General features: G+C 42.9%; 1 pseudogene; it reads right to left on the reverse strand.

Annotated features, from left to right (window-relative positions):
* Nucleotides 1-19,656: 19,656 nt before the first annotated feature.
* LOC134738183 (uncharacterized) lies at nucleotides 19,657-44,388 on the reverse strand (annotated as a pseudogene).
* Between the last annotated feature and the right edge of the window lie 27,701 nt (nucleotides 44,389-72,089).

Consider the following 72,089-nt stretch of genomic DNA (forward strand, 5'->3'; position numbering starts at 1 on the left):
AGATAGCTCTTATTATTTTGAGATACGTCCCATCAATACCTAATTTATTAAGAGTTTTTAGCATGAAATGTTGAATTTTGTCAAAGGTCTTTTCTGCATCTATTGAGTTAATCATGTGGTTTTTGTATTTCGTTCTGTTTATATGCTAGATTACGTTTATTGATTTTCGTATGTTGAACCAGCCTTGTATCCCCAAGGATGAAGCTCACTTGATCATGGTGGATAAGCTTTTTGATGTGCTGCTGGATTCGGTTTGCCAGTATTTTATTGAGAATTTTTGCATCAATGTTAATCAAGGATATTGGTCTAAAATTCTCTTTTTTGGTTGTGTCTCTGTCCGGCTTTGGTATCAGGATGATGCTGGCCTCATAAAATGAGTTAGGGAGGATTTCCTCTTTTTCTATTGATTGGAATAGTTTCAGAAGGAATGGTACCAGCTCCTTCTTGTACCTCTCGTAGAATTCGGCTGTGAATCCATCTGGTCCTGGACTTTTTTTGGTTGGTAAGCTATTAATTATTGCCTCAACTTCAGAACCTGTTATTGGTCTATTCAGAGATTCAACTTCTTCCTGGTTTAGTCTTGGGACGGTGTATGTGTCAAGGAATTTATCCATTTCTTCTACATTTTCTAGTTTATCTATATAGAGGTGTTTATAGTATTCTCTGATGGTAGTTTGTATTTCTGTGGGATCCGTGGTGATATCCCCTTTGTCATTTTTTTTTTTTTGGCGTCTATTTGATTCTTCTGTCTTTTCTTCTTTATTAGTCTTGCTAGTGGTCTATCAATTTTGTTGATCTTTTCACAAATCCAGCTCCTGGATTCATTGATTGTTCGAAGGTTTTTTTGTGTCTCTATTTCCTTCAGTTCTGCTCTGATTTTAGTTATTTCTTGCCTTCTACCAGCTTCTGAATGTGCTTGCCCTTGCTTCTCTAGTTCTTTTAATTGGGATGTTAGGGTGTCAATTTTGGATCTTTCCTGCTTTCTCTTGTGGGCATTTAGTGCTATAAATTTCCCTCTAAACACTGCTTTGAATGTGTCCCAGTGATTCCGGTATGTTGTGTCTTTGTTCTCGTTGGTTTCAAAGAACATCTTTATTTCTGCCTTCATTTCATTATGTACCCAGTAGTCATTCAGGAGCAGGTTGTTCAGTTTCCATGTAGTTGAGCGGTTTTGAGTGAGTTTCTTCATCCTGAGTTCTAGTTTGATTGCACTGTGGTCTGAGAGACAGTTTGTTATGATTTCTGTTTTTTACATTTGCTAGGGAGTGCTTTACTTCCAAGTATGTGGTCAATTTTGGAATATGTGTGGTGTGGTGCTGGAAATAATGTATATTCTATTGATTTGGGGTGGCGAGTTCTGTTGTTGCCTATTAGGTCCGCTTGGCGAAGAGCTGAGTTTAATTCCTGGGTATCATTGTTAACTTTCTGTCTCGTTGATCTGTCTAATGTTGACAATGCAGTGTTAAACTCTCCCATTATTTCTGTGTGGGAGTGTAAGTCTCTTTGTAGGTCACTAAGGACTTGCTTTATGAATCTTGGTGCTCCTGTATTGGGTGCATATATATTTAGGATAGTTAGCTCTTCTTGTTGAATTGATCCCTTTACCATTATGTAATGGCCTTCTTTGTCTCTTTTGATCTTTGTTGGTTTAAAGTCTGTTTTATCAGAGACTAGGATTGCAACCCCTGCCTTTTTTTTTTTTTTGCATTTGTTTGGTAGATCTTCCTCCATCCCTTTATTTTGAGCCTATGTGTGTCTCTGCACGTGAGATGGGTTTCCAGAATACAGCACACTGATGGGTCTTCACTCTTTTCCAATTTGCCAGTCTGTGCCTTTTAATTCGAGCATTTAGCCCATTTACATTTAAGGTTAGTATTTTTAAGTGTGAATTTGATCCTATCATTATGATTTTAGCTGGTTATTTTGCTCGTTAGTTGATGCAGTTTCTTCCTCGCCTTGATGGTCTTTACAATTTGGCAAGTTTTTGCAGTGACTGTTACCTGTTGTTCCTTTCCGTGTTTAGTGCTTCCTTCAGGAACTCCTTTAGGGCATTTCTGGTGGTGACAAAATCTCTCAGCATTTGTTTGTCTGTAAAGGATTTTATTTCTCCTTCACTTATGAAGCTTAGTTTGGCTGGATATGACATTCTGGGTCCAAATTATTTTCTTTAAGAATGTTGAATATTGGCTTCCAGTCTCTTCTACCTTGTAGAGTTTCTGCTAAGAGATCTGCTGTTAGTCTGATGGGTTTCCCTTTGTGGGTAACCTGACCTTTCTCTCTGGCTGCCCTTAACATTTTTTCCTTCATTTCAACTTTGGTGAATCTGACAATGTTGTGTCTTAGAGTTGCTCTTCTCGAGGAGTATCTTTGTGGTGTTCTCTGTATTTCCTGAATTTGAATGTTAGCCTACCTTGCTTGATTTGTGAATTTCTCCTTGATAATATCCTGCTGATTGTTTTGCAACTTGGTTCAATTCTCCCCGTCACTTTCAGGTCCACCAATTAGACGTAGATTTGGTCTTTCCACATAGTCCTGTATTTCTTGGAGGCTTTGTTCGTTTCTTTTTATTCTTTTTTCTCTAAACTTCTCTTCACACTTCATTCTATTCATTTCATCTTCCATCGCTGATACCATTTCTTCCAGTTGATCGCGTTGGTTACTGAGGCTTGTTTATTCCTCACGTAGTTCTGGTGTCATGGTTTTCAGCTCCATCAGGTCCTTTAAGGACTTCTCTGCATTGATTATTCTAGTTATCCATTTGTCTAATTATTTTCAAGGTTTTTAACTTCTTTGCCATTGGTTTGAATTTCCTCCTTTAGATTGGAGTAGTTTGTTCTTCTGAAGTCTTCCTCTCTCAACTCATCAAAGTCATTCTCTATCTAGCTTTGTTCCATTGCTGGTGAAGAGCTGCGTTCCTTTGGAGGAGGAGAGGTGCTATGATTTTTAGAGTTTCCGGTTTTTCTGCTTTGTTTTTCCCCATCTTTGTGGTTTTATCTACCATTGGTCTTTGATGATGGTGATGTACAGATGGGTTTTTGGGGTGGATGTCCTTTCTGTTTGTTAGTTTTCCTTCTAACAGTCAGGACCCTCAGCTGCAGGTCTGTTGGAGTTTGCTAGACGTCCACTCCAGATCCTGTTTCCCTGGGTATCGGCAGCAGTGTTTGCAGAACAGCGGATATTGCTGAACCAAAAATGCTGCTGCCTGATCATTCCTCTGGAAGTTTTGTCTCAGAGGAGTACCTAGCCTTGTGAGGTGTCAGTCCAACCCTACTGGGGGGTGCCTCCTAGTTAGGTTACTCGGGGTTCAGGGACAAACTCGAGGAGGCAGTCTTCCCATTCTCAGATCTCCAGCTGCATGCTGGGAGAACCACGACTCTCTTCAATGCTGTGGGACAGGGACATTTATATCTGTAGAGGTTATTGCTGTCTTTTGTTTGTCTGTGCCCTGCCTCCAGTGGGGGAGCCTACAGAGGCAGGCAGACCTCCTTGAGCTGTGATGGGCTCCACTGAGTTTGAGCTTCCCACCCACTTTGTTTACATACTGAAGGCTGAGCAATGGCGGGCGCACCTCCCCCAGCCTCACTGCCACCTTGCAGTATGATCTCAGACTGCTGTGCTAGCAATGAGCGAGGTTCCGTGGGCATAAGAACCTCTGAGCCAGGTGCAGGATATAATCTCCTGGTGTGCTGTTTGTGAAGCCCATTGGAAAAGCGCAGTATTAGTGTGGGAGTGACCCAATATTCCAGGTGCCATCTGTCACTCCTTTCTTTGACTAGGAAAGGGAATTCCCTCACCCCTTGCAGTTCCCCAGTGAGGCAATGCCTCGCCCTGCTTTGGCTTATGCATGGTGCGCTGTAACCACCGTCTGGTACCCACTGACAGGCACTCCCCAGTGAGATGAGCCTTGTACTTTAGTTGGAAATGCAGAAATCACCCATCTTTTGTGTCACTCAAGCTGGGATTTGTAGACTGGAGTTATTCCTATTCGGCCATCTTGGCTCCAACGACCAAGACTAAATATTTTTTACAAACATATTCAAATATCCAACAGGTGTGCAGAAAGATGCTAAACATTACCATTCATGAGAAAATTGCAAATGAAAAGATACCACTTTACAGCAGTTGGAATGGCTAATATCAAAAAAAAGAGATATGACAAGTGTTAACAAGGATGTGACAAAATATTTCTGTACAGTCTTAATGAGTTGTAAACTGGAGGAGTCATTATGAAAATTAGTATGCAGGTTATTTTTTAAAAATTGAACTATCGTACAATCCCGAAATTCCATTTCTGTCTATAAACAAAATAAAATCAGCATCTCAAAAATAATCTGCACCCCTGTATTCAATACAGCATTATTCACAACTGTCAAGAGTACTTTTTTAAAAAAATGACTTATCTGTAGATGCTGAATGGATAAGGAAAATGTGGTAAAATAGACCCATAAAAAAGAATGAAATTCTGCTATTTCAACAACATGAATGGACCTGGGTACATTATGGTATGCAAAATAAGCTGGGCACAGAAAAACAAACACTGTATGTTCTCACTTAAATTGAGAATTTAAAAAGCCTGAACTCACTGAAGCAGAGAGTACAATGGTAATGACCAGGCCTGGAGGTAGAAAAAATGATAAGGTGTTCAAAGAGTACAAACTTTCAGTTATAAGATAAATAGGTTTTGGGGGTCTAATGTATAGCTTTAAAATGTAGTTAATAACAGTGTTTTGTATGCTTAAAATTTGCTACAACAATAGGAGACCTCAAATGCTCTCACTACAAAATCATAACCATGTGAGGTGATATGAATGTTCATCAACTTAATTGTATTAAATATTTTACAATATATATCTATCAAATTATTATAATGTAGACAATGCATAATTATGCAATTTTTATTGGTCAAAAAATCAATGTTATGTACACATGCATATATTCACATAAGTGTGTATATACACATATATAAAACATATAGATATATATCAATTACAGATGTTGTTATATACATACTTGTTTGTGTATATATATATATATATATACACTCATACATATCATTGACAAAATCCTAGTAAGCTTCAAACTAAACAAGAGAAAATTATAAAATGATAACTATTAAAAAATCAGGAAACAAATGGTTATTTAATACATGGTCAGCAATATTCTAAGTTACTCAATGGCAAAGTACATGTTTTAAAAGTAGAAAGTAGATACATTAAACCATATTACAGTTTAGGAATTATGGCACAGAGTGTTTACAGCTTTAGCGTCAATACATACCAAAAACTTAAAATTTTGAAGTAAAATAACATTAGGTTTTATTATATGGGGCAGAGGCTTAGTGTTCTGATAAAATTATTGAGTATGAATTTCTGTAGAATCACATTTGAAACCTTCAAAGGATATGGAATTATAAAGCAGAAAACATACGACATCTGGATGTGGTGTTTCTGCGATTTCTAAACCAAATCCCAATATCTCCACTACTCTCACACATTTTAGACAAGACACAAAATGGAAATTAGAAAATGTTTAACATAGAGTTCCTTAAAAATCACAGACTGTCCCATGTCCTCAAAAGCAATAAAAGAGCAAGAAGCCAGGTCCTCCAGTCCCTTGCAAGCCATGCAAAGTGTTTGATTTTCTTTGTAACTTAGATGAATGATCGTTGAAGGGGAAGTCCAGTCCTAGAAAACTGAAGAGCATGGGGCAGAAGATGTCTGTCTCTAATAAAAGCAAGAGAAAGAAACCAGGGCTTCTCGGAAAAGATTTCCATTGGAGTATAGCTTCGCAAACCACACTTTAAGATCTGGCTTTCTCCTTGACCTTTCGACATCTAATCTGTGTCATCTGCCTTATTCACTCCAACCTCTTTGGATGTTTGGCTACTATCTCCTATCTCCTCACACTCTGGGCTTTTTCTTTTTCTCAACGTAGGTGATCAGGTTTAGCTTAGAGAACAGCCAAGGACTCTGTATTAGAAAAAGTAATATGACTTATGCTGTGATTTTCCAATTACTACTTAGTACTGTGTTCAGTGGAAAAAAAAAAAGAGCATTATAAAAGAGTCTAAAAATGTAATAACAAATACTATTTCCTCACAGAAACGTTATGATATTTAAAAACTTTTCTAAATTTGTGGGTCCTTAGCTCCACGACCCAGTGCTGCTGAATCGAAACTTGGTGGTGGTTGGCGGGGCATGGTGACTCACACCGCTGATCCCAGAACTTTGAGAGGCCAAGGCAGGCATATCACATAAGCCCGGCAGTTTGAGGCCAGCCTGGGCAACATCGCGAGACCTAGTCTACGGGTTGAGGGTGGTGAGGAGGGGGAAAGTTGATGGTAATGGGAGGTGGTAATGTGATTTTAAGGTGTGGGCAATCATATTTTGTACCTCTAAATTTGTGGAGTTACCACTAATATAAAATTAAGGATACATATCAGCTGAAGAAAGAAAAACATTGATGTCGAGATGAAACCTCCTCGTGGGGGTCCGCAGCTGCAATACTGCCAGGCATCAGCATTCCACCTCTTCTGCCTGGCTGCATCCCCACCGGGAGCCCGGCTCCAGCTGGGGCTCTGTGGCAGGTACTAGACCCCAAAGGCGCAGGCTAGGGTTTCCTGCCCTCCGGTGTGTCTTCTCACTCCCCGGACCCCAGGCAATTCAATTCATTCATCAAGTGCCACTGCAAATGTCCAAGCTGGGACAGCAGGTCCCACAGTCACCAGCCAAGACCTCCGCTCCAGAACACGTGGTCTGCTTTCCCCGGGGGAAGGACATTGTTTTTCCCAGCCACGAATAAATCCGTCCCTGTGCACCCTGTTTGCCATTGCCACTGACTTCGTGTAAACTCAAGTCCTGAGGACACAAGAGAGACCCAGGCCTGGCCCCATGGACACACTTGGTGCCACGGCTTCCACCTGATGGACGGGTGCACTCTACAAATCTCAGGGACCACCACACCTAGGAGACAGAAGGACCCTATGAAACGCAACCCCAAAGCAACCAACCAATCCAAGAAAAAAAAAAAAAAAACACGTCTCAGGGCTCCGTTGGTTTTCCCACTTGGGCGGTCCTGACCCCCTGTTCTAGCCTGGCCCAAGCACCCTCCACCTCACCCCGGCCTGCTCAAAGTTGCCCTGTCTACCTGAGCAGAGCCTCCTTCTCCAAGGCTCTGTCTCTCTTGCTCTACAACTCCCTTGCCGTCTCCCTTTCTCTATTTCCCCCTCCACCTCTCGCTCTTCTGTCACCTTCTGTCTCTCTCCTCCTCCACCTTTCTCTCTCTCCCTACATTTCTATCTCTCCATCCCAGTCTCCCTAGCTCTCTTTCAAGCTGTGTCTGTGTCTTTGCCTGTATGTCCTTGTGTGTGTGTCCGTGTTTGTGCTTATGTGACTGTGTGCATGCACCCATGTGTATCTGTGTGTGCGTCGGGGTGGGTTTGCTCGCGGTGTTGGTGTGGTGTGTCTGGATGTCCGTCAGCCCCTCTTTCCCGGGATCAGGCTGTCGGGGCTCTAGTGCCAGCATGGGGCAAATCAGGGCCTTCCTTTCCCGTTGGCCATGGGCGGGTACTCGTCGGGACAAGCAACGATGGTGTGGGCATTATGAGAAAAAGGGCTGGGCAGGCTGTTCCCCCCTGGGCAGCCCTGGCGGCTCTGGGTGTGTGGGGCAAGAGGGAGCCTTGCAGGAGGGGCAGCAAGGGATCCAAAACAATTCTTCCGCAGTAAGGCAGAGGACTGGAGGGGATCCCAGAACTGTGGGCCCCGGGCCCTGACGCCTCCGAGCACACCCTGTCCTGAGCCGGTGCAATGTGTTGGAAGCTCGGGAGCTGGTGAGCCGAGGGAAGGCCTGGAGTGTCAGCGAAAGGGAGGCCTCCCGGTGGGCCTGGAGCCAGGGCAGGGGACTGAGGCATCACAGCCTGATGATGCATTCCTGTTTCCTGCAACATGGGGAGTCTCCAAAATGGCCTGTTTGGAAACTGCAAAGGAGAGCAAAGACACAATGCTGCTTTTCCACGCTTCGCTGGAGGTTTCTGTGTCCCCACAGAGCTCGGGAAACAAACAGTCCACATGGTCACGCTTTCGGGGGCCAGAGACCAGTGAGCAACAGGCCACCTTGCAGAGGGCAAAGGAACGTGGAATCTGGAATCATGGTTCACTCGGCTTGAGTGTGACTCCTGTGTAGATGGGAGTATCTGCTTCGTGCTCTGTTGCAGGCTTAGCGTGGGGATAGGCTATCTGTGAGCCATGTGGATGAAAAACAGAAAACCATTTGAGTCTCGGCTCTGCTCTTTGGGGAATTCGCTCATTCCTTGGGAGGTAGAATTCGTCTGAATCGCTCCCAGATGAAGTAACCCAGGCTGACAATCCTGAGGGCCGGTGAGGGCACCGTCGGCCTACACGGCCTTTGGCCGAGCACTCAGCCTGCACTGGGCACCCAACATTTTCCCAGAGTTCGAGGTCCTGCTGGTCCTGGAGGCAGAAGACAGCTTTTCTCTTTGCCTTCCCTTCTCTGTTTCTTGCTCCTTTTCTCCCTCTGTCCAACCTTCCCTCTATTCTTCCTTCTCTCCCTCTCTCCCTCCCTCTGTTCTTCTCTCCTTCCCTCTCTCCCTCCATCCATACCTCCATTTCTCCCTCCTTCCCTCCCTCCATTCTTCTCTTTTTCTTTCCCTCCCTCCCTCCATCCCTTCCAAGGTCCCTCCGTTCATCCATCCTTTCCTCCCTCTGTCACTCCCTCTCACTTTGTTTCAGTTCCTTTCCCCATCTCTGCCCGGCTTCCCTCCCACCTAGAAAGAGCAGAACGACAGGTTGTGAGAGATCTCGGGGTCTACATTTAGTGGCCAGGCACTCCACGTGATGCCAGGGAGTATGGCAGGGCACAGGTGCTCGAGTGATGGTAGAGCGGGGAGGCAGTGGAGTTGAGCCGTGGAAAAGAGAGCAGGCCTGGCCACTGCCCCGGCCGGTGTTTCCCAGGGTGGATGTCTCTGCCTACACCACTGAAGAACGCAGGGGCGGGGGGGGGTACAAGGCATAGGGGGGCTGGGGAAGGGTTGAGAGCCCTGCCTGTGCTGGTCCCAAACCCTAGCTGGCTGCCCGCGGACCCGTTCATGGGCAGTAGACGGCCCATCTCTGAGTACCTGTGCTGGCTCTGAAATCCCTGAGATACTCAGAAAAGAATGAGAGCCCTCCTTTCTGTGGAGTCTCTTGCTGGACCTTGACTCAGGAATCCTAGACAGGTCAGCTGGAAAGGAAGACACAGGTCTCCATACCGAGCCAGAGGTTCACCGTGAAAGAAGGGCCACCCCCCTGTCCCCATCCTTTCCCAACCCTGCGTCCTAAAGCTCCTCCAACTGAGCCCAGTGTTCTTCCTGGCTGAGGTGTGGTTCCAGAAAAGTGGGCTCTTCCACGTCCTTCAACTCCCCCAGTGGCTCCGTTGCTAGGAAAGGATGTGCCTTTTGCTGAAATTCTGGGGTCGACAGGAGTTCATATAGCAGGGTGGATGCGAGTGCAGATGAACGCTCCAGCTCCTGGATCGGTTGGGAGGGTGTCTGGATGGCTTACATCTGCTTCTGACATGCAGAGGCCTCCATGGGCGCGAGCTGCGGAGGTAGATGTGCCTCGGCTTCGCATTCCCATGTGCCCTGGTGACTTGGAGACCCTGGCCCCAGCCCCAATATGGACTCATGTGGGACGTGTGCGGTGCAAGCACACCTTGCTCCTGTGACTCAGCCTGAACGGCTCAAGTTGTCCCACTGAGCAGGTACCCAGAAGGCCGCCTTGCTGTGGACCCTGGTCCCCCTGCCATCTGTTTGACTCAGCATGAGCGGCCCAAGCTGTCCCATTGAGCACACACCCAGAAGGCCACCATAATGTGGATCCTGGTCCCCCTGCCATCTGTTTGGGTGCTGAGGTCACCCAGGTGTCTGAGGGTGGGTCAGCACCACTTCCGAAGGAGCCAGGACAGCAAACCCAAAATCCCCATGTTCCATGGCAGGTTGGGAGATTCCTTCTGCCTGGGAAGCCTCGCTGGGCTGCAGCAGAGGGGTGACCCTTGCTGCCTGGCTAACGAAATCCCCCTGTACCCTACGCCCTGGTGGGGGTGAAGGCGACCAAGGAGGGAGGGTGGCACCCTTGTGGGCCACATTGCACAGGCCGTCTGCGTGCGTGGGTTCCGTGCCACCCTGGCCTGGATGCCTGAACCTTCGATTCTGACATGAAATCTGAATCCTGGACTCTAAAAGTCAGGTCTCTCTGGCCAGTTCAGGTAAGGGTTCCACTCAAAGCACGCTGGCAGGGCATCTTTTTCGTTCAGGTTACAAACGAGTCCCTTTGCCATCCTCGTCCTCAGGCTTCCGTGGGGAAGGGGCTGTCAGAAGGTGTCGGGAGAGCCATCACAGGGGCACCTGGCCGGAATTTCATGGAGAGACAAGGGCAGAGAGTGGCCGGCAGTGCCCATGTGCCTCAGTTGGCCTTTGCGCTGCAGGCAGGTCCAGTCAGGAGTCTGACCACGCCAGTGGCACTTATAAAGACCCATCAGCTTCACCCCTTCACGAATATGCATGAGTACCCAAGGGCCATGGATAACCCGCCCTCTGAAGCCAGAGACCACAGACACAGAGCCATGTGTGGTAGGTGAAGGTGGGGCCAGATCGGCCAGGAAAGGGGGGCTTCCAGGGCTGGCTCTCTGAGTTCTCCAGAATTCGATGGAAACTAGAAGTTTCTCTCTGGGCTCACACACGATTTCAGGGAGAAACCACCTTGGAAGGGTGGAGTGTAGAACTGAACATCCATGATAGTCTTGAGTTTTCCATGCCCTCTCCGTGAAGGCAGCAATGCCTGTGGGTGTCACTGTTGCCGTGATTGTCTCACACACGCAGGTGTGTGGATCGCATTCATTTTCTTTTTTTAATTTTATTTTTTTATTTCTGCCTCTTAAAGTCAATAATAAAGTCACAAGTGTAAAATGAATGCATTTAAAAACATAAAAATACATTTCAATGACAAGAAGTATGCAATGATCATGAAAATCTACTGTACACTTTGCCAAAGTCAAAGAATGTAAGACATTACGGAAAACCCAATCTTCAAATATATCCTTAACAAAAACTCTCTCCTGCATAGTAAAAGCATCATCTAAACAGCAGTTCCAACCGAGAAAAAAAAAAAAACAGCAGGGTAGATGGGACAGACAACTTTCCCCAGGTTTTCCAGATAAAAACATGTGGTCACCAGGAATTCAAGGTAACTTCAAAAGCCACATTTAATTCAGAATAAAATGAACATTTCTGACAGATGACAACAGTATGATACTGATTTTTTTCTTTCCTAGATACAAATCATATGGGGCATTTCTTAGCAGTTTAGTAATCATCTAAGAATAACTGTAGAAATAACCCCAATTCCACCATCCTAGCCACTGGTATAAAACAAATAACCTTCCATTGATACTGCCTTTCACATAACTAAAATATCCTCACTTACGTGGAACAATTTCATGCTTACACAGGATCACAAACACTTGTTTTCAGATGTTGTGGAATTATTGGGGCTGAGATTTTTGAAACAATGTCTTAATCTTAGCAGAGAGATAATAATCCTTTCACTATACTTTGATTGGGGTTCCTTAACCAAATCTGAGCAACTACTGTAATAATAATCCTGGTGGTAATCCATGATACTCTCAAATTTTTCCCTTTAAGAAATATATAATCCATGTAACTCTAGCAAATATGTTACATTGCACACTTTCTTAATAAGGAATGGCTGTTTTCAGGCCTTATTAGGAAAATAAACAAGCAAACAATGGCAATTACTACCTGTTTTTTATCACTGATAAGCTACAATAAAGCTCAAATATGGACAGTTTAATAGTGTGATATTAAGTAAAAAATGAAAACCATAATAGTTTTACCAAAAGAAACATAAAAAATATGGGAAGAAGTCAAATGAGCATGGCATGAGTCCCAAGGATTACACTATGATTCTGAACAGGATTTTCCAAACAAAAGGTATCTAGATACAATTTCTGTGAATATTTCTTGTACTATAAAGATCCAAAGCAAGTGCAGGCTCAGCCCTACCTTGTCAAGGATAAATATTCAGGTAAACTAGAAGTTCCATCTACTAAAGTGCATCCGCTGACCAGGTCTACCATGGCCCTGCTACTTACAGACATCTAAGAAAGTGGTCTCACTCATGCTCATTCACTTGTTCTGTGGCCTATCAAGAGTCACACATAACGATGATTTTGCTTTTTTAAAAAAACCAAATACTTTATACAGTGAACTATAGAAAAAACAATTCTAAATATAATTTAAAAATTCTAGAGAGTGGGCGCAGCCAAGATACCCAAATAGGAACAGCTGCAGTCTACAGCTCCCAGCATGACTGACGCAGAAGACGGGTGATTTCTGAATTTCCATCTGAGGTACCGGGTTCATCTCACTAGGAAGTGCCAGACAGTGGGCACAGGAGAGTGAGTGCAGTGCACCGTGTGCAAGCCGAAGCAGGGCTAGGCATTGCCTCATTCAGGAAGTGCAAGGGGTCAGGGAGTTCCCTTTCCTAGTCAAAGAAAGGAGTGACAGATGGACCTGGAAAATCGGGCACTCCCACCCTAATACTGCACTTTTCCAACGGGCTTACAAAACGGCACACCAGGAGATTATATCTCGCACCTGGCTCGGAGGGTCCTACACCCACAGAGTCTCACTGATTGCTAGCACAGCAGTCTGAGATCAAACTGCAAGGCGGCAGCGAGGCTTTGGGAGGGGCGCCGCCATTGTCCAGGCTTGCGTAGGTAAATAAAGCAGCCGGGAACTTCGAACTGGGTGGAACCCACCACAGCTCAAGGAGGCCTGTGTGCCTCTATAGGCTCCACCTATGGGGACAGGGCACAGACAAACAAAAAGACAGCAGTAAGCTCTGCAGACTTAAATGTCCCTGTCTGACAGCTTTGAAGAGAGCAATTGTTCCCCCAGCACGCGGCTGGAGATCTGAGAATGGGCAGACTGTCTCCTTAAGTGGGTTCCTGACCCCTGAACTCCAAGCAGCCTAAGTGGGACGCAACCCCCAGTAGGGGCAGACTGATACCTCACACGGCCAAGTACTCCTCTGAGTCAAAACTTCCAGAGGAACGATCCGACAGCAGCATTTGTGGTTCATGAAAATCTGCTGTTCTGCAGACACCGCTGCTGTTACAAAGGCAAACAGCGTCTGGAGTGGACCTCTAGCAAACTCCAACAGACCTGAAGCTGAGGGTCCTGTCTGTTAGAAGGAAACTAACAAACAGAAAGGACATCCACACCAAAAACGCATCTGTACATCACCATCATCAAAGACCAAAAGGAGATAAAACCACAAAGATGGGGATAAAACAGAGCAGAAAAACTGGAAACTCTAAAAAGCAGAGTGCCTCTCCTGCTCCAAATGAATGCAGTTCCTCATCAACAACAGAGCAAAGCTGGAGGGAGAATGATTTTGACGGGTTGAGAGAAGTCTTGAGATGATCAAACTACTCTGAGCTACAGGAGGAAATTCAAACCAAAGGCAAAGAAGTTAAAAAACTTTGAAAAAAATTAGACGAATGTATAACTAGAATAAACAATACAGAGAAGTGCTTAAAGGAGCTGATGGAGCTGAAATCCAAGGCTTGAGAACTACGTGAAGTGTGCAGAAGTCCCAGGAGCCAATGCAATCAACTGGAAGAAAGAGTATCAGTGATGGAAGATGAAATGAATGAAATGAAGCGAGAAGGGAAGTTTAGAGAAAAAAGAATAAAAAGAAACGAACAAACCCTCCAAGAAATATGGGACTATGTGGAAAGACCAAATCTATGTCTGATTGGTGTACCTGAAAGTGACAGGGAGAATGGAACCAAGTTGGAAAACACTCTGCAGGGTATTATCCAAGAGAACTTCCCCAATCTAGCAAGGCAGGCCAACATTCAGATTCAGGAAATACAGAGAACACCACTAAGATACCCCTCGAGAAGAGCAACTCCAAGACACATAATTGTCAGATTCACCAAAGTTGAAATGAAGGAAAAAATCTTAAGGGCAGCCAGAGAGAAAGGTCGGGTTATGCACAAAGGGTAGTCCATCAGACTAACAGTGGATCTCTCAGCAGAAACTCTACAAGCCAGAAGAGACTGGGGGCCAATATTCAACATTCTTAAAGAAAATAATTTGGACCCAGAATGTCATATCCAGCCAAACTAAACTTCATAAGTGAAGGAGAAACAAAATACTTTACAGACAAGTAAATGCTGAGAGATTTTGCCACCACCAGACCTGCCCTAAAAGAGATCTTGAAGGAAGCACTAAACATTGAAAGGAACAACTGGTACCAGCAACTGCAAAATCATGCCAAATTGTAGAGACCATCGAGGCTAGGAAGACACTACATCAACTAACGAGCAAAATAACCAGCTAACATCATAATGACAGGATCAAATTCACACATAACAATATTAATTTTTAATATAAACGGACTAAATTCTCCAATTAAAAGACACAGACTGGCAAATTGGATAAAGAGTGAAGACCCATCAGTATGCTGTATTCAGGAAACCCATCTCACATGCAGAGACACAGATAAGCTCAAAATAAAAGGATGGAGGAAGATCTACCAAGCAAATGGAAAACAAGAAAAGGCAGGGGTTGCAGTCCTAGTCTCTGATAAAACAGACTTTAAACCAACAAAGATCAAAAGAGACAAAGAAGGCCATTACATAATGGTAAAGGGATCAATTCAACAAGAAGAGCTAAGTATCCTAAATATATATGCACCCAATACAGGAGCACCCAGATTCATAAAGCAAGTCCTGAGTGACCTACAAAGAGACTTAGACTCCCACACATTAATAATGGGAGACTTTAACACCCCACTGTCAACATTAGACAGATCAACGAGACAGAAAGTTAACAATGATACCCAGGAATTGAACTCAGCTCTGCACCAAGTGGACCTAATAGACATCTACAGAACTCTCCACTCTAAATCAACAGAGTATACATTTTTTTCAGCACCAAACCTATTCGAAAATTGACCACATAGTTGGAAGTAAAGCTCTCCTCAGCAAATGTAAAAGAACAGAAATCGTAACAAACTGTGTCTCAGACCACAGTGCAATCAAACTAGAACTCAGGATGAAGAAACTCACTCAAAACTGCTCAACTACATGGAAACTGAACAACCTGCTCCTGAATGACTACTGGGTACATAAAGAAACGAAGGCAGAAATAAAGATGTTCTTTGAAACCAATGACAACAAAGACACAACATACCAGAATCTCTGGGACATATTTAAAGCTGTGTAGAGGGAAATCTATAGCACTAAATGCCCACAGGAGGAAGCAGAAAAGATCCAAAATTGACACCCTAACATCAGAATTAAAAGAGCTAGAAAAGCAAGAGCAAACGCATGCAAAAGTTAGCAGAAGGCAAGAAATAACTAAAATCAGAGCAGAACTGAAGGAAATAGAGACACAAAAAACCCTTCAAAAAATTAATGAATCCAGGAGCTGGTTTTTTGAAAGAACCAACAAATTTGATAAACTGCTAGCAAGACTAATAAAGAAAAAAAGAGAGAAGAATCAAATAGATGCAATAAAAAATGATAAAGGGGATACAATCTCCAATCCCACAGAAATACAAACTACCATCAGGGAATACTACAAACACCTCTGTGCAAATAAACTAGAAAATCTAGAAGAAATGGATAAATTCCTCGTCACATACACCCTCCCAAGACTAAACCAGGAAGAAGTTGAATCTTTGAATAGACAAATAACAGGCTCTGAAATTGAGGCAATAATCAATAGCTTACCAACCAAAAAAAGTCCAGGACCAGATGGATTCACAACCGAATTCTAACAGAGGTACAAGGAGGAACTGGCACCATTCCTTCTGAAACTATTCCAATCAATAGAAAAAGAGGGAATCCTCCCTAACTAATTTTATGAGGCCAGTATCATCCTGATACCAAAGCTGGGCAGAGACACAACAAAAAAGAGAATTTTAGACCAATATCCTTGATGAACATTGATGCAAAAATCCTCAATATAATACTGGCAAACCAAATAAAGCAGCACATCAAAAAGCTTATCCACCATGATCAAGTGGGCTTCATCCCTGAGTTGCAAGCCTGTTTCAATATACACAAATCAATAAATATAATCCAGCATATAAACACAATGAAAGACAAAAACGACATGATTATCTCAATAGATACAGAAGAGTCCTTTGACAAAATTCAACAACCCTCCATGCTAAAGACTCTGAATAAATTAGGTATTGATGGAACGTATCTCAAAATAATAAGAGCTATCTATGACAAACCCACAGCCAATATCATACTGAATGGGCAAAAAATGGAAGCATTCCCTTTGAAAACTGACACAAGACAGGGATGCCCTCTCTCACCACTCCTATTCAACATAGAATTGGAAGTTCTGGCCAGGGCAATTAGGCAGGAGAAGGAAATAAAGGGTATTCAATTAGGAAAAGAGGAAGTCAAATTGACCCTGTTTGCAGATGACACGATTGTATATCTAGAAAACCCCATTGTCTGAGCCCAAAATCTCCTTAAGCTGATAAGAAACTGCTGCAAAGTCTCAGGATACAAAATCAAAGTACAAAAATCACAAGCATTCTTATACACAAATAACAGACTAACAGAGCCAAATCATGAGTGAACTCCCATTCACAATTGCTTCAAAGAGAATAAAATATCTAGGAATCCAACTTACAAGGGACATGAAAGACCTCTTCAAGGAGAACTACAAACCACTGCTCATTGAATTATAAGAGGATAGAAACAAATGGAAGAACATTCCAAGCTCATGGGTAGGATGAAACAATATCATGAAAATGGCCATTCTGCCCAAGGTAATTTATAGATTCAATGCCATCCCCATCAAGCTACCAATAACTTCCTTCACAGAATTGGAAAAAACTACTTTAAAGTTCATATGGAACCAAAAAAGAGCCCTCATCGCCAAGTCAATCCTAAGCCAAAAGAGCAACCCTGGAGGCATCACACTACCTGACTTCAAGCTATACTACAAGGCTACAGTAACCGAAACAGCATGGTACTGGTATCAAAACAGAGTCATAGATCAGTGGAACAGAACAGATCCCTCAGAAATAATGCCACATATATACAGCTATGTGATCTTTGACAAACCTGAGAAAAACAAGCAATGGGTAAAGGATTCCCTATTTAATAGATGGTTCTGGGAAAACTGACTAGCCATATGTAGAAAGCTGAAACTGTATCCCTTCCTTACACCTTATTCAAAAAATAATTCAATATGTATTAAACACTTAAACATTAGACCTAAAACCATAAAAACCCCAGAAGAAAACCTAGGCATTACCATTCAAGACACAGGCATGGGCAAGGACTTCATGTCTAAAACACCAAAAGCAATGGCAACAAAAGGCAAAATTGACAAATGGGACCTAATTAAACTAAAGAGCTTCTGTACAGCAAAATAAACTACCATCAGAGTGAGCAGGCAGCCTACAAAATGGGAGAAAATTTTCACAACCTACTCATCTGGCAAATGGCTAATATCCAGAATCTACTATGAACTCCGACAAATTTACAAGAAAAAAACAAACAACCCCATCAAAAAGTGGGTGAAGGACATGAACAGACACTTCTGAAAAGAAGACATTTATGCAGCCAAAAAACACATGAAAAAATGCTCACCATCACTGGCCATCAGAGAAATGCAAATCAAAAACACAATGAGATACCATCTCACACCAGTTAGAATGGCGATCATTAAAAAGTCAGGAAACAACAGGTGCTGGAGAGGGTGTGGAGAAATAGGAGCACTTTTACACTTTTCGTGGGATTGTAAACTCGTTCAAACATTGTGGAAGTCAGTGTGGTGATTCCTAAAGGATCTAGAACTAGAAATACCGTTTGACCCAGCCATCCCATTACTGGGTATATACTCAAAGGACTATAAATCATGCTGCTATAAAGACACATGCACAAGTAAGATTATTGTGGCACTATTCACAATAGTAAAGACTTGGAACCAACCCAAATGTCCAACATTGGATTAAGAAAACGTGGCACATATATACTATGGAATACTATGCAGCCATAAAAAATGATGACTTCATATACTTTGTAGGGACATGGATGAAATTGGAAATCATCATTCTCAGTAAACTGTCCCAAGGACAGAAAACCAAACACTGCATGTTCTCACTCATAGGTGGGAATTGAACAATGTGAACACATGGACACAGGAAGGTGAACATCACACTCTGGGGAATGTCGTTGGGTGGGCGGAGAGTGGAGGGATAACTTTAGGAGATATACCTAATGCTAAATATCGAGTGCTAAATGGGTGCAGCACACCAGCATGACACATGTATGCATATGTAACTAACCTGCACATTTTGCACATGTACCATAAAACTTAAAGTATAATAATAATAAAAATATTCTAGAGAGTTAAAATAACCTCATTTTTTTAAATACTGAAAATGTAAAGGGTCCATATAAAAAGTTGTGTTAAGTAATACATCCTATTTTAATAATTCACTTGCTTTGCTCTTAAAATCTCTATGAGAGAAGTCGATATTTTACTCATGTCTTTTGGAAAGACATTCACAAGCAAAAGTAGCAGTGCTGTAAAATTTCATAAAATTTGTGGGACTTTTAAAAGCTAAATTATTCAATATTTTGTATTGTTGTTACACTCATATATTGCCCAGAATATATATACAGCAACCCAGCAACAGTGATTCCAACAAAAGTAAGGTAAATAATTCTGCAATCATTTGATTTCCTTATTAGATAAATGAAGTTTTCATATAGGAAATGCAAATTCAGATCAGATTACATAAGCTTAACTATTATTTAAACCTTATATAAAATTAAATCTAACCCTCACTACTACAAATCTGTAAGGAATCACTGTCAGGAATCTACAGGACTTGGCTCGTATTTACATTCGATCCACACTTAAAAATTTCATAAATGATAAGATGCAGGCCAAGGGGATTCCTCAAAGGGCTCCACCCAAAAGGAAAAGAAATAGAGTTAAACAGAGAATTACCACTTACGTATTTGTGGGTAATCAGCTTATTCCTCAGCCTCTAGACAGTGAGGAGGATGAAAAAATGGAAGAAGATAGCAAAGAAGAGGAAGAAAAAGATCACAGTGAAGCGATGAAGCCAGAGGAGCCACCTCAAAATTTACTGAGAGAAAAAATCCTGAAACTGCCCCTCCCTGAATCTTTAAAAGTTTACTTGACATATTTTAGAGACAAATAACTTAAATGAAGAAGAAAGAATGCCTACTGATAATTCCTTTAGTCTTGAAAATGTAGCATTTGTGAGGAGTTAAAAGAATTATTTCTTTCATCAGAACAAATTATAGTGGAAAAAATATCACTTGTTACTGTCAGTATCATAAATGATGTATTGAGTGAATAAAAGAATCCCTTTTATAAAATCTATTTTTCTTTAAATCTTGGAAAACTGTTGTTTTAGCTCAAAATGATTTCAAAGTGGAATGCAACAGTAGTCAAGACTTGTGTACCATAAATTCTTTTCTGATTCCTTATGAATCTTGTTTATTTTCATGTAGAAAACGAGAGTGAAACTACAGAGAAAAGAAATGTCTGGTGCATCACGGCCTGACGATGGATTCCTGTTTCCTACGACATGGGGAGTCTCCACTATGACCTGTTTCCAAACAGGAAACTGGAAAGGAGAGCGAAGACAGGATGCTGCTTTTCCACTCTTCTCTGGATGTTTCTGTGTTCCCACAGAGCTCGGGAACCAAACAGTCAACCTGGTCACGCTTTCGGGGGCTTCAGACACATGAGCAACAGGCCCCCTTGCAGAAGACAAAGGAATGTGGAACCTGAAGCCACGCTTCAGTCAGCCTGATTGTGACTCCTGTGTGGACGGGACTATGCACCTCGTGCTCCATTGCAGGCTCAACGTGGGGCTATCTCATCTGTGAACCATGTGGATGAAAAATGGACAATCACCCAAGTCTCGACTCATTGCTCTCTGGGTAATTCACTCATTCCTTGGGAGATGAAATTCGTCTGAATCGCTCCTGGATGAAGTAACCCAGGCTGGCGATCAGGAGGGCCAGTGAGAGCCCCGCAGGCCGACACAGCTGTGGGCCAAGCACTTAGCCTGCACTGGGCACCCAACATTTTCCCGGAGTGTGAGATCCTGCTGGTCCTGGAGGCAGAAGAACGCTTTTCTCTCTGCCTTCCTCTCTCTGTTTCTTGCTCCCTCCCTTCCTCTTTCCCTCCGTCCCTCCCTCACTTCCTCCCTTCCTCCCTCTGTCCCTCCTTCCCTCTCTCCCTCCTTCTATCCCTCCAACCCTTCCAAGGTCCCTTGGTCCATCCGTTCTTTCCTCCCTCCATCGCTCCCTCCCTGTCTCCTTTCCTCTCCGCATCTCTGCCTGAGTTCCCTCCCGGGTAGAAAGGGCAGCACCCCGGTTTGCGCGGGGTCTCGGGTTTGCATTTAGCTGTCAGGTGCTCCACGGTGATGTCGAGGAAGCTGGTAGGGCAAGCGTAGGCGAGTGACGGTGGGGTGGGGAGACAGAGGTGGCGAGACGCGGAAAGAAGAGTAGGCTTGGTGCCTGACCGTGCCAGTGTTTCCCGGGATGGAGGTCTCCGCCCGCCCCACTGAAGAATGCGGCAGTGGGGGCAAGAGGGAAGGGATGAGAGCTCCGCCTTGGCTGGTTAGAAAACCTAGGCTGCTGCCTGCTAACCCGCGCATGAGCAGTAGACAGTCCACCTCCCGGTACCTGGATGAGCCCTGGGATCCTCAGGATGCTCAGGAAAGAATGACAGCCCTCCTCTGAGTGGAGTATCTCATGGGACCTGGAACTCAGGGATCCTAGGCAGGTCAGCTGGAAGGGACGACACGCCTCTTAATACCGAGTCAGAGGTTCACCATGAAAGAGAGGCCGCCGCCCTGCCCCCAGCCCACCCCAACCCTGCGTCCCAAAGCTCCTCCAGCAGAGCCCGGTGTTATTCCTGTCTGAGGAGTGTTTCCAGTGGAGCAAGCTCTTCCACTTCCTTCAGCTTCCCCAGTGGCGCCATATCTAGGAAATGTTGTGCCTTTTGCTGAAACGCTGGGGTTGACAGGAGCTCATCTAACAGGCTGGAGGTGAGTGTAGATGAGTGCCCTGGCTCCTGAAGCAGTTAAGAGGTGCCTGGATGGCTTGCATCTGTGCTTGATGAGGAGGCCTCTGGGGTCACAAGCTTCAGAGGTGGAGGTGCCCCATCTTTGGTTTCCCACACTGCCCTGGCGACCTGGGGCTCCAGACCCACCGCGTACTCCGGTGGGACGTGGTTGGTGCAAACACACCTTGCCCCTGTGACTCAGCTTGAGGGAGGCCAAGCTGTCCCACTGAGCACGTGCCCATCAGGCCGCCATGCTGTGGATCCTCGTCCTCCTGGCATTTGTTGGGGTGCGGAGGCCACTGAAGAGTCTGAGGTTTGGACAGTCCTACTTCCAGAGGAGCAAGGGCAGCAAACACAAAATTCCCGCATGCAGTGGCAGGTTGAGAGATTCCTTCTGCCTGTGCAGCCTGGCTGGGCTGGAGTGGGGGGAGGGCTCTTGCTCCCTGGCTCACGAAAGCCCCTGTGGCAGAGCCCCAGGCATGCAGGGCCTGTGTGGTGCAGGAAGCCCTGTTCCCCACGCCGCGGTGTGGGTGAACTCGATTGAGGAGGGAGGAGGATGACACCCACTGGGGGTGTTAATTAGTAACCACAGTGGCCTCAAAGAGCTCAAATGGAAGGAAGAATTGCACATCTCTCACTTTAAGTCCAGAGCTGGAAATGATTAAGCTTACTGAAGATGTAAAATTTTCATCTCTAGAGAGACGTCAACACTTGGCTTCAAAACTTCAAAGGATGGGCTGACTGTCTTTGAGGACCACTGCAGTTGATGACTTTAAGTTACAGCCAATGCTCATTGACCACTCTGAAAATCTCAGGGCCCTTAAGAATTATGCAAAATCTATTCTTTCTGTGCTCTAGAAATGGAACATCACGGTCTGAGTGACAACACATCTGTTAACATCATGGTTTACTGAATAATTTAATCCCACTATTGAGACCTACTGCTCAGAAACAAAACAAAACAAACAAAAAAAAAACGAGTCCTTTAAAGGGATTGCTGCTTCGCCTGGTGCAGTGGCTCACACCTGTAATCCCTGCACCTTGGGAGGCCGAGGTGGGTGGATAACCTGAGGTCCGAAGTTGGAGACCAGCCTGGTGAAAATTATGAAACCCTATGTCTAATAAAAATACAAAAAAATTAGCCGGGCATGGTGGTGGTACTTGTAATTTCAGCTACTTGGGAGGCTGATGCAGAAGAATGGCTTGAACCCTGGAGGTGGAGGTTGCAGTGAGCCAAGACCATGCCACTGCACTCCATCCTAGGCAACAAGAGGGAAACTACATAAAGGAAAATAAAAAAGACAGAAAAGAAAAAAGGAAAAAAGATTGCTGCTTATTAATAATTCTCCTAGCTACCCAGAAGCTTAGATGGAGATGTACTTGGAAATTAATGTTATGCTTATGGCTGCTAATACAATATCTATCCTTCAGCCTGTGGATCAAAGAGTGGTTTTGACTTTCAAGTGTTTTTATTAAATAATAAATGCATTTTGTAAAGGTATAGCTGTCATAGATAGTAATTTCTTTGATGAATCTGGATAAACTGAATTGAAAACCTTTTGGAAAGGTTTCACCATTAATTCCTTCATGATATTTCAACCTCCTCCCATGAATCACAAATTTCCTTAATAGCAAATACCATTAACGACATTTGTGATTGATGGGAGGAAGTTGAAATATCAACATTAACAGGAGTTTGGAAGAAGTTGATTCCAGCCCTCATGGATGACTTTGAGGGTTCAGGATGTCAGTGGAGGAAGTCCCTACAGATGTGGTAGAAATCGCGAGACAACCAGAATTAGAATTAGGGCCTTAAGATGAGATTAAATTGCTGCAACTCATGATGAAACTTGAACAAGTGGGGAGTTGCTTCTTATGGATGAGCAAAGAAAATATTTTCTTGAGATGGAATCTACACCAGGTAGAGATGCTATGAAAATTGTTGAAATAACAACAAAGGATTTAGAATATTCCATAAACCTAGTGGTTAAAGCAGCAGCAGGGTTTGAGAGGCTTTACTCCAATTTTGAAGGAAGTTCTACTGTGGATAAAATGCTGTCAAACAGCATCACATGCTACAGGGAAATCTTTTGTGAAAGGAACAGACTTCATTGTTTTAAGAAATTGACACAGGCACCCAAACTTCAGCAGCCCCCACACTGATCAGTCAGCAGCCATCAATATAGAGGCAAGACCCTCACTGTAGAGAAAAGAAAGAGAGATCAGACTGTTACTGTGTCTATATAGAAAGGAAAGACATAAGAGACTCCGTTTTGAAAAAGACTTGTACTTTAAACAATTGCTTTGCTGAGATGTTGTTAATTTGTAGCTTTGTCCCAGCCACTTTGCCTCAGCCACTCTGACCCAACCTGGAGCTCACAAAAACAACAATTGTATGAAATCAAGGTTTAAGGGATCTAGGTCTGTGCAGGATGTACCTTGTTAACAAAATGTTTACAAGCAGTATACTTGGCAAAAGTCATTGCCATTCTCTACTCTCAATAAACGAGGGGCAAAATGCACTGCAGAAAGCCGCAGGGACCTCTGCCCTTGAAAGCGGGGTATTGTCCAAGGTTTCTCCCCATGTGAAAGTCTGAAATATGACCTTGTGGGATGAGAAAGACCTGAATGTCCCCCAGCCCGACACCCGTTAAGCGTCTGTGCTGAGGTGGATTAGTAAAAGAGGAAAGCCTCTTGCAGTTGAGATAGAGGAAGGCCACTGTCTCCTGCCTGTCCCTGGGAACTGAATGTCTCAGTATACAACCTGATTGTACATTTGTTCAATTCTGAGATAAGAGAACAACCGCCCTATGGTGGGAGGCCAGACTTGTTTGCAGTAATGCTGCTATGTTATTCTTTACTGCACTGAGATGTTTGGGTGGAGACAAACATAAATCTGGCTTACGTGCACGTCCAGTCATAGTACCTTCCCTTGAACTTAAGTGACATAGATCTTTTGCTCATGTTTTTTGCTGACCTTCTCCTTATTATCACCCTGCTCTGCTACTACATTCCTTTTTGCTGAAATAATGAAAATAATAAGCAATAAAAACTGAGGGAACTCAGAGGCCGGTGCCTGTGCAGGTCCTTCGTATGCTGAGTGCCGGTCCCCTGGGCCTACTATTGCTTCTCTATACTTTGTCTCTGTGTCTTACATATTTTCTGAGTCTCTCGTCCCACTTGACTAGAAATACCCATAAGTGTGGAGGGGCAGGCCACCCCTTCACTCACCAGAAAAAAGATTATGACTTGGTAAGGTTTAGATATTCATTAGTATTTTTCAGCAATGAGGTATTTTAAGTTAAGGTATGTACATAGATTTTTAGACATAATGCGATTACTAATTAATTAATTAATAATTATTAAATACTTATTAGACTACAACACAGTTTAAGCATAACTTTTATAAGCACTGGGAAACAAAATGTTTATGCGACCAATTTGATTGTAACATTTGCCTTATTGTGGTTGTCTGGAACCAAACCTACACTGTCTCTGAGTATGCTTGTAGGTTTTTGGTTGTTCTTTGTTTTGAGAAGGGGTTTCGCTCTGTCACCCAGGCCAGAGTGCAGTGGCATGATCATAGCTCACTGCAGCCTCTAACTGCTGGGTGAAGTGATTGTTCTACCACAGCCTCCTGAGTAGCTGGGACTACAGACATGCAGCAATATGCCTGGCTTTTTTTTTTTTTTTTTTTTTTTTTTTTGAGACGGAGTCTCGCTCTTTAGCCCAGGCCAGAGTGCAGTGGCTCTATCTCGGCTCACTGCAAGCTGCGCTTCCCGGGTTCATGCCATCCTCCTGCCTCAGCCTCCCGAGTAGCTGGGACTACAGGCACCCACACCAGGCCCGGCAAATTTTCTGTATTTTTAGTAGAGATGGGGTTTCACCGTGTTAGCCATGATGGTCTCGATCTCCTGACCTAGTGATCCACCTGCCTCGGCCTCCCAAAGTGCTGGGATGACAGGCGTGAGCCACCAAGCCTGGCCTGTCTTTTCTTTCTAGTGGCACAAGCCCCATGAAGTGTGGTGCGTCTGATCTCCGATGCTTTTGAACAGTGTAGAAAGTGTTGCTGTCTGTATTTAATTTTTTCTTACATGTATGGTCTCGATCGATCACAAGAAGATCAATAAGCCCTTCTCCTTATTCTACTTCCCTTTCTCGCAACGGAGAACTTTGATTGGATTTTTCCTGCCTACAGACGGGAATGAGTCTGCTGTTTTCTTTTTTAAACCCGAGGGGACTGAGCCTGAGGGCCTCGAGCGCAGCCACCCTACCCCAACCCCCAACTGGTGATTGTGGTGGTGGTCGTGGTGGTTTTGTGTTCCAGCTTCTGTTCTGTTGTTGTTGTTGTTGCTGCTGCTGCTGGTGCTGTCGTCGTTGTTTTGGTATTTTACAGACTCAGGGGGTGTACGTGCTTGTTTGTTAGATCAGCATACTACTGCCTCCGGATGTAGAAGTGGACCTCCAGTGTATCCGATACCCAAGTGGCTAACGTTGTCACCGACGGGCGATTTATTCATCGTTTGTCCCCCTCTTACCCTCTTCCTCCCTTTTGGAGTGTCTGTTATTTCCATTTTGATGACCATGTGCGTACCCACTGTTTACCTCCCACTTTTAAGCAGAAGGCAGTTCACTGGGTACATACTTGCTTCCAGCTCTATCCATGTTGTGGGAAAAGACGTGAAATCACTCTTTTTTTGTGCCTGCACCATTAGAGAATTTTAACTTTCTTGGTGGTTGTTTTTCTTTTTTCTTTTCTTTTCTTTCTCATCCTTTTTTTTCATTTTTTTCAACTGGGCTCTCCTACTTGTGTTGCTTAGTTGCTCGGGCTGGTCTCAAACTCCTGGCCTTGACACTTCTCCAATCACATCCACCGCCTGGTTGTTGAAATGAGCATCTCTTGTAAAATGGAAAAGACGAAAAAAATAAAGAGAAAGACAAAAAGCATGTGGTGAACATTTCTCTTGCCGCCTCCCAGGGTGTACCTTGGACCCGATAGAAGGGCGATTGCCTGGATGGGTTTTCGGTGCTAAATCCTCCTGGGGGCCTCCTTCCCTCTCCCCCTTGTCCCTGCTTCTCCCCCAACCAAGGCTCCCACCGCCGCTGTGGGATTTTCCGTGGGAGAGGTACGGGAGAGGACTGACGCCCCTTCCAGATCTATATCCTGCCAGACGTCTCTGGTTCAGCATCCCCCACCGGCTGCCTGCCACCTTCCAGGGAGCTCTGAGGCCAATGTCCCACCCCCTTTCACATCCCACCACCCTCCCCCAGCTGGCCTTTGCCTGGCGACCCCAAGGGAACCGCGATGAATCTTTCTTTTTTTTTCCTTATTTTATTTTATTATTATTATACTTTAAGTTTTAGGGTACATGTGCACAACCTACAGGTTTGTTACGTATGTATACATGTGCCATGTTGTTGTGCTGCATCCATTATCTCGTCATTTAGCATTAGGTATATCTCCTAATGCTATCCCTCCCCCCTCGCCCCACCTCGCAACTGTCCCCAGTGTGTGATGTTCCCCTTCCTGTGTCCATGTGTTCTCATTGTTCAGTTCCCACCTATGAGTGAGAACATGCGGTGTTTGGTTTTTGTCCTTGTGATAGTTTGCTGAGAATGATGGTTTCCAGTTTCATCCATGTCCGTACAAAGGACATGAACTCATCATTTTTTACGGCTGCATAGTATTCCATGGTGTCGAATACTCCAGTGAAGACTTCCACCAGATGTCCCGGGTGGGCCAGATGGGACGAGACTGGACCACCCTGGACCGTGCTGTTCTTGGGGGTGTGTTAACATACAGGGTGGACTGGCAGCCCCAGCATTGTAAAGGGTGTCCAGGTATGGAAATGCCACATAGGATGCCCTCCTTCCCGTCAGCCTGCCTTCAGCTTCCTCAGGCGTGAAGACAACTTCCCATCAGAACCTCTTTTCTTCCCTTTCTCCACCACACACATGAGACGCATGAGAGGGAGAAACAGCTCAATAGATACTGCTGACCTTCATTTGTGGAATCTTCAGTCATCTACACACAGACAGGTGACTAGGCAGGGACCCAAATCAAACACCATTTCTGGGTCCTCATGGTTGGATTGGTCTCTCTCTCTCTCTCTCACACACACACACACACAATTTCCACATCTAGTTCACAAGCCACAATTTACCCTTTTCACAGGACACAGTCTGAGTAAAACCCACCCCACTCTCCACCCGTCAGCTGACAAAACTTCTTCTCTACAATTTATAAAAAAGATCATCTGGGCCAGGAACAGTGGCTCACACCTGTCATTCCAGCACTTTGGGAGGCCAAGGTGGGTGGATCACTTGAGGCCAGGAATTCAAGACCAGGCTGGCCAACATGGTGAAACCCCATATCTATGAAAAATAGAACAATTACCAGGTCTGGTGGTATAGGTTTGTAATCACAACTACTCAGGAGACTGAGGCAGGTGAGTTGCTTGAACTAGGGAGGCCGAGGTTGCAGTGAGCTGAGATCATGCCATGGCAATTATTGAGACAGAGCGAGACTCTTTCTCAATAATAATTATAATATTTTTATAAGATTAGTTTTGTGTGGTGATACCTGCCTGTAGTCGCAGCTACTCGGGAGGCTGAGATAAGGAGAACACTTGAGGCCCCAGAGGTCGAGGCTTCAGTCAGCTTTATCCTGGGCAGTCACCAGTCAAGGAGATATGCCCCTTCCCGTTTTCTTTTCTTTTCTTCTCTTTTCTTCTCCCTCCCTCCCTTCCTTCCTTCCTTCCTTTCTTCCTTTCCTGCCTGACTGTCTTCCTGCCTTTCTTCTTTCCTCCCTTCCTCCCTTCTTTCTTTCCCCCTGCCTCAGCCTCCCAAAGTGCCAGGATTACTGTTGTGAGGCACCATGCCTGCTTGGCCTAAAGAGACACCCTTTGAAAGTAAGACACAGACAGCGCCTTCCAGTGATTTGATTGATTGACTGATTTAGAGACAGCGTCTCACTCTGTCACCCTGGCAGTGGTGCCATCACAACTCACTGCAGCGTGGACGCTTCTGGACTCAAGCGATCCTGCCACCTCAGCCTCCAGAGTAGAGTACCTGGGACCACAGGCATGCACCACTGTGCCCAGATCATTTTTATTTATGTATTTATTCATTTTCCCGAGACAGAGTTTCTCTCTGGTTGCCCAGACTGGAGTGCAATGGTGCAATCTTGGCCCACCACAACCTATGCCTCCTGGGTTCAAGTGATTCTCCTGCGTCAGCCTCCCCAGTAGCTGGGACTACAGGCACATGCCACCACGTCTGGCGGATTTTGTATTTTTAGTGGAGACGGGGCTTCTCCATGTTGGTCAGGCTGGTCTTGAACTCCCGACCTCAGGTGATCTGCCCTCTACAGCCTCCCGAACTGCTGGGATGGCAGGCGTGAGCCACCGAACCTGGCCTTCATTTTTCAATGTTTTTCCACAGACAGAGTCTCATCATTTTGTTGCAACCCTCCTGACCCGGTGCCTCAGAATGCTGGCGTGATGGGCATGAGCCACTGCGCCTGGACTCTGGGGAATGATTCACGACCACGACCACTGTACTGATTCTTTCTTTCTTTCTTTTTCTTTCTTTCTTCCTTTCTTCCTTTCTTTCTTTCTTCTCTGTTTTTCTTTCTTTCATTGATTTTTTTTATTATTGATTGATTGATTGATTGATTTTGAGATGGAGTCTCACTCTGGGCGAAGTGAGGCGAGGCGAGACGCAATGCTTTGGAAGCCACAGCACTGCCTTCTAAAGCCCCATTCAAATGCACAAAGCCCTATTCCCTTCCTGGAGTTGGAGATGATGCCTTCCATTGCCTTGGGCTTCTCTCCATTCAGAAGTTTTACAGGCGCAACCCCACCCAGAGGCTGGCTACGGCTGAGGATTACGGGGTGTGTTGGGGCTGGAAACTCGGTCCCCCATTGTTGCAAGCTCAGCCAAGACATCCCCCGACCCCCATCGCTTGCTCACCCTTTGAGATCCCCTGCCTCCACCGCCTTGGAGGCTGACCTCTTACTTTAATTTCTGTCTTTCTTCCTTTCCTGCATTTGAGGAGGGGGTGGAGGAATGAGGGTGTGTGTGGGGAGGGGGTGCAGGGTGGGGACAGAGGGGAGCGTCCTAAGGGTCAATTTTGTGTCATGCCTCTTTAACCGCCACCATCGAAGATGAAAGCAACAATCAGCTAAATACCGCGTGTTCTCATCCATAAGTGGGAACTTATAGATGAGAGTTCTGCGTGGGCAGAACGAGGGGGATGAGAGACATGGGAGCCTACTTGAGGGAGGAGGGGTGGAAGGAGAGACAGCTTCAGGAGAAACCAAAACAAAACGAAACATGAAAACTGTCGAGTACTGTGCTGAGTATCCGGGTGATGAAATCATCTGCATACTGAACCCCCCATCAGAAGTTTACCTTTGTAACAATCTGGCACATGTATGCTTGAACAAGAAATGAAAGTTAGAGGAGAAAGAGACAGAGAGGGAGAGAGGGACAGAGATAAGTGAAACGAAACACCACCTCCTTGACCTGAGTCAGGGGATTTCCGGCCTTTGGGGGGAATATTCAGCGACAATGCAGTATTTGGGCCTGTTCTTTTTTTTTTTTTCTCTTCATTTCCTTTTTTTGGACTGAGTCTCTCTCGTTCTGTCACCCAGGCTGCGATGCAGTGGCGCTCTCTTGGCTCACTGAAACCTCTGCTTTCCGGGTCCCAGTGATTCTTCTTCGGCAGCTGGGATTACAGACGTGCACCACGACAGACGGCTAATTTTTCTATTTTTAGTGGAGACGGGGTTTCTCCATGTTGGCCGCGTTGGGATTGAATTCCTGACCTACAGTGATCTGCCCTCCTGGGCCTCCCAATGTGCTGGGACGACAGGCCTGAGCCGTAGGGATTTCAGCCTTTAAAAATGCCAGCCCTGCCACCTTTCACTGCGGGCCTTATGCTCAGAATGACGTGTCCTCTCTGCCATAGGTTGACTCTTTGAGTTCCCTATGCCATTGCACTGTAGCCTGGCTAGCAAGAGTGAAACACCATCCCCCCACCTTCCCTTGCAATAAATAAATAAATAAATAAAATCTCTACACATGACCTATAAGTGTGTGTTCCCACGAGTGATTTCTAACAAATGACACTGTACACTGAATGCAGTGGCTCACTTTTGTCATCCCAGCACTTTGGGAGGCCGAGGTTGGTGGGTCACGAGGTCAGGAGTTCAAAACCAGCCTAGCCGACATGGTGAAACCCCATCTCTACTGAAAATACGAAACTGAGTCGGGCGCGGTGGGGCAGGCACCTGTAATCCCAGCTACTCGGGAGGTTGAGGCAGGAGAATCACTTGAACCTGGCAGGCGGAGGTTGCAGTGACCCGGGATGATGCCACTGCACTACAGCTTGGGTGACAGAGTGAGACTCGGTCTCTAAATAAATAAATAGAAAGAAAGAAAGAAAAGAAAAGAAGAAAAGAAAGAAAAGAAGAGAAGAGAAGAAAAGAAAAGGAAAAAAGAAAAGAAACCAGAAAACAAAGAGAAAATGAAGAAAAGGCACTGTATTGCTACTGGGCTAGGACCTTCTCTCTTTCTGTCTGTTTCTCTCTGTCTCTCTCTGTCTGTCTCTGTCTTTCTCTATCTGTCTCTTTCTCTGCCTGTCTGTCTCTCTCTCCCTCCCTGTCTGTTTCTATCTCTCTCTGTCTCTCTCTTTCTGTCTGTTTCTCTCTGTCTGTCTCTTTTTCTCTCTGTCTCTCTCTGTCTGTCTCTGTTTTTCTCTGTCTCTTTCTTTTTCTGAGTCTCTCTTTCTGTCTCTCTCGCTCTCTCTCTCCGTCTCTCTCTCTGTGCCTATCTTGTCTTACTGTCTTTCTCTACCCGTGTCTCTCTCTCTCTGTGTGTCCCTCTTCCTCCCTTTCTGTCTCTCTCCCTCTCTCTCTCACTCTCTCTCTGTCTGTCTCTCTTTCTGTCTGTTTCTCTCTGTCTCTCTGTCTCATCTCTGTCTCTCTTTCTGTCTGTCTCTGTCTGTCTCTGTCTGCCTGTCTCTCTCACTGTGTCTGTCTTCTGTCTTGCTCTCTTTCTCTGCCTGTCTCTCTCTCTCTCTCCCTTCCTTTCTGTTCTCTCTCTCTCTGTCTCTCTTTCTGTCTGTTTCTCTCTGTCTGTCTCTGTCTGTCTCTTTCTCTGTCTGTCTGTCTCTCTCTTTCTTTTTTTTTTCACACGGAGTCTCACTGTGTCGCCCAGGCTTGAGTGCAGTGGCGCCATTCGGCTCATTTCAAGCCCCACCTCCCAGGTTCACGCCATTCTCCTGCCTCAGCCTCCCGAGTAGCTGGGACTATAGGCGCCCGCCACCAAGCTCGACTAATTTTTTGTATTTTTAGTAGAGACGGGATTTCACTGTGTTAGCTAGGATGGTCTCGATCTCCTGACTTCGTGATCCACCGGCCTCAGCCTCCCAAAGTGCTGGGATGACAGGAGTGAGCCACCATGCCCGGCCTGTCTCTCTCTTTCTTTCATTCCTCTCTCTCTATGTGCCTGTCTTCTGTCTTACTCTCTTTCTCTGCCTGTCGGTCTCTCTCTGTCTGTCTCTCTCCCTCCCTGTCTCTCTCTCTCTGTCTCTCTCACTCTCGCTCTCTCTGTCTCTCTCTCGCTGTTTCTCTCTGTCTGTCTGTCTCTCTTTCTGTCTCACTCTTTCTTTCTCTCTGTCTCTGTCTCTCTCTCCCTCTGCCTGTCTCTCTCACTGTGTCTCTCTTCTGTCTTACTCTCTTTCTCTGCCTGCCTGTCTGTCTCTCTCTCCCCCTCCCTTTCTGTTTCTCTCTCTCTCTATCTCTCACTCTCTCTCTCCATCTCTCTCTGTCTGTTTCTCTATGTCTGTCTCTGTCTTTCTCTGCCTGTCTGTCTCTCTCTGACTCTCTCCCTCCCTGTCTGTCTGTTTCTCTCTGTTTGTCTATCTCTGTCTCTCTCTTTCTGCTTCTCTCTCTTTCTCTATCTCTGTCTCTCTCTCTTTCTGTTTCTCTGTGTCCATCTCTGTCTTTCTCTGTCTGTCTCTTTCTCTGTCTGTCTCTCTCTTTCTTTGTCTCTGTCTGTCTCTCTCTCTGCCTGTCTCTCTCACTGTGTCTGTCTTCTGTCTTACTGTCTTTCTCTGCCTGTCTCTCTCTCCCCCCCTTTCTCTGTCTCTCTGTCTCTCTCTTTCTGTTTCTCTCTGTCTGTCTCTGTGTGTCTGTCTGTTTCTCTCTTTCTGTCTCTCTCTTTCTGTTTCCTCTCTGTCTGTCTCTGTCTGCCTGTCTGTCTGTCTCTCTCTCTCTCCCTCCCTGTCTGTCTGTTTCTCTCTCTCTCTGTCTCTGTCTCTCTCTCTCTGTCTTTCTGTCTGTTTCTCTCTGTCTCTCTCTGTCCATCTCTGTCTTTCTATGTCTGTCTCTTTCTCTGTCAGTCTGTCAGACCCCCCATGCCGGAGAGGGCCCTGCCCCTTCCACAAAAGTGAGAAGCGCCTTCTTAGAGAGGCCAAGAGGAATCCAGACAGATGGGCCTTGCTAGGCTTCGCCACTCAGTGTATGATTTTGGGAGGTCGAGGCTGGGTCCCCACTTGGATGGAAGGGGCATTTTCAGACTTTTCTCTCTGCCACGTGTGGTGTCCCTACTTCTCGTATTTTCCTGATAAGCTCCTCGACTCAAAAATACATGCTTAAGGCCAGGCGTGGTGGCTTACGTCTGTCATCCCAGAACTTTGGAAGGCTGAGGCGGGGGATCACGTGAGGTTGGGATTTCGAGACCAGCCTTGCCACCACAGCGAAACCCTGTCTCTACTAAAAATACTAAACTGAGTCGGGTGCAGTGGGGTATGCGCCTGTAATGCCAGCTACTCGGGAGGCTGAGGCGGGAGAATCACTTGAATCTGGGAGGTGGAGGCTGCAGTGAGCCGAGATCGTGCCACTGCACTACAGCCTGGGCTGTAGAGTGAGTGGGACTCTGTCTCTAAACAAACAAACAAACAAATAAATAAATAAATAAATAAATAAATAAATAAATGTATTCTTTTCCATGCTGACTGACACTTGCAGACATCAGTTGTCTTTGGGCATCATCTAGTGGCCACTGTTATTGAAAGTCTAGGTGACATGGAGGGAGGTTTCGCAGACTTCACCGAGCCTGGGGCAACCGGTTTCTCTCTCTCCCTTCTGGAGGCCTCTCCCTCTCTCCCTGGTTGCCTAGGGAACCTCCGCCCTGGCGGGGGCCCTATTGTTCTTTGATCAGCGCTTTAGTTTTCTTTGTGTGTTGGAGTCTTTCATGCGCATAGACTTTTCTACTTGCGTTTTAGGAGGGGTCAGTTTAATTTTCAAGTTGCCCCCTGGCTCCCCCCACTACCCACGTCCCTTTATCTTCATTTAGTGAGTCAGTTAGGCGGGTTCCTCCCAACCCCTCACCCCCCGCCTCCCAACACCCTGCTTGGAAACCTTCCAGAGCCACCCCAGTGTGCCTCCGTCTTCTCTCCCCTTCCCCCACCCCTTACCGGGGATCTCATTCTTGCCAGGCTGACATTTGCAAGGGTGGGAGTCAGGCCTCACTCAGTGGCCACTGTTATTGAAGATGGGGGTGGCACGGTCCCAATTCCCTGGAGGCAGCTCGGGGCCCTTGACCCGTGTGGGCAAGCAGGCGGGTCTGCTCTTTTGGGGTTTTTTTCCCCCGTGTCCCTCCTCAGGCCTCCCTCCCTAGGAAAGCTTCACCCTGGATGGGTCTCAATCACCTTTTATCATGATGTTTTAGTTTCTCCGCCCTCCGGCCAACATAGTTTCACAATGGGAATGGCATCACAGCTCTAGTCTAGGCCTTCTTATTATTTGCCCAAAATAGAAACGTTTTCTGAAAACTAATACTTTGCTCACTTAAAATTTCCAGGAACGGTGCCTTGGCCCGTGTTTGTTGTTTTCTTTTGTTTGGTTCGTGTTTTTCCGTTTTCGTATGTATTTCTTTTCAGGTGAAGTAGAAATCCCCAATTTTCAGGAAGACGTATATTTTCCCCAAGACATGTTAGCTGCTGTTTTCTCCTGTCGTTAACTAGCGCTTTTGTGAATCTCTCAACGTGTAGTGAGAGCCGGTTGATGTTTACTTCAGAACATCTTATTTTCTAGAAATCCTTAAGCGAATGCTGCTGCTGCTCTTGCTGCTGCTGCTGCTCTTGCTGCTGCTGCTGCTCTTGTTGCTGTTGTTGTTGTTTTCAAAGCACACCCCGGCCACCCTTAAAGGAATCAAAAGCATTATAAAATATGTGTAATTATTTCCTGAGCACGCCCTTCCTCCTCCTCTCTCTCTCTGTCTGTCTCTGTCTCTCTCTTTCTCTGTCTTCTCTCTCTCTCTGTCTCTCTCTCTGTCTGCCTGTCTCTCTCACTGTGTCTGTCTTCTGTCTTACTCCCTTTCTTTGCTTGTCTGTCTCTCTCTCTGCCTGTCTGTCTCTCTCTCTCTCCCTGTCTGTCTGTTTCTCTCTGTCTCTCTTTCTCTGAATGTCTCTTTCTTTCTCTCTGTCTTTCTGTCTCTGTGTGTCTCTCTCTCTGCCTGTCTCTCTCACAGTGACTGTCTTCTTTCTTTCTCTACCTGCCTGTCTCTCTCTCTCTCTTTCTCTCTCTCTGTCTCTCTCTCTCTTTGTTTCTCTCTGTCTCTCTCTGTCTGTCTCGTCTTTCTCTATCTGTCTCTTTGTCTGTATCTCTCTTTCTTTCTTTGTCTCGCTGTCTCTGTCTCTGTCTCTCTCACTGTGTCTGTCTTCTGTCTTATTCTCTTTCTCTGCCTGTCTGTCAGTCTCTCTCCCTGTCTGTCTGTCTCTCTCTCTCCCTGTCTGTCTGTTTTTCCTCTCTCTCTTTGCCTGTCTGTCTCTCTGTCTCTGTCTCTCTGTCTCTCTCTCTCTGTGTCTGTCTTCTGTCTTACTGTCTTTCTCTGCCTGTCTGTCTCTCTCTCTCCTTGTCTGTTTCTAGGTCTCTTTCTCTGTCTCTGTCTGTCTCTCTCTCTTTCTCTCTGTTTCTCTCTCTCCCTCTGTCTGTCTCTCTCTTTCTTTCTCTCTATCTCTCCAACTCTCTCTGTCTCTGTGTGTGTGTGTGTGTCTGCTTGCTGCCTTACTCTCTTTCTCTGCCTGTCTGTCTGCCTGTCGGTCTGTCTCTCTCTCTCTGTCTGTCTCTCTCTCTTTCTGTCTGTCTCTCTTTCAGTTTCTCTCTATCTCTGTCCATTTGTGTCTTTCTCTGTGTCTTTATCTGTCTGTCTCTCTCTCTTTCTGTCTTTCTCTCTTTGTGTATCTTTGTGTCTCTCTGTCTGTCTCTGTTTGTTCTGTCTCTCTCTCTCTATCTCTTGCTCGCTCGCTCTCTGGCTGTCTCTATCTTCTGCCCTCTCATTCTTGGCAAAATAAGTTCAAGTACATCTAATCTAATCCCTTACCACGGCCTGAATTCTTAACTTTAGACATCCCAGATTTGATCTCCCTACAGAATGCTGTACAGAACTGGAGAGTTGATTTCTGGACTTGGATACCTCGTAGATACTACATATTAATAAATATCCAACCCTAAAATCTGGCATTGCTTCTAGCTCGACTGTCTCGAAAAATCATACCTCCGTTCACCTAGGATGCTGGGAGGGTTTTCTCAATGTGCATCTGCTCATGTCCTCCATGACCTATGACCAAGCCCTGTCCGTTCTGTCTCAAATATGTATCTGCAAACACTTCTCTCCATTTCCGCAACTACCCATGGCCCTTTGTGGAACCACTGGCTCTTTGAAAAAAAATCCCAGAAGTGACTTTGGCTTTTTGGCTAGGAGGTCTAAACCTGCTGAGAACTTTCCTGCCCAGGATTCTGTGTGAACAAAAGTGCTTCGGCTGGGAGCTGGGATCCTCGGGACCATGCTTGCTAGTGCTGGATGAGTCTCTGGAAGGATGCACGGGACTCTGCAAAGCTGACCTGTCCCACCGAGGTCCAATGGATACCTCTGCATTGGCCAGAGGTCTCCAACGTACATCACCGTCACCAACCATCTCCGTCAGCATCCTTGTGAGCCTGGCCAAGGCCCCGACTCCGGGGAGACTCTTGGGAGCCCGGCCTTCGTTGACTATAGTCCAAAGGGATGATGACTCCACCCACAAGATCCCCATTGAACTGCGATGTGGAGCAAAGGTCAGAGAGGGGACCAGGAGGGGAGACGTCCTGACAGGAGATGAGTTCCCTAGCCTCTGGCCAACCCACTCATGTCCCACGTACTGGGCACCCATGGGACACCACCGCTTTATCCCCTCCTCTGTCCACAGCCACCCCAACCCCACCCCGCAACACACGCACAAACGCTGGAGGTTACAAAACCACACGGCGTGAATAGAGCCTGATGCAGCGACAGCTCATTTCATGAGGTGGGGGGGTGGGATGGGGTGGGGTGGGGTGGGGGTCTGTAGAGAGCCCGATTCTCCCTCGTGGGTGGCTACAGGATACAAATGAATATTGCTTTTTGGGTGGAGGGGCTTCTTTAGGCTGTCACGTTTGTGGGACTGTCTCTCAAACCCTTCCTTGAGTCCACAAAATAGATTCCACCCCACCCCTCAACGTTTCCCCTGGTGCTGGATGTATCCTGTCAAGAGACCTGAGCCTGACACGTTGAGTTAAACAGCTTTATTGGCTTTCTGTGTTTGTTTGCTTATGAGATGGAGTCTTGCTCTGTCCCCCCGCAGCTAGAGTGCAGTGGCGAGGTCTCAGCTCACTGCAACCTCTGTCTCCTGGGTTAGAGTGATTCTCCTGCCTCAGCACCACCATGCCTGGCTCATTTTTTTATTTTTGGTAGACAAGGGATTTGACCCTGTTTCATTGGTTTTCACTGGAGATTCTAGATTCGAGTCACACCTCATTGTGTGCCACATAATGACTTCTTTTTTTTTTTTTTAAAGCACAATATATCTGCTTTATTTGAGTGGCTTTGTATATCGTTATGATTGTGTTATAGATGAAGAAAAGATATTAAACACGGTGCTAATGATAGTGAAAGTGAAAACAAAAGAATGGTTATCTATTTAGTAGTTAGAATAAAGTTGCTCAGTATTTCGAGTTACCTAAATATGTCAGCATTTAAACTCCTCCTACTAAAAACTTGCCAATCTGAATAATCCTCCTTTAAACACAATTTTTGATATGGTTAAGGTTTTTAAGAATGTGACTCTTGTAGAATAGCTGAACAGACAATATACATTTAAAAAACAACAGCACAAGGATCAACCAGATTTGGGAAAAAATAAAAAAAAAAACACAAGCCTTATGAAGAACTGAGTTCTTAAAATATTATGGAGAACATAGCTATTGGAAAAGAAGGCAATATTGGCAAGTTGATTGTTAAATTTGTCAGCAAAAGCTAGCACTATTTTTTTGGCAATCTTTCAGGCACTGCAACTACTACTGCAAAATGTGATATAATCCATTGAACAACATATTCACCAATCAAAAAATATTTTAGTAATATAATGCTTCAGATTTAGAAGCAAATCAAGTATTAAAACTCAACTGCTATAATAATTAACCCCAAAGATAACCATATCTGACAAAAAAGTTTCCACAGAGTTACGACTTCAGAATTATACTTTCTCTTGATATTTACTTATTTATTTTATTTTATTTTATTTTATTTATTTTATTTTATTTTATTTTATTTTATTTTTTTCTTGAGACGGCGTCTCACTCTGTCACCCAGGCTGGAGTGCAATGGCATAATCTTGACTCACTGCAACCTCCACTTCCCAGGTTCAAGCGATTCTCCTGCCTCAGCCTCCTGAGTAGCTGGGACTACAGGCACCCACCACCATGCCCAGCTAATTTTTATACTTTTAATATAGACGGATTTTCACCATGTTGGCCAGGATGGTCTCGATCTCTTGATATGATCTGCCTGCCTTTGCCTCCCAAAGTGCTGGGATGACAGGCATGAGCCACCATGCCTGGCCTTCTCTTGATATTTAAACTTTTATGTCAGTCCAGAAAAATACAATAAATGTCAACAGTAAGTATGGTGTTGAGGCAGAAGTAGGACCAAACGTTTTCATATGTTACTCAGTTGATAACAATATGGCCTGGGTAGTAGTAATTTCCTATGTGTCTACTTATACACAAATACAAAAAAGTAAAACAGAGATACTGCTAAATAAAAGGATACACTAAGTTCTTAATAGTAACTCAATAAACTGGAACACTGTCAAAAAGCAGCAACTAGTGAATTTTTCGGTGTTTTTTTCTATTATCCAATAAGTGAATTATGCTATTCCTTTCCAATTTCCCAAGCACTTTTTGTCCCAATCACCATTTCTGTGTTTGAAGAAAAAGTAACAAATCAATTAACAAAACTAAACAAGCAAACAAACAAAACTACAGTATTTGCAAAAGTTTGGTAGAAGACTGAAACTGTTGAGTATAAGCATCTGGTATTCTATTATAATTAGTTAACTGAAGAGTTTGTTAAAGACATACATTTCATAAGAAAACATGTTACTTTGAAGTTATTGACCAGTATGTACCATCCCTAAGTATTAGTAACAAAATTCATGACAATAAAGAGCTATCTAACAAGAAAAATTAGTGACTACCAGCACCATCAACAAGATTTGTCTTTACACTTCATTACCACTTACCATGCATTATAATGTCTAGGATTGACTCTGATAGCATTTCGAAAACAAGCTAATGCTTTGTCCAATTCTTCAGTTAAGACAAACTCTCGCCCTAATAGAGTATAGGCATAAGCATAATTTGGATCCACTTGGATAGCCCTCTGGAAGAATTTAATTGCAATATCGTGTTCCCGCTGCAGACTGAAACAGTTCCCTGCAGCACACCAGGCCTCTGGCGAATTTTTATCCATGTCTGTTAAGTCTTTTGACAGAAATGAAAGAGAGACATCTTTTTGAAGACGCCAAAGTGTTGTAGAGTAGATTTCCATGCCATCGACTCTAATTCTCAATCCTTCTAACCTCTGAGAATATTCTTTCAGCTTGCATGTACTCTGAAATTTCAAAATAGGCCCTTCCAATTTGGCACAGTACCCAACTAGTATTGTAGTGGTGAGAAGGTAGATGGCTCAAAATATTTATAGCTTCTTTGCAGTAGTATGAACACAAAGCTAAATAACCTTTCCCACTTTCACGAAGAAGGCTCATCAAGCCTTCTGCTGCTGCTTTTTGTAGATTAAAAGCCTGAATCTGATGTGTGATTATGGATATTTTCTCTTCTGAATTGATGGAAGAGTCCAATTTTGTAATTTCCAGGTTGTCATTTATATTAGGTTGAGTTATTCCTCCTTTATTAGTTTTACTTTTTGTTTTTCTGTTTGGGGTTTTAGGTGGAAATTTCATTTTTAATTTCTTCCTATTCTCTTTGGTTGTGGAACTGTCACTAATAAAGAGTCATGAAGTTTTTTGATGCAGTGCATTTCGGGGAGATGTCATAGTGGGGCTCATTACCTGAGGTGTTGCACTTATTTATGGACCAGAACTTTCTGTTTGTGAAATAATTGGAGTTACCTCTCGGCTATTTCCACTCTGCGAGAAGTCAGACTTTGCTCCAGTTTGGCCAATTCTGGCAACATACTTTTTTGAAGGGGCTCCTGTGGATGGCACATCAATTACAGAAGGTGTATTAGTGTAGTTTTGTAAATAAGATCCATCTCCAGGACTTGGGGTTTCTAATGGCAAAATCCCAAAACTTGGGGTTTATGGACTAAGAGCTGCTGGTCCTGTTAATAAACTTCGACCAGTTTTTGGTTTATTTTGAACTTGTTTAGATAATATGGAAGTTCCTGTTCCCAGTGGGACAGTATCAGGTGAAATTACAGCTGAATCAATAGAAGACACTGGGGAATCTGTAATCAAGGAATACTTTGAATTGGAAGATTCTAAATTCAATCTGTTTAATTCAATTGTGTCCTGGGGTGTTTCCGTAAGAACGGTCTCAGGCTGTCTGTGACATAAACTGTGATTAGGTACTTGTGTTGTGCAAGAGCTGGGCAGACAGTTGCTAAAGTTCTGTAAAGATGTGAATTTAAATGTTTGGTCAGGATCTGGCTTTTCACCTATTTCACATAATGATTCAAAGGGATACCAGAGGAAAGGATTTAAACTAAGTCTCTTTTGGTAACCTTCTGATCCTTTGGCAAGCCGATCTGTCTTGCAATATACATGTCCCAAAATGGAAGGGGAAAGCAAGCTGAATCACCAAACTCAGTGACAATATCATCATGGCTTTTCTGCTTATTAAACACTCCACCAGATAAGATTTGTTCCCAGTCTGCAAGCTTACTGAGATCAACACAACATTTTGCAAGCTGGTATTTGCATTGCGGTGCAGGACAACTGTGACTTTTCAAGAGTCTATATGCTTTATAGGCCTTTTCTGGGAGGCAAGAACAGGTCGCCAGTAAAAACAAGGCTTCTTCTGAGTGTACTTCTGCATAAAGGCCTTCTGTGAGGAAAACCCCATCTCGGTAAGCATAGTGGTTTAGTGCTTGGCATAGAGCATCCTGGACGGGTTCCTGCAGCACGGTCATCCTCGAGGCTCAGGCCCAATTTCTGCAGTGCCTCAGGCAACACCCCACCCCACCCACCCCCCTCCGCCATGTAGCGGCTCCGGCCAGGCCAGCCTCGGCTCATTTAAATTCACCAGTTACCGGGGAATGGAGGAGGCCAAGCCAGAATGACTTCTTTATCCTGCTGACTCTGGAAAGCCCGGCCCCTTGTGATCCATTGCAAAGTGAAAGTCACCTCGTGTTTGGAAAACGGATCCGCTCCCATGTTCAGTGGAGCGATGTGGCATGTAGGACGAAGGACTCTGTTCCTTCTGATTTGGTCTGCACGGTGGTGCCTAGGGCTGGAGCTCTCTCTGTGCAGACCGCTGACTCCCTCTACCTTGGGTTCCATCGGCCCCACCCTGGGACATGAGCCTTGGCAGATTCTGGCCCGTCCTGGCCCTTAAGTTGCTGTCAGAAACCCCATCTTGTGTTCGGATGCCCCGAATAACTGTGGCTCGTGCATCTCTGGAAACATTGGAAATCTCTCCTCTACGCATGGTCACCTAAAACCCCAGGAGCTCGAGAAACACGTCCGCCATCCACCTCACTGCTTTCGGAGAGAATGCTGTGAGTCTCTTGCCGAATCTCTCTTGACTTGAGTTCTTCATGGGTGTGTGGTTAAGACGTAGTGAGACCAGATGTGTTAACTCAGGCCGGGTGTTTGTGGCTCATACCTGTAACCCCAACACTTTGGGAGGTCGAGGCTGTAGGATCCCTTGAGGAATTGCCTAACCCAGGGGAGGTTGAGGCTGCAGTGTGTGAGCCATAATGGTGTCACTGCGCTCCAGTCTGGGTGAAAGACAGGGTGAGGCCCTGTCACAGGCAGGCAGACAGGCAGGCAGGCAGACAGACAACAGCTGTATTATGTTCATCTCAGGGTAGGAAGCAAAAATAACAGAATACAGCCCTTAATTCTTTTTTTTTTTTGGGATGGAGTTTCACTCTTGGTGCCCATGCTGGAGTGCAATGACACCATCTCGGCTCACCGCAACCTCCACCTCCCATGTTCAAGTGATTCTCCTGCCTCAGCCTCCTGAGTAGCTGGGATTACAGGCATGTGCCACCACAACCGGCTGATTTTGTATTGTTAGTAGAGACAGCATTTCTCCGTGTGGTCAGGCAGGTCTCAAACTGGCCACCTCATGTGATCTGCCCACCTCGGCCTCCCAAAGTGCTGGGATGACAGGTGTGAGCCATTGTGCCCAGCCAGCTACGTTTTCTTTCAAATTTTCAATTTTAATCTATTTATTATTATGATTATTATTATTATTATTATTTTGAGACGAAATCTCACTCTGTTGCCCAGACTGGAGTGCAGTGGCGTGATGTCGGCTCACTGCAAGCTCTGCCTTCTGGGTCCACCCCATTCTCCTGTCCCAGCCTCCCAAGTAGCTGGGACTACAGACGCCCACCACCATGCCTGGCTAATTTTTTGTATTTTGAGTAGAGACGGGTTTTCACTGTGGTAGCCAGGATGGTCTCGATCTCCTGATCCCCGTGATCCGCCCACCTCGGCCTCCCAAAGTGATGGAATTACAGGCTTGAGTCACCGTGCCCGGCCTATTTATCTATTTATTAACTTTGAGTCCAGGTTCTGAAACCAGTTAGTTTTTGTATTTTTTTAGAGACGAGGTTTCACCATGTTGCCAAGGCTTGGATCGAGGGATCCACCTTCCCTCACCTCCCAAAGTGCGGAGATGACAGGCGTGAGCCTACTGCACTCGGCTCCCCCCTTCCACCCCCAGCTTATCACTCATGTGCCGGAGGCCCAGCGGTGGTGTGTGTTTCCCATCCCTAGCGCCCCCTCCTCCGGTCACCACCATGGTGTCCGCGATTGGGTCCTGAGGGAGCTCGTTGGTGTGGGGGTTGAGGCGGTTGAGTGAGACACACCCCTGCCATGCAGGGAAGGGCGCCGCCTGGTCTGCTGAGTGCAGGTCCCGTGCTCCCCTCTGGCGGTTGTGCGCGGGGTATGTTAATGATCGCAGTGGGCTGGGGCAGGTGACGCATGTGCCGGCCGGCCGCCGAGGGGCTACCGTTCTGCCTCTGACTGGTTGTGTGTGGGTTTACTTGGAGGTGCTTTGCCTGGGAGATAGGAGGTGGGTGGACGGGGAGTCCTTAGGGGATTGCGCGCATGCGCAGCGGCGAGGTCCCCTGCCCAGACCGCAAAGGCTCAAGGTTGCCTCACGCAGATTTTTCCTGGTACCGCAAGCCCCCCCCTTCTCCAGGCATCCCTAAGCACCTCTGCAGGCCCGACGAGGGGTGACTGGCGGGTGGGGAGTGTGACCCACCCTCGGTGAGAAAGCCTTCTCTAGCGATCCGAGAGGTGTGCCTTTGGGGTACCAGATTCCCCGGCCTGCTGCCTCTCTCTGCGTTAAGGTAGCACTGCCGTAGCGACTCGCTTGCAGAGGACACTCCTCCGCTTCCCCGTCGACAGGGTGAGGGGGGAAGAGAGAGGGTTCCCCGGCCTCCGCAGTGGGGACCGAGGGCGGCTCATTGCCTACTGTGTGGCCCACGCCTCCTCCTTCCGAGTCTGTGCGCGAGCAGTGGCTGTGCCCGGCGTTTCATCTGGTGAGTGACCCGCTCCACTGCAAGCTGGCTCTTCGCCTGCTCCCCTGTGGAGTAGCGACCGTGCTGACGACCGCATTTGCATTGCACGGGGTTGGGCCGCCTGGCCATGGGAAGCATCCCAAGTGGGGGGCGCATCGTTCTCCCAGAGCTTGACCAGGTTGGAGGATGGACGGGAAATGAGCAACGTGGCCTTGGCATTGGGTTTGTGGCTGAGGTCGCTTTGGGGTCCCAATGGCAGGACCTGGGGCTCATGAGGTGGGTCTTGGTGAGTGCCGAGGGCCATCCGGCATCCTAGATGGGGAGCCGTGGGACCTCCCTCGTGCCTGTGGTGGTGGGATCCCGTGGCCGTGTTTTCCTGGTGGCCCGGCCATGCCTGAGGTTTCTCCCCGAGCCGCCCCTCTGCGGGCTCCCCGGTGCCCTTGCCCTTGCAGTCCCTAGCCTTGCCTGTCTGTGCCCCCCTCCCTGCCCACTGATCCTCTCTCCCTGGGCGGCTCACCAGCTTAGGCTGTGGTGGCCCCGTCTGGGACTAAACCCAGCTCCGCCTTGTGGGGCACTGCCACCGGCCACTGTTTGGCCTGTTGTCTGTGTCTCCGGGTGTGCGCCTTTGGGACCAAGTTGGCGGCGCCCCACTTGGGCTTGGTGGGCACCTGGAGGGTTTGGTGTCAGCCTGCAGCACGTGTGGTGGAGAGGGTTCCGGGGGCTGGACGCGATGGCGGCAGCGGTGGTGGAGCCGCGGGCTTGCCGAAGGCCAGTCAGACACTCTAGGTACTGCGCCGAGACACCTTCGTGCTCAGAGGCCGCTGGCAGTGAGATCCCAGGCACCGTGGTCCGCTTCTCGTTCGCTGTCCAAACGTCGGGGCCACCCTGCGCCTGCCGCATGCGAATGGCCGCCAGTCCCTCGTGGCTGCCGTGCACGAGTCGGGCGGTGTGCCTCCTCGCACTTGGGCATGAAGGGTTGGGAGTGGTGAGCCCGTGGGGGGGTGTTGTGTCGTGTGGGTGGATGGGATGTACGGTTCGCTGCCCCACCGCCCCCCTCCCACCACCCCACACTGTTCCCTCCCTCTCACACGCCCCGTCACCCTCCCTGCCATGCCCATCCTCGCGACTGGGACTCTTGGCTCATCCTCGTGAGGCCCGGAGGCCGCTTTCTACCTACATGGTTGATCCTACCAGAACCATATGCTTGTCTCAAAGATTAAGCCATACATGTCTAAGTACGCAGGGCCAGTACACTGAAACTGTTAATGGCTCATTAAATATGTCATGTTTCTTTTGGTTGCTTGCTCCTCTCCTACTTGGAAAACTGTAGTAATTCTAGAGCTAATACATGCCAAATGGTGCTGACTCAATTCATGGGGAAGATGTGTGCATTTGTCAGATCAAAACCAACTCTGTCAGCCCCTCTCTGGCCCCGGCCGTGGGGGTCGGGTGCCGACGGCTTTGGTGACTCTAGATAACCTCAGGCCAATCGCACGCCCCCAGTGGCAGCAACGACCCATTTGAATGTCTGCCCTATCAACTTTCAATGGTAGTCGCTGTGCCTACCATGGTGACCATGGGTGACAGGGAATCAGGGTTCGATTCTGGAGAGGGAGCCTGAGAAACGGCTACCACATTCAAGGAAGGCAGCAGGTGCGCAAATTACCCACTCCCTACCCAGGGAGGTAGTGATGAAAAGTAACAATACAGGACTCTTTCGAGGCCCTGTAATTGGAATGAGTCCACTTTAAATCTTTCAACAAGGATCCATTGGAGGGCAAGTCTGGTGCCAGCAGCCACGGTAATTCCAGCTCCAATAGCGTATATTAAAGTTGCTGCAGTTAAAAAGCTCCTAGTTGGATCTTGGGAGAGGGTGGGTGGGTGAGTCACAGCCCGTCCCCACCCCTTGCCTCTCGGCACCCCCTCGATGCTCTTAGCTGAGTGTCCCGTGGCCCGAAGCGTTTACTTTCAAAAAGTTAGAGTTTTCAAAGCAGGCCCGAGCCGCCTGGATACCGCAGCTAGGAATGATAGAATAGGACCGCGGTTCTATTTTGTTGGTTTTCGGAACTGAGGCCATGATTAAGAGGGATGGCCGGGGGCATTCGTATTGCGCCGCTAGAGGTGAAATTCTTGGACTGGCGCAGTTCGGACCAGAGCGAAAGCATTTGCCAAGAATGATTTCGTTAACCAAGAATGAAAGTTGGACGTTCCAAGACAATCAGATAGCGTCGTAGTTCCGACGATATACAATGCCGACTGGCGATGCAGCGGCGTTATTTCCATGACCCGTTGGGCAGCTTCCAAGGAACCAGTCTTTGGGTTTTTGGGTTTCTGGGGGAGTAGGGTTGCAAAGCTGAAACTTAAAGGAATTGGTGGAAAGGCACCACCAGGAGTGGAGCCTGCAGCTTAATTTGACTCAACACGGGAAATATCACCCAGCCTGGACACGGACAGGTTTGACTGATAGCTCTTTCTCAATTCCATGAGTGCTGGTGCATGGCCTTAGTTGGTGAAGTGATTTGTCTGGTTAATTCTGATAATGAACAAGACTGTGGAATGCTAACTAGTTATGCAACCCCCGAGCGGTGGGCGTCCCCCAAATTCTCAGAGGGACAAGTGGCATTCAGCCACCCAAGATTGAGCAATAACAGGTCTGTGATGCCCTTAGATGTCCAGTGCTGCATGCACGCTACACTGACTGGCTCAGCGTGTGCCTACCCTATGTGGCAGATGCGGGTAACCTGTTGAACCCCATTGGTGATGGTGATCGGGGATTGCAATTATTCCCCATGAATGATGAATTCCCAGTAAGTGCGGGTCATAGGCTTGCATGAAATCCCTGCCCTTTGTACACACCGCCGGTAGCTACTACTGATTGGATGGTTTAGTGAGGCCCTTGGATCGGCCCCGCCAGGTCAGCCCACTGCCCTGGCGGAGCACTGAGAAGACAGTTTGACTTGACTACCTAGAGGAATTAAAAGTCGCAACAAAGTTTCCGTAGGTGAACTTGCGGAGGGATCATTAATGGAGAAGAGCGAAACAGGGGAGGCACCACCGCGTCTTTCCTCCTTGGCCGACCGTGTTCCCCATGTGGTGCATGTGTGGGCGGGGTTGTGCCCTTTGTTGGTTGCACAGCTCCACCTGCACCGAGAGCTGGAGAACTTGGGAGGGAGGTGGGGAAGAGAGAGACATGCATGTGGGGACAAATCCATGTGTGCACATTGTGGGGTGGTCTGGATGGCTCGCCGGCCTGATGAGAACCATGGAGCAGTCCCCTGCCGTGGCCCCTACGTGTGTGTCAGTGGGTGCGAGAGTGGTTCTCGGTGTCACGGCAGGGTGGGGGTCTCGGAGCCCTTCCCGCCGTGGCCGTCATCCCACCCTGTCCCGCTGGCTCGGCCCCATCCCACCTGCTCCCATTGGGGCCAGCTGTGTTCCCATCGCTGCTGCTGTTGCCATCATCGCCTCTGCCACACCACGCCCCAGGGCCCAGCCCAGCCCGCTGGCTCTCCCCAGCCTCCCTGCTAGGGCGTCTCGAGGGTAGGAGGCTGGACGCCTGTCCCCCCTCCTTATCCACCCCCACCATCCAGGTACCTAGCGCGTTCTGGTGCGGAGGCTTAAGGACCCCTTTGGGGGGTCACCCATCCACCTGTGGGTCGGGTGCAGTGGGTCCACGGGGGAGTCCTTTCGGGAGGGGCTGTTCCCTCCCTCGCCTCACCAGCCGAATCCGTTTCCCCAGCCGGCCGGGGCCGTGCCGCACTTGTGTGTCGCCGCTGATGCTGGTGGGGGTTTTACCCGGCGGCCGTCATGCCATCGTGCGTGTGTCGCGTGTGTGGCATGTGTCCCGTGCTGTGGGGGCGGGAGCTCCCGGTGCCCGTGGGGTGGTGTCAGCATTCGCCCCCCTCTGTGGTCGGCACCCCCTCCCTGTGTTGTGAAACCTTCCGACCCCTCTCTGGAGTCTTGTCCCATTGCTGTCTGACTGGCCGGCCTGAGGAAATCCCTCTGGGGGATGTGCTGTGCCAGGAGGGCCTCCCGTTGTTGGGAGCACCCTCACCAAATCAACCTTGTATGACTTTTTGTGGTGGATCGCTAGGCTCCTGTGTCGATGAACAATGCAGCTAGCTGTGAGAACTAATTTGAATTGCCGGGGATAGGGTGGGGGAGCGCGTCCCAGTCACCGTGGTTTATTGCCCACACCTGGTGGCAGCCCGGCGACCTGCCAACCACCGCCCCTCCTCCCCAACACCCCTCCGAGACACCATCCTTCTCACCCGCCCGCCCCCCACCTGCCTGGCATGTGTCGTGGTTTGTCCGGGGCTGGAAGCCCGCCACTCGGCCCGTCTGGCAGGGCTTGTGGCCACAGTCCCAGGGTTCACTTGCCTGTGGTGGTGACCTGCTGGAAGCTGCAGTGTCATCTGCCATCACGTGCCTGCCTCCGGCTATCGGCAAGGAGGTGCCTGGGGTCCCGTCCGGAGCTTCAACGTTGGGGCAGGGTGGTGCCACCGCGTCCTTGGACCCGTCCCCCACCTCCATTTAGTACGTAGGCAATCCCATGTAACTTAGCAAAGCTAGAAACTCCCCAGACTTGGTGCAGCCACTGTAGTGGTGGCCTCCCATTAGCATCATTAACATCAATTGTAATTGGTAGGTAGTCACTTAGCTTCACATTTTATTACACGAGACTATTTTACAGTGGTAACAAAACTATCTGTGCCTTGTTTTTTCCCTTTAAAAATACGATTTTGTACAATTACATTTATATAAATTATTGAAATAAAATTGTAAAGATGTAGAACAGACTATGGGGTTGCCAAGAGGAAAGGGTGGAGGAAAACGTGTCAGAGTGTCAGCAAAGATCGCAAGTTGGAGCCTGGTGGTGAGGCTACAGTTCTGTATCTTGACTGTGGAAGTGGTAGTTACAGAGATCTACACCACATAAAAATGCACAGAACACACACACACACATACACACATACAATAATGAATGCATGCAAAATGGTTGTGATCTGAGTAAGCTTTCTGAATTGTGCCTATGTCAGTTTCCAAGTTTTGATAATGCTCTATGGCTATGCGAGATGTCACCACTGGAATTAGTGAAGAGTACCTAAGACATCCCTGTACCTTTTGCAACTTCCTGTGAATCTATAATTATTTCAAAAGAAACTTGAAAGTCATAGCAGACTTTCACTTCAAAGAGGAAAAAACCTGAAGATTAATGAAATTGTTGAAGAACATCAAATACTCAATAATCTGTATGAGAGCTGTATTCTGTCCACTCACAGCACAGCTGTCATTTAGCCTTTTCCTGACGTGCCCTGGAGAACTTGAGCTCCTCTTGGATTGCCAAGGCTGATAGTGTTATTTGTAACTAACTTTGTACTGGACCCCCAAAAAATGAAAAGTGATTGAATAATAATTTATAATAACAACTAGAAATTTTACTTATAAACAGACAATACTAGTAACAAATTTAAATATTTAGGGTAAAGAATAGGATCTTCATAAGACAATACTGGGAAAATTTAAAAAGAAAAAATAAGGAATCAGAAACATAAGTAGTTCAGTATTGTGAAATATTTCTGGATCTGAGAAGCAAAAGAACAGAGATTGTATTGCGTTTCTGCTCCAAACCTGATGAATCACCTTAGGTGTGTTTTGTTTCTGTGCCAAAACTGCTGAATCACCTTAGGCAATGCATGCCCTTTCCCTGAATCTGTTTTCTTTTCTACGAAATAAAGTGAGCTAGATCATCTCCAAGGTCCCCCAGATATTCATATTTTCAGCTTCACATGAACTTCAGTTGAATTCCTAATTTCAGTGTGGATAATACATGTGTGCTGCACCACAAGTAGTGTGTCTAAACCCTCATGTTTGTCCTAAAAACTAATTATGAGCAGTTTGGAAGTTCTGTTGTTGTAGAATCTGTAAAGGGATATTTGTGAGTGCTTTGAGGCCATGGTGAAAAAGGAAATACCTTCACATAAAAACTATAAAGAAAGTTTCTGAGAAACTGCTTTGTGATGTCTGCTTTCATCTCACAGAGTTAAACGTTTCATTCCTTTGATCAGTCTGGAAACTCTGTTCTTGTACAATCTTCAAAGTGACATTTGTGAGCGCTTTGAGGTCTATGGTGAAAAAGGAAATATCTTCAGATAAAAACTAGACAGAAGCTCTATGAGAAACTACTTTGTGACGTGTGCATTCATCTCACAGAGTTAAACCATTCTTTTGTTTGAAAAGCTTGGAAATGGTGCCCTTATAGAATCTGTAGAGGGATATTTGTGAGCGCTTTGAGGACTATGGTGAAAAAAGAAATATCTTCACATAAAAACTAGAAAGAAGGTTTATTAGAAACTGCTTTGTGATGTGTGCATTCATCTCACAGAGGTAAATGTTTCTTTTAATTGAGCAAATTGGAAACTCTGTTCTTGTAGGATCTGCAAAGGGATATTTGTGAGCAGGTTGAGGCCTATGGTGAAAAAGGAAATATCATCACATAAAATCTTGACAGAAGTTTCTGAGAAACTTCCGGTTGTATGCCTTTATCTCAGAGTTGAGATATTCTTTGGAATGAGCAGTTTGGAGGCAATATTTTTGGAGAATCAGCAAAGGGATATTTGTGAGCACTTGGAGGTCAATGGTGAGAAAGGAAATATCTTCACATAAAAACTAGACAGAAGCTTTCTGAGAAACTTTTTTATGATGTGTGCATTCATCTCAGAGTTGAACCATTCTTTTGATTGAGTAGTTTGGTAACAGTCTTTTTGTAGAATCTGAAAAGGATATTTGTGAGCGCTTTGAAACCTATGGTGAAAAAGGAAATATCTTCACATAAAAACTAGAAAGAAGGTTTCTGAGAAACTGCTTTGTGATGTGTGAATTCATCTCACAGAGTTGAACCTTTCTATTGATTGAGCATTTTGGAAACAGTCTTTTTGAAGAATCTGCAAAGGGATATTTTTGAACACTTTGAGGCCTATGGTGAAAAAGGGAATATCTTCACATGAAAACTAGACAGAAGCTTTCTGAGACACATCTGTGTGATGTGTGCACTCATCTCACAGAGTTGAACCATTCCTTTGATTGAGCAGTTTGAAAACCGTCTTTTTGTAGAATATGCAAATGGATATTTGTAGTCCTTTGAGGTCTATGGTGAAAAAGGAAATATATTCACATAAAAACTAGACAGAAGGTTTCTGAGAAACTTCTCTGCAATGTGGGCATTCATCTCATGAGGTAAACATTTCTTTTCATTTAGCAGATGAGAAACTTTTCTTTTAGAATCTGCAATGGGATATTTGTGAGCAGTTTGAGGCCTATGGTGAAAAAGGAAATATCATCACATAATAACTTGGCAGAAGTTTCTGAGAAACTTCCTGGCTACATGTGCATTCATCTCACAGAGTTGAACCATTCTTTTGATTGCACAGTTTGGAAACAGTGTTTTTGTACAATCTGCAAAGGGATATTTCTGAGCTGTTTGAGGCCAATGGTGAAAAAGAAATATCTTCCTATAAAAACTGGACAGAAGCATTTTTAGAAACGACTTTGTGATGTGTTCATTCATCTCACAGAGTTGAAACTTTCTTTGATTGAGCAGTTTGGTAACAGTATTTTTGTAGCATCTGCAAAGGTATATTTGTGGTCCCTTTATGGCCTATGGTGAAATAGGAAATATCTTCACATAAAAACTAAACAGTAGCTTTCTGAGAAACTTCTCTCTGATGTGTGCTTTCATTTCATGTAGTTGAACATTTCCTTCGATTGAGCAGATTGGAAACAGTCTTTTTATACAACCTGCAAATGGATATTTGGAGCGCTTTGAGGCCTATGGTGAAAAAGGAAATATCTTCACATAAAAATTAGATGGAAGCATCCTGAGAAACTTCTTTGTGACATTTGCATTCATCTCACACAGTTGAACATTTCTTTGGTTGAAGATTTGGAAACAGTCTTTTTGTAAAATCTACAAAGGGATAATTGTGAACCCTTTGAGACCTATGGTGAAGTAGAAAATATCTTCATGTAAAAACTACACAGAAACATTCTGAGAAACATTTTTGTGATGGGTGCATTCATCTCACAGAGTTGAAGCTTTCTTTTGCTAGAGCAGTTTGGAAAGAGTCCTTTGTAGAATCTGCAAAGGGAAAATTCTGAGCCCATTGAGGCCTTTGGTGATATAGGAAATATCTTCACATAAAAGCTAGACAGAAGCTTTCTGAGAAACTTCTTTTAAATGAGTGCTTTCATACTCAAAGAGATGAGCATTTCTTTTGACTGAGCAGTTTGGAAACACTCTTTTTGCAGAATCTGCAAATGGATAATTGGAATACTTTGAGGCCTATGGTGAAAAAGGAAATATATCACATAAAAAATAAACAGAAGCTTTCTGAGAAACTACTTTGTAATGCATGCATTCATCTCACAGTATTGAAAATTTCTTTAGATTGAGCAGTTTGTAAACGTCTTTTTGTAGATTTTGCAAATGGATATTTTTAGTGTCTTGAGGCCTATGGTGAAAAAGGAAATATCTTTACAAAAAAACTAGAAAGAAACATTCTGAGAAACTTCTTTGTGATGTGTGCCTTCATCTCACACAGTTGAACCTTTCTTTTCATTGAGCAGTTTGGGAAACAGACTTTTTGTAGAATCTGGAAATGCACATTCGCAGTGCTTTGAGGCCTATGGTGAAAAAGGAAATATCTTCAGATAAACACTAAACAGAAGCTTTCTGAGAAACTTCTTTGTGATGCATGCATTCATATCACAGAGCTGAACCTTTATTTTGATTTAGCAATTTGTAAACAGTCTTTTGGTAGAATCTGCAAACGGATACTTGGAGCAGTTTGAGGCCTATGGTGAAAAAGGAAATATCTCACATAAACACTAGATAGAAACATTCTGAGAAACTTCTTTCTGTTGTGTCCATTCATCTCACAGATTTGAACCTTTCTTTGGATCGAACAGTTTGGAAACAATTTTTTTGTAGAATCTGCAAAAAATATTTGTGAGCCTTTTATGGCCCACAGTGAAACAGGAATTATCCTCACAGAAAAACTAGACAGAAGCTTTCTGACAAACTTCTTTGTGATGTGTGCTTTCAACTCACAGAGTTGTACCTTTCTATTGATTGAGCAGTTTGGAAACAGTCTTTTTGTGGAATCCGTAAATGGATATTTGGAGCGCTTTGAGGCCTATGGTGAAAAGGGAAATACCTTCATATAAAAACTAGACAGAAGCATTCTGAGAAACATCTCTGGGATGTGTGCATTCATCTCATAGAGGTGAACATTTCTTTGACTGAACAGTTTGGAAACAGTCCTTTTGAGGAATCTGCAAAGGGATATTTCTGAGCCCATTGAAGCCTAGGGTGAAAAAGAAACATCTTCACATAAAAACTAGATAGAAGCATTCAGATAAACTTTTTTGTGTTGTGTCCATTCATCTCACAGAGTTGAAACTTTCTTTGGATTGAGCAGTTTGGGAACAATCTTTTTGTAGAATCTGCAAAAAATATTTTTTTTGCCCTATATGGCCCATGATGAAATAGGAAATATCTTTACATAAAAACTAGACATAAGCTTTCTGAGAAAATTCTTTGTGATGTGTGCTTTTGTGTCATGAGTTGAACCTTTCTTTTGATTGAGCAGTTTGAAAACACTCTTTTTATAGAAACTGCAAATGGGTATTTGGAACGCTTTGAGGCTTATGGTGAAAAAGAAAATGTCTTCACATAAAAACTGGACAGATGCATTCTGAGAAACTTCTTTGTGATGTGTGCATTCATCTCACAGAGTTGAATATTTCTTTGGATTCAGCAGTTTCTAAACAGTCCTTTTGTAGAATCTGCAAAGAGATATTTCTGAGCCCATTGAAGCCTATGGTGAAAAGGGAAATATTTTCAAATAAAAAGAAGACAGAAGCTTTCTGAGAAACTTCTTTTTGATGTGTGTATTCATCTCAGAGTGTTGAAACTTTTTTTGATTGAGCAGTTTGGAAACAGTCTTTTTGTAAAATCTGCAAAGGAATATTTCTGAGCCATTTGAGGCCTAATGTGAAAAAAAAATATCTTCACATAAAAACTAGACAGAAGCATTCTGAGAAACTTCTTTCTGATGTGTGCATTCATCTCACAGAGGTGAACCTTTATTTTGTTTGAGGAGTTTGGAAACAGTCTTTTTTTAAAATATTCAAATGGATGTTTGTGAGCCCTTCACAGCCTATGATGAAATAGGGAATACCTTGACATAAAAATTAGACAGAATCTTTCTCAGAAAATGCTTTGCAATGTGTGCTTTCATCTCACAGAGTTGAACTTTTCTTTTGATTGAGCAGTTTCAAAACAATCTTTTTGTAGAATCCACAAATGGATATTTGCAGTGCTTTTAGGCCTATGGTGAAAAAGGAAATATCTTCACAAAAACACTAAAATGAAACTTTCTGAGAACTTCTTTGTGATGCCTGGATTCATACCACAGAGCAGAACCTTTCTTTTGATTGAGCAGATTGGAAACAGTCTTTCTGTACAATCTGCAAATGGATATTTCTGAGCCGTTTGATGCCTGTGGTGAAAAAGAATTATCTTCACATAAAAACTAGACAGAATCATTCTGAGAAACTTCTTCATGATGTGTGCATTCATCTCACAGAGTTGAACCTTTCTTTTCATGGAGCAGTTTGGAAACAGTCTTTTTGTAGTATCTGCAAAGGGATATTTGTGAATGGTTTAAGGACTATGGTGAAAAAGGAAATATCTTCACATAAAAACTAGACAGAAGCATTCTGAGAAACTTCTTCTTTATGTGTGCATTCATCTCACAGAGATGAATCTTTCTTTTCATTGAGCAGTATGGAAACAGTCTTTTTGTTCAATCTGCAAAGGGATATTTCTGAGCAGTTTGAGGCCTATGGTGAAAAAGTAATATCTTCACATAAAAACTAGACAGAAGCATTCTGAGAAACTTCTTTTCTATGTGTGCATTCAGCTCACAGAGTTGAAACTTTCGTTTCATTGAGCAGTTCAGAAACACGCTTTTTGTAGAATCTGAAAGGGATATTTTTGAGTCCATTGAGGCCTGTGGTGAAATAGGAAATATCCTTACATAAAAACTAGACAGAAGCTTTCTGAGAAACTTCTTTGTGATGTGTGCTTTCATCTCACAGAGTTGAACCTTTATTTTGATAGAGCAGCTTGGAAACAGTCTTTTTGTGGAATCTGCAAATGGATGTTTGGAGTGCTTTGAGGCCTATGGTGAAAAAGTAAATATCTTCATATTAAAACTAGACAGAAGCATTCTGAGAAACTTCTTTGTGATGCATGCATTCATCTCACATTATTGAGCCTAGCTTTTGATTTAGCAGATTGGAAACAGTTCTTTTGTTGTATCTGCAGAGGGATATTTGTGAGTAGTTTGAGGCCTATGGTAAAAAAGGAAATACCTTCACATAAAAACTAGACAGAAGCATTCTGGGAAACTTCTCTGTGATGTGTGCATTCAACTCACAGAGGTGAACCTTTCTTTAGATGGAGCGGTTTGGAAACAGTCCTTTTTTAGAATCTGCAAAGGGATATTTCTGATCCCATTGAGGCCTTGGATGAAAAAGAAATATCTTCATATAAAAACTGGATAGATGCATTCTGAGAAACTTCTTTGTGACGTGTCAATTCATCTCACAGAGTTGAACCTTTCTTTGGATTGAGCAGTTTGGACACAGTCTTTTTGAAGAATCTGCAAAAGATATTTGTGAGCCCTTTATGGCTTACAGTGAAATAGAAAATATCTTCACATAAAAACTAGACAGAAGCTTTCTGAGAAACTACTTTCTGATGTATGCTTTCATCTCACAGAGTTGAACGTTTCTTTTGAATGAGCAGTTTGGAAACACTCTTTTTGTAGAGTCTGTAAATGGACATTTGGAGCACACTGAGGCACATGGTGAAAAAGGAAATATCTTCACATAAAAACCAGACAGGAGCATTCTGAGAAACTTCTTTGTAATAGATTTATTCATCTCACAGAGCTGAACATTTCTTTGGATGCAGCAGTTTAGAAACAGTCTTTTTGTAGTATCTGCAGAGGGATATTCATGAGCCGTTTATAGCCTATGGTTAAAAAGTATATATCTTCACAAAAAAACTTGACAGATCCGTTGTGAGAAACTTCTTTGAGATGTATGCATTCAACTCATAGAGTTGAAACTTTCTTTAGATTGAGCAGTTTTCTAAACAGTCCTTTTGTAGAATCAGCAAAGGGATATTTCTGAGCCCATTGAGGCCTATGGTGTAAAAGGATATATCTTCACATGAACGCTAAACAGAGGCTTTCTGAGAAACTTCTTTGTGACGTGTGGATTCATCTCATAGTGTTGAAACTTTCTTTTGGTTGAGCAGTTTGGAAACAGTCTTTTTGTACAAGCTGCAAAGGGATATTTCTGAGCCATTTGAGGCCTATGGTGAAAAAGAAATATCTTCACATAAAAACTAGATAAAAACATTCTGAGAAACTTCTTTGTGATGTGTGCATTCATCACACATATTTGAACCTCTCTTTTGATTGAGCAGTTTGGAAACAGTCTGTTTTTAGAATATACAAAAGGATATTTGTGAGCCCTTTCAGGCCTATGGTGAAATAGGGAATATCTTCAAATAAAAACTGGACAGAAGCTTTCTGAGAAACTTATTTGTGATGTGTGCCTTCATCTCACAGAGTTGAACTTTTCTTTTGATTGAGCAGATTGGAAACAGTCTTTTTGTAGAATCTGCAAATGGATATTTGCAGCATTTTATGCCTATGGTGAACGGGAAATATTTTCACATAAAAACCAGACAGAAGCATTCTGAGAAACTTATTTGTGATGTGTGCATTCATGTAACAGGGTTGAAACTTTCCTTGGATTGAACAGTTTGGAAAGAGTCCTTTTGTAGAATCTGAAAAGGGATATTTGTGAGCCCATTGAGGCCTATGGTGAAATAGGAAATGTCTTCACCTGAAAACTAGACAGAAGCTTTCTGAAAATCTTCTTTGTGCTGTGTGCTTTCATCTCAAAGAGTTGAACCTCGCTTTTGATCGAGCAGTTTGGAAACACTCTTTCTATGGCATCTGAAAACGGATATTTGGAGTGCTTTGAGGCCTATGGTGAAAAAGGAAATATCTGCACATAAAAACTAGACAGAAACTTCTGAGAAACTTTGTTGTGATGCGTGCTTTCATCTCAGATTTGGACCTTCCTTTTCATTGAGCAGTTTGGCAACAAGTCATTTTGTAGAGTCTCCAAAGGGATATTTGTGAGCAGTTTGAGACCTATGGTGAGAAAGTAAATATTTCACATAATATCTAGACAGAAGCATTTTGAGAAAACTCTTTGTGATGTTTGCATTCATCTCACTGAGTTGAAACTTTCTGTTCATTGAGCAGTGTGGAAACATACTTTTTGTGCAATCTGCAAAGGAATATTTGTTTGCAGTTTGAGACCTATGGTGAAAAAGAAATATCTTCACATAAAAACAAGACAGAAGCATTCTGAGAAACCAATTTTTTATGTGTGCATTCATCTCACAGAATTGAACCTTTCCTTTGAAGAAGCAGTTCAGAAACAGTTTTTTGTAGAATCTGAAAAGGGATATTTGTGATCCCTTTGAGGCCTAAGGTGAAATAGGAAATATCTTCACATAAAAAGTAGACAGAAACTTTATGAGAAACTTCTTTGTGACGGGGGCTTTCATCTCAAAGATTTGAACCTTTATTTTGATTGAGCAGTTTGGAAAGACTCTTTTTCTAGTATCTGCAGAGGGCTATTAATGAGCGGACTGAGGCCTATAGTGTAAAAGGAAATGGCTTCTCAAAAAAACTAGACAGAAGCATTCTTAGAGACTTCTATGTTATGTGTGCATTCATCTCACCAAGTTAAATCTTTCTTTTGATTGAGCTGTTTGGAAACACTCTTTTTTTGTAGCATCTGCAAGGGTATATTTCTGAGCCCTTTTAGGTCTATTTTGAAATATGAAATATCTTCATATAAAAACTAGACAGAAGGTTTCTAAGAAACTTCTTTGTGATGTGTGCTTTCACCTCACAGAGTTGAACCTTTCTTTTGATTGAGCAATTGGAAACACTGTTTTTGTAGAATATGCAAGTGGATATTTTGAGCGCTTTGAGGCCCATGGTGAAAAAGGAAATATCTTCACATAAAAACTAAACAGCAGTTTTCTGAGAAACTTCTTTGGGATGTGTGCATTCATCCCACACATTTGAACCGTTCTTTTGATTGAGCAATTTGGAAACAGTCTTTTTGTAGAATCTGCAAATGGATATTTGGAGTGTTTTGAGTCCTATGGTGAAAAAGGAAACTTCTTCACATAAAACTAGACAAAAGCATTCTGAGAAACTTCTCTGTGATGTGTGCTTTCATCTCACAGAGTTTAACCTTTCTTTTCATTGAGCAGTTTGGAAACAGTCTTTTTGTAGAATCTGCAAAGGGATATTTGTGAGCAGTTTGAGGCCTATGGTGAAAAAGGAAATACCTTCACATAAAAACCAGACAGAAGCTTTTTGAGAAACTTCTTTGGGTGTTTGCATTCATCTCCCAGAGTTGAATGTTACTTTTCATTGAGCTGTTTGGAAACAGTCTTTTTGCACAATCTGTAAAGGGATATTTCTGAGTGGTTTGAGGCCTATGGTGAAAAAGAAATATCTTCACATAAAAATCAGACAGAAGCATTCCGGGAAACTTCTTCATGATGTGTGCACTCATCCCACAGAGTTGAAACTTTCATTTCATTCAGTAGTTCGGAAAGAGTCTTTTCATAGAATCTGCAAAGGGATATTTCTGAGCCCTTTGAGGCCTATGGTGAAATAGGAAATATCTTCACATAAAAACTAGACAGAAGATTTTTGAGAAACTTCTTTGTGATATGTGCTTTCATCTCACAGAGTTGAACCTTTTTTTTTGATTGAGCAGTTTGGAAACAGTCCTTTTGTAGAATCTGCAAAGGGATATTTCTGAGCCCTTTGAGTCCTATAGTGAAACAGAAAATACCTTCACATAATAACTAGACAGAAGCATTCTGAGAAACTTCTTTGTGATGTGTGCTTTCATTTCACAGAGTTGAACGTGTCCTTTGATTGAGCAGTTTGGAAACACTCTTTGTAGAATCAGTAAATGGATATTTGGAGTGCTTTGAGGCATAAGGTGAAAAAGGAAGTATCTGTACCTAAAAACTAGACAGAAACTTTCTGAGAAACTTCTTTGTGATGCATGCTTTCATCTCACAGATTTGAACGTTTCTTTTCATTAAGCAGTTTGAGGACAAGTCATTGTATAGAATCTGCAATGGTATATTTGTGAGCAGTTTGATGCCTATGCTGAAAAACTAAATATTCACATAAAAACCAGACAGAAGCTTTTTGAGATAACTTTTTGTGATGTTTGCATTCATCTCAAAGAGTTGAACCTTTCTGTTCATTGAGGAGTTTGGAAACATTCTTTTTGTGCAATCTGCAAAGGAATATTTCGGAGTGGTTTCAGGCCTGTGGTGAAAAGGAAATATCTTCACATAAAAACTAGACAGAAGCATTCTGAGAAACTTCTTTTTTATCTGTGCATTCCCCTCACAAAGCTGATTCTTTCTTTTCATTGAGCAGTTTGGAAACAGTCTTCTTGTAGAATCTGCAAAGGGATATTTTTGATCTGCTTTAGGCCTATGTAGAAATAGAAATATCTTCACATAAATGCTAGACAGAATCTTTCTGAGAAACTTCTTTGTGATGTGTGCTGTCATCCTACATAGTTGAACCTTTCTTTTGATTGATCACTTTGGAAACAGTCTTTTTGAAGAGTCTACAAATGGATATTTGGAGAGCTTTGAGGCCTAAGGTCAAAAACGAAATATATTCACATAAAAACTAGACAGAAGCATTTTAAGAAACTTCTTTGTGATTGGAGATTTCATTTCAGAGAGTTGAATCTTTCTTTTGATTGAGCAGTTTGGAAACAGTCTTTTTGTAAAATCTGCAAAGGGATATTTCTGAGCCATTTGAGGTCTGTGGTAAAAACGAAATATCTGTACATAAAAACTAGACAGAAACATTCTGAAAAACTTCTCTGTGATGTGTGCTTTCAACTCACAGAGTTGTGCCTTTCTTTTGATTGAGCAGTTTGGAAACATTCTTTTTGAAGAATCTGCAAATGGATATTTGGAGCAATTTGAGTCCTATGGTGAAAAAGGAAATATGTTCACATAAAAACTAGACAGAAGAATTCTGAGAAACTTCTTTGTGATGAGTCCATTCATCTCACAGAGCTGAAACTTTCTTTGATGGACCAGTTTGGAAATAGTCATTTTGTAGTACCTGCAGAGGGATATTTTTGAGCGGTTTAAAGACTATGGTGAAAAAGGAAATATCTTCACATAATAACTAGACAGAAGTATTATGAGAAACTTCTTTGTGATGTGTGCATTCATCTCAAAATGTTGAACGTTTCTTTTGATTGAGTAGTTTGGATACAGAACTTTTGTAGAATCTGCAAAGGGATATTTGTGAGCCTGTTGAGGCCTATGGTGAAATAAGAATTATCTTGCGATAAAAACTAGACAAAAGATTTCTGAGAAACTTCTTTGTGATGATTGCTTTCATTTCAAAGAGTTGAAAATTTCTTTTGATTGCGCAGTTTGGAAACAGTCTTTTTGTATAATCTGCAAATGGATATTTGCAGTGGTGTGTGGCCTAAGGTGAAAATGGAAATATTGTCACATAAAAACTAGACAGAAGGATTCTGAGAAACTTTTTTGTGATGTGTGCATTAATCTCAGGGAGGTGAACTTTTCTTTTGGTGGAACAGTTTGGAAACAGTCTTTTTACAGAATCTGCAGAAGGATATTTGTGAGCAGTTTAAGGCCTATGGTGAAAAAGGAAATATCTTCACAAAAAAAAAAAACTAGACAGAAGCTTTCTGAGAAACTTCTTTGTGATGTGTGCATTCATCTCACAGTGTTGAAACTTTATTTTATTTGAGCAGTTTAGAAACAGTCTTTTTCTGCAATCTGCAAAGATATATTTCTGAGCCATTTGAGGTCTATGGTGAAAAAGAAATATCTTCACATTTAAACCAGACAGAAGCATTCTGAGGAACTTCTTTGTGATGTCTCCATTCTTCTGACAGAGTTGAACGTTTTTTTTAATTGAGCAGTTCAGAAACCGTATTTTTTCAGAATCTGCAAAGGGATATTTTTGAGCCATTTGAAGCCTATAGTGAAATAGTAAATATCTTCACATAAAAACGAGACAGAAGAATTCTGAGAAACTTCGTTGTGATGTGTGCATTCATCTCACACAATTTAACCTTTCTTTTGATTGAGCAGTTTGGAAGTGGTCCTTTTTTAGAATCTGCAAAGGGATATTTCTTAGCCCTTTGCGGCCTATAGTGAAACTGGAAATATCTTCACATGAAAACTAGACTGAAGCTTTCTGAGAAACGTCTTTGAGATGTGTGCTTTCATCTCACAGAGTTAAACTTTTCTTTTGATTGAGCAGTTTGGAAACACTCTTTTTGTGAAATCTGTAAATACATATTTGCAGCACTTTGAGGCCAATGGTGACAAAGGAAATATCTTCACATAAAAACTAAACAGAAGTTTTCCGAGAAACTACTTTTAGATATGTCCATTAATCTAACAGAGTTGAAACTTTCTTTTTATTAAGCAATTTGGATACAGTCTTTTTGTAGAATCTGCAAAAAAATATTTGTGAACCCTTTTTTGCCTATGGTGTAATAGGAATTATCTTCACATATGAACTAGACAGAAGCATTCTGAGAAAGTTCTTTGTGATGTGTGCATTCATCTCATAGAGTTGAAATTTTCTTTGGATTGAGCAGTTTGGAAACAGTCCTTTTGTAGAATCTGCAAAGGGATATTTCTGAGCCCATTGAGTACTACAGTGAAATATGAAATATCTTCACATATAAACTAGACAGAAACTTTCTAAGAAACTTCTTTGTGATGTGTGCTTTCATCTCACAGAATTGAAACTTTCTTTTGATTGAGGAGTTTGGAAACGCTCTTTTTCTAGAATCTGCAAGTGAATATTTGGAGCACTTTGAGGCCCATGGTGAAAAACGAAATATCTTCACATATATACTAAACAGAAGCTTTCTGAGAAACTTCCGTGTGATGTGTGCATTCATCTCACAGAGTTGAACCTTTCTTTTGATTGAGCACTTTGGAAACAGTCTTTTTGTAGAACCTTCAAAGGGATATTTGTGAGCCCTTTATGGCATCAGATGAAATGGAAATATCTTCATTTACAAACTAGAGAGAAGCTGTCTGAGTAACTTCTTTGTGATGTGTGCTTTCATCCCAGAGAGTTAAAAATTTGTTTTGATTGATCAATTTGGAAACAGTCTTTTTGTAGAATCTGCAAATGGATATTTGGATCACTTTGAGGCCTATGCTGAGAAAGGAAATATCTTCACATAAAAACAAGACAGAAGATTTCTGAAAAACTTCTTTGTGATGTGTGCATTCATCTCACAGAGTTGAACCTGTCTTTTTATTGAGCTGTTTGGAAACGTCTCTTTGGAAAATCTGCAAAGGTATATTTTTGAGCAGTTTGAGGCCTAAGATGAAAAAGGAAATATCCGCAAATAAAATCTAGACAGAAGATTTCTGTGAAACTTCTTTGTGATATGTGCATTCATCTCACAGAGTTGAACCTTTGTTTTGATTGAGCAGTTTGGGAGCTGTCGTTTTGTATAATCTGCAAAGTAATATTTGTTAACAGTTTGAGGTTTATGGTGAAAAAGGAAACATCTTCACAAAAAAACTAGACAGAAATTTTCTGAGAAACTTCTTTGTGATGTGTGCATTCATCTCACAGAGTTGAAGCTTCCTTTTGATTGATCAGTTTGGAAGCATTCTTTTTGTAGAATCTGCATAGGGATATTTGTGAACCCTTTGAGGCCTATGGTGAAAAAGGAAATATCTTCATAAAAAAACTAGAAAGAATCATTCTGAGAAACTTCGTCGTGTTGTGTGCTTTCATCTCACTGATTTGAACCTTGCTTTTCATTGAGCAGTTTGAAAACAGTCTTTATGTAGAATCTGCACAGGGACATTTGTGAGCGATTTGAGGCCTATGGTAAAAAAGGAAATATCTTCACATAAAAACTAGACAGAAGCATTCTGAGAAACTTCTCTGGGATGTGTGAATTCAGCTCACAGTGTTGAACCCCTCTTTAGATTAAACAGTTTGGAAACAGTGTTTTTGTAGAATCTGCAAAGGGATATCTGTGAGCCCTTTGAGGCCTATGGTGAAAAAGGAGATAGCCACAAATAATATCTAGACAGAAGCTCTCTGAGAAACTTCTTTGTGTTGTGTGCATTCATCTCACAGAGTTGAATTTTCCTTTTGATTGAGTAGTTTGGAAACAGTCTTTTTGTAGAATCTGCGTAGGGATAGTTGTGAGCCCATTGAGGCCTATGTTAAAAAAGGAATTATCTTCACATAAAAACTAGACAGAAGCTTTTTGAGAAACTTCTTTATGATGTGTGTGTTCATCTCACAGAGTTGAACCTCTCTTTTGATGGAGTAGTTTGGAAACAGTCTTTTTTAGAAACTGCAAGGAATATTTGTGAGCAGTTTGAAACCTATGGTGAAAAAGGAATTATCTACAAATAAAATCTAAACAGAAGCTTTCTGAGAAACTTCTTTGTGATGTGTGCATTCATCTCACACAGTTGACCTTTTGTTTTGATTGAGCAGTTTTTAAATAGTCTTTTTGTACAATCTGCAAAGAGATATCTGTGAATGCTTTCAGGCTTATGGTGGAAAAGGAAATATCTTCACCTAAACCTATAAAGAAGCTTTCTGAGAAACTTCTTTAGGATGTGTGCATTCATCTCACAGAGTTGAACATTTTTTTGATTCACCAGTTCAAAAACAGTCTTTTTGTAGAATCTGTAAGGAGACATTTTTGAGCTCTTTGAGGTCTATAGTGAAAAAGGAAATATCTTTACATTAAAACTATACAGAAGCTTTCTGAGAAACTTCTCTGAGATGTGTGCATTCATCTCACAGAGTTGAACCTTTGTTTTGATTGAGCAGTTTGGGAACAGTCTTTTTGTATAATCTGTAAGGGGATATTTGAAGGTGTTTTGAGGCATATCGTGAAAAAGGAAATACCTTCACATAAAAAGTAGACAGAAGCTTTCTGAGAAACTTCCTTGTGATGTGTGCATTCACCTCACAGAGTTGAAACTTTCTTTTGACTTATCAGTTTGGAAACCGTCTTTTTGTAGAATATGCAGGGGATATTTATGAGCAGTTTGAGGTCTGCAGTGAAAAAGGAAATATCTTCACATAAAACTTAGAGAGAAGCATTCTGAGAAACTTCTTCATGATGTGTGCATTCATCTCAGAGAGTTGAACCTTTCTTTTCATTGGGCAGTTTGGAAACTGTCTTTTCATAGAATCTGCAAAGCAATATGTTTCAGTGGTTTGAGTCCTATGGTGAAAAAGGAAATATCAAAAAATAAAATGTAGACAGCAGCTTTCTGAAAAACTTCTTTGTGATGTGTGCATGCATCTCACAGGGTTGAAACTTTCTTTTGATTGAGCAGTTTGGAAACAGTCTTTTCGTAGAACCTGCAAAGTGATATTTGTGAATGCTTTGAGGCTTACGGAGAAAAAGGAAATATCTTCACATAAAAACTAGACTCATGTATTCTGGGAAACTTCTTTGTGATGGGTGTATGCATCTCAAAGGGCTGAATCTTTCTTTTGATTGAGCAGTTTGGAAACAGTCTTTTTGTAGAACCTGCAAAGTGATATTTGTGAACGCTTTGAGGCTTACGGAGAAAAAGGAAATATCTTCACATAAAAACTAGACTCATGTTTTCTGGGAAACTTCTTTGTGATGGGTGTATGCATCTCAAAGGGCTGAATCTTTCTTTTGATTGAGCAGTTTGGAAACAATCTTTTTGGAGAATCTGCAAAGGGATGTTTTTGAGCAGTTTGAGGCATGTGGTGAAAAAGGAAATATCTTCATATAAAAACTAGACATAAGTATTCTGAGAAACCACTTTGTGATGTGTGCATTCATCTCACAGAGTTGAATTTTCTTTCATTGAGTAGTTTGGAAACAGTCTTTTTGTAGAATATGCAAAGGGATATTTGTGAGCTTTTTGAGGCCTGTAGTGAAAAAGGAAATATCCACAAATAAAATCTAGACAGAAGCCTTCTGAGAAAATTCTTTGTGATGTGGGCATTCATCACACAGAGTTGAACCTTATTTTTGATTGAGCAGTTTGGAAACAGTCTTTTCGTTTAATCTGCAAAGGAAAATGTGTGAACGCTTTGAGGCTTGTGGTGAAAAAGAAGTATCTTCACATAAAAACCAGACAGAAACCTTGTGAGAAACTTCTTTGTAATGTGTGCAGTCATCTCACACAGCTGAAATTTCATTTGATTGAGCAGTTTGGAAACAGTCCTTTTGTAGAATCTGCAAAGGGTTATGAGCGGTTTGAGGCCTATGGTGAAAAAAGGAGTATCGACAAACAAGAACTAGATAGAAACTTTCCAAGAAACTTCTCTGTGACGTGTGCATTCATCTCACAGAGTAGAAAGCTTTCTTTGATTGAGCAGTTTGGAAACAACCTTTTTGTAAAATCTGCAAAGGGACGTATGTAGGCGGTTTCAGATCTATGGTGAAAATGGAAATATCTTCACATAAAAACTAGACAGAAGCTTTCTGAGAAAATTCTTTGTGATGTGCTCATTCATTTCACAGATTTGAAGTGTTCTTTTCATTGACCATTTGGATAGAGTCTTTTTGTAGAATCTGCTTTGTGATATTTGTGAGCCCTTTGAAGCCTATGGTGAAAAAAGAAATATCTTCACACAAAAACTAAACAGAAGCTTTCTGAGATATTTCGTTGTGATGTGTGCATTCATCCTGAAGAGTTGAAACTGTCTTTGGATTAAGCAGTTTTGAAACAGTCCTTTTGTAGAATGTACAAATGGATAATTAGGATCCCTTTTTGCTCTATGGTGAAAAAGGAAATGTCTTCACATAAAAACTAGACAGAAGCATTCTATGAAACTTCTTTTTGATGTGTGCATTCTTCTCACAGCTTTGAACCTTTCTTTAGATAGAGCAGGTTGGAAAATGTATTTGTAGAATCTGCAAAGTGATAATTTGAATGCTTTGAGACTTATGGTGAAAAAGGAAATACCTTCAAATAAAAACTGGACAGAAGCTTTCTGAGAAACTTCTCTGTGATGTGTGCATTCATCTCGCAGGGTGGAAACTTTCTTTGAGCCATTTGGAAACAGTCTTTTTGTAGAATCTGCAAAGGGATATATATAGGCAGTTTGAGATCTATGGTGAAAATGGAAACATCTTCACAAAAAAACTAACCGCTCAATGGGAGGAAACTTTTACTTCTGTGTGATGAATGCACATGTCAGAAAGAGTTACTCAGAAAATTACTTTCTATTTTTTATGTGAAGATATTTCCTTTTTCACCATATGCCTCAACATGCTCCCAGATATCCCTTTTCAGATTCTATGAAAAGACTGTTTCCAAACTGTTCAACAAACAGAGTGGTTCAACCCTGTGGGACGAATGTGCACATCACAAAGAAGTTTCTCAGAAAATCTCCTCGTTTTTATGTGAAGATATTCCCTTTTTGAACATAGGCCTCAACACGCTCCCAAACATACCTTTGCAGAATCTACTAAAAGACTTTCCAAACTGCTCAATCAAAAGAAAGTTTCAACTCTGTTAGATGAATGCACACATCAGAAAGTAGTTTCTCAGCAAGCTTCTCACTAATTTTTATGTGAAGATAGTTCCTTTTTCAATGTGGGTCTCAAAGCACTCAAAAATATCCCTTTGTAGATTCTAGAATAACAGAGTTTACAAACTGCTCAATGAAAAGAAACGTTTACCTCTGTGAGATGAATACATATGTCTTAAAGCAGCTTCTCAGAATGCTTCTTTCTAGTTTTTATGTGAAGATATTTCTTTTTTCACCATAGGCCTCAATGCGCTCCTAAATATCCCTTTGCAGATTGTACAAAAAGACTGTTTCCAAACTGCTCAATCCAAAGAATGTTTCAACTCTGTGAGATGAATGCACACATCATGAAGAAGTTTCTCAGAAACTTTCTTTAAAGTTTTTCTCTGAAGATATTTCCTTTTTCACCATAAGCCTCACCTCAAAGCCCTCACAAATATCCCTTTGCAGATTCTACAAAAAGACTGTTTCCAAACTGCTCAATAAAAAGAATTATGGAACACTGTGAGATGAATGCACACATCTCAAAGAAGTTTCTCAGAAACCTTCAGTCTAGTTTTTATGTGAATACATTTCCTTTTTCACCATAGGCCTCAAAGCACTCCAAATATCCATTTGCAGATTCCACAAAAAGAGTGTTTCCAAACTGCTCAACCAAAACAAAGGTTTAACTCTGTGTGATGAATGCACACATCACAAAGAAGTTTCTCAGAATGCTTCTGTCTAGATTTTAGGTGAAGATACTTGCTTTTCACCATAGGCCTCAAAGTGCTCACAAATATCCCTTTACAGATTCTACGAAAATACTTTTTCCAAATTGCTCAATCAAAAGAAAGTTTCAACTCTGTGAGATGTATACACACCACAAAGAGGTTTCTCAGAAAGCTTCTCTCTAATTTTTATGTGAAGATGTTTCCTTTTTCACCATAGGCCTCAAAAGGTTCACAAATATCCCTTTGCAGATTCTACAAAAAGACTCTTTACACACTGCTCAATCAAAAGAATGTTTCAACTCTGTGGATGAATGCTCACATCACCAGGATGTTTCCCAGAAAGCTTCTGTGTAGTTTTTATGTGAAGATATTTCCTTTTTCACCATAGGCTTCAAAGGGCTCATAAATATCCCTTTGCAGTTTTTACAAGAAAATAGTTTCAAATCGTCTCAATGAAAAGAAACAGAAACATCTGGGAGATGAATGCACATATCACAAAGCAGTTTCTCAGAAACATTCTGTCTAGTTTTCATGTGAAGTTATTTCCTTTTTCACCACTGGATGCAAAGCACTCAAAATTATCCCTTTGCAGATTCTACAAAAAGTCTGTTTCCACACTGCTCATCAAAAGAAAGTTTCAACTCTGTGAAATGAATGCACACGTCAAAAAGAAGTTTCTGAGAAAGCTTCTATTACGTTTTTATGTGAATGTTTCCTTTTTCACCATAAGCATCAAAGCCCTCACAAATATCTGTTTGCAGATTCTGCAAAAAGACTGTTTCCAAACTGCTCAATAAAAATAATTATTGAACTTTGTGAGATGAATTCACACACCTCAAAGAAGTTTCTCAGAAAACTTCAGTCTAGTTTTTATGTGAGTATATTTCTTTTTTCACCATAGGCCTCAAAGTGCTCCAAATAGCCATTTGTAGGTTCTACAAAAAGACTGTTTCCAAACGGCTCAAAGAAAAGAAAGTTTCAACTCTGTGAGATGAATGCACACATCACTAAGAAGTTTCGCAGGAGGCTTCTGTCTCATTTTTATATGAAGACATTTCCTTTTTCACCATGGGCCTCCATCTGCTCACAAATATCCCTTAGCAGATTTTACATGAACAGAATTTCCATACTGATCAAAGAAAACAAACGTTTTTCTCTGTGAGATGAATGCACACATCACAAAAGTGTTTCTCAGAAACCTTCTTTATACTTTTTATGTGCTGATATTTCTTTTTTCTCCCTAGGACTCAAAGTACTCAAAAATATCCCTTTGCAGATTCTACAAAAAGATTGTTTCCAAACTGCTCAATCAAAAAAATAGTTCAAATCTGTGAGATGAATTCATACATCACAAAGAAGTTTATCAGAAACCTTCTTTATTGTTTTTATGTAAAGGTATTTCCTTTTTCACCATAGGCCTCAAAGTGCTCAGCAATATCCCTTTGCAGATTCTGCAAAAAGACTGCTTTCCAACTGCTCAATCAAATAAATTTTTGAACTCTGTTAGATGGATGCATACATCACAAAGAGGTTTCTCAGAAATCTTCTGTCCATTTTTTATGTGAAGATATTTCCTTTTTCACCATAGCACTCAAAGTCCTGAAAAATATCAGTTGCAGATTCTACAAAAAGGCTGTTTCCAGACTGCTCCATCAAAAGAATGGTTCAACTCTGTGAGATGATTGCACACATCACAAAGAAGCCACTAAGAAAGCTTCTGTCTAGTTTTTATGTGAAGGTATTTCCTTTTTCACCATAGGCCTCAAAGCCCTCACAAATATCCCTTTGCAGATTGTACAAGAAGAGAGTTTCCAGACTAACCAGAGAAAATAAACGTTTACTTCTGTGACATCAATGCACACATCACAAAGCTGTTTCTAAGAAACCTTCTTTATACCTTTTATATGAATATATTTCCTTTTTCACCATTGGCCTTAAAGTGCTCATAAACATCCCTTTGCAGATTCCACAAACAGACCGTTTCCATACTGCTCAATCAAAAGTAAGTTTCATCTTTGTGAGATGAATGCCCGCATCACAAAGAGGTTTCTCAGAAAGCCTCACTCTAATTTTTATGTGAAGATATTTCTTTTTTCACCATAGGCCTCAAAGGACTTATAAATATCCCTTTGCAGACTCTACAAGAAGAGTTTCCAGACTGACCAGAGAAAAGAAAAGTTTACCTCTGTGAGATGAATGCATACATTGCAAAGCTGTTTCTGAGAAACCTTGTTTATACTTTTTATGTGAATATATTTCCTTTTTCACCATAGGCCTCAAAGCACTCATAAATATCCCTTTGCAGATTCTATAAAAAGACTTTTTCCAAACTGTTCAATTAAAATAATGGTTGAACTCTATGAGATGAATGTACAAATCACAAAGAAGTTTCTCGGGAAGCTTCTGTCTAGTTTTTATGTGAAGATATTTCCTATTTCATTATAAGCCTCAAAGCTCTCAAAAATATGCCTTTACAGATTCTACAAAAATACTGTATCCAAATTGCTCAATCCAATGAAAGTTTCAAATCTGTGAGATGAATGCACACATCTCAAGGAGGTTTCTCAGAAAGCTTCTCTCTAGTTTTCATGTGAAAATATTTCCTTTTTCACCATAGGCTTCAAAGCATCACAAATATCCCTTTGCAGATGCTACCAAAATACTGTTTACAAACTGCTCAATCAAAAGAATGTTTCAATTCTGTGAGATGAATTCTCACATCTCCAAGATGTTTCACAGAAAGCTTCTGTCTGGTTTTTACATGAATATAATACCTTTTTCACCATAGACCTCAAAGCGCTGACAAATATCCCTTTGCAGATTTTACAAGAATAGAATTTCCAATCTGCTCAATGAAGAGAAATGGTTAACTCTGTGAGATGAAATCACACATCACAAAGCAGTTTCTCAGAAATATTCCATCTAGCATTTATGTAAAGATAATTCCTTTTTCAACATAGGACACAAAGTGCTAACTAATAATCATTTGGAAATTCTACAAAACACTGTTTCCAACTGCTCATCAAAAGAAAGGTTCACCTCTCTGGGATGAATACATATATCAAAAAGATGTTTCTCAGAAAACTTCTATCTTGGTTTTATGTGAATGTGTTTCTTTTTTCACCATGGGCCTCAAAGTGCTCAAAAATATCTCTTTGCAGATACTAAAAAAAGACTGTTTCCAAACTGCTGAGTCAAAGGAATGTTTCAACTCTGTGAGATGAATGCACACATCACAAAGAAGTTGTTCACAAACCTTCTTTATAGTTTTCATGTGACAATATTTCCTTTTAACCATAGATCTCAAAGCGCTCACAAATATACCTTTGCAGATTCCACAAAAAGACGATTTCCCAACTGCTCAATAAAAAGAATTGTTGAATCTCTGAGATGAATGCATATATCACAAGGCAGTTTCTCAGAATTCTTTAGTCTAGTTTATATGTGGACATATTTTCTCTTTCACTGTAGGCCTCATAGTGCTCAGAAATATCCCTTTACAGATTCCACAAAAAGACGTTTCCAAACTGCTCAATCAAAAGAAAGTTTCAATTCTGTGAGGTGAATGCACACATCACCAAGAAGTTTCTCAGTAGGCTTCTGTCTAATTTTTATGTGAAGACAATTCCTTTTTCACCATAGGGCTCTATGCACTCACAAATATCCCTTAGCAGATTCTAAAAAAACAGAGTATCCCAACTGATCAAAGAAAAGAATCATTTACCTCTGTGAGATGAACGCAGACATCACAAAACAGTTTCTCAGAAAACTTCTTTATAGTTTTCTCTGAAGATACTTCTTTTTCTGCATAGGCCTCAAAGTGCTCAAAAATATCCATTAGCAGATTCTGTAAAAATACCATTTCCAAATTGCTGAATCAAAAGAGAGGTTCAACTCTGTGAGATGAATGCACATATCTCAAAGAAGTATCTCAGAAACTTTCTTTATACTTTGTATGTGAAGATATTTCCTTTGTCAACATAGGCCTCAAAGTGCTCAAAAATACCCCTTTTCAGATTGTACAAGAACAGAGTTTCCAGACTGAACAGAGAAAAGAAACCCTTACCTTTGTGAGATGAATGCATACATCACAAGGCTGTTTTTAGGAAACCTGCTTTACAGTTCTCATGTGAAGATATGTCCTTTTCCACCATAGGTCTCACAGCATTCCAAATATCCACTTGCAGATTCTAAAAAAAGAGTGTTTCAAAAATGTTCAATCAAAGGAAAGGTTCAACTCTGTGAGATGAATGCAAACAACAAAAAGAAGTTTCTCAGAATCCTTCTGTCTAATTTTTATGTTAAGGTATTTCCTTTTCCACCATAGGCATCAAAGTGCTCCAAATATCCTCATGCAGATACTACAAAATGTCTGTTTCCAAACTGCTCAATCAAAAGTGTGGTTCAACTCTGTGAGATGAATACACACATCACTAAGAAGTTTCTCAGAATGCTTCCGTCTAGTTTTTATATGAAGATTTTTCCTTTTTCAAAAAAGGCCTCTAATCACAACAAATATCCATTACAGATTCAACAAAAAGAGTATTTCAAAACTGGTCAATAAAAAGAAAGTTTGAACTCAGTGAGATGAATGCACACATCACAAAGCAGTTTCTCAGAATGCTTCTGTCGAGTTTTTAAGTGAAGATATTTCCTTTTCCACTGGAATCTGCAAAGCACTCGAAATATCCAATTTCAGATTCTACAAAAAGAGAGTTTCAAACCTGCTAAACAAAAGAAATATTGAAATCTGTGAGGTAAATGCACACATCACAAAGAAGTTTCTCAGAATGCTTCTGTCCAATTTTTATGTGAAGATATTTCCTTTTCCACCACAGTCCTTAAAGCGCTCCAAATATCGATTTGCAGATACTACAAAAAGACTGTTACCAAACTGCTCAAACAAAACAGTTGTTCAACTCTGTGAGTTGAATGCACCCATCAGAAAGGAGTTTCTCAGAATGCTCTGTCTAGTTTTTATGTGAAGGTATTTCCTTCTCCATCGTAGGCTGCCAATCACTCCAAATATCCACTTACAGATTCCACAAAAAGAGTGTTTCAAAACTTCTTAATCAAAAGAAAGGTTTAACTCTGTGAGATGAATGCAAACATCACAAAGAAGTTTCTCAGAATGCTCCTGTTTAGTTCTTATGTGAAGATATTTCCTTTTCCACCACAGGCCCCAAGGCTCACCAAACATACCCTTGCAGATCATACAAAAGGACTGTTTCAAAACTGCTCAATCAAAATAAGGGTTCAACTCTGTGAGATGAATGCACACATCACAAAGAAGTTTCTCAGATTGCTTCT

This window comes from Pongo pygmaeus, chromosome 15, assembly GCF_028885625.2.
Source record: "Pongo pygmaeus isolate AG05252 chromosome 15, NHGRI_mPonPyg2-v2.0_pri, whole genome shotgun sequence".
Lineage (NCBI taxonomy): Eukaryota > Metazoa > Chordata > Mammalia > Primates > Hominidae > Pongo > Pongo pygmaeus.